This window comes from Pituophis catenifer, unplaced genomic scaffold (assembly GCF_029215685.1).
Source record: "Pituophis catenifer annectens isolate HBS135680 unplaced genomic scaffold, rPitCat1.0.hap2 SCAF_3, whole genome shotgun sequence".
NCBI classification, from domain to species: Eukaryota; Metazoa; Chordata; class Lepidosauria; order Squamata; family Colubridae; genus Pituophis; species Pituophis catenifer.
Genome location: NW_027256883.1, coordinates 91,310,390 through 91,382,478, shown reverse-complemented (window position 1 = coordinate 91,382,478; position 72,089 = coordinate 91,310,390).

The window sequence follows — 72,089 nt, the reverse complement described above, 5'->3', positions numbered from 1 at the left end:
AGTGTGCATCTGACTTTGGGGATATTTCTTCATATCCAAACAAAAGTGGATTTTCTGTGCAGTTCACACCCTTTGTTTGCTGGATCTGAATGTCACAAAGCAAAGCCCACATTTTGTAATTAACCCCCGTGCCCTGTTTTGACTGTCAGAGTGCTGCAGGAGGCTGAGTTCTGCCATGCCCCCTGGCCACGCCCAGTCACACCCACCCAGCCAGTCATTAGGGCAGAGAACCAGTTATTAAATTATTTGAATCCCACCACTGGACACTATCTTAGACACTGAATTTGTTCAAGAGTATTGGTGACAAATTCTCATTTTCTTTTTCTTCTCAGCATTGCATCCTTTTCTCACTCAGAAGTAATTTTCCTTTGACTTATCTCTATCTTGTCACTTATCACTTGCCCTCTGAGTAGAGTTCCTAAATGGTTGGTTCTCTTACTAGAGTTATTTTGTTCAACTAAACCACATATGAAAGCATCTTCATTCTGCTTAGTGGGTACGGTTGCCTTTTTTTCTGGCAGAAATAAATGTTGCAAAAGAAGGCAGAAATTCAATTTCATTGCACTAGAAAAGATATCACCACCTATTTAAATGTGCCCTATTTTTGTTAAAAGTAAATGTGCATTCTTTCTTATAAGAATTCTATCTTGCAAAAAGTATTTTAGTAATTGTTCTGGTTTAAAAGGGTAATTTATTATATGAAAATTATACCATAAATTATATCATACACCATGTCCACACTATAATTTAGATTCAAAGTATGGCATGCAGATATGTTTCTATTCAAAAAGCTTAATCTGATCATCACCATTCAATTGCAAACAATTGCAGACTAATTGTCTAAATCTACACATTTTAACATAATTTTATGTAATATGTGTGTTTCTGCACAGTTTTTTTTTTAAGTATATGCTCTTTTATGCAATATTTGAATAGAAAACTATATCCCAAGATTTGGATAAATCATTTCATTAGTGAACTCAATGAAATGATTTTTCTGATCTTCATATAAATTGTTTCGGTCCTCTTAAAAATGTGACCAAACTTAAATTCTTCCTATTCATACTAGATAAGACTTCCTTCCTCCTGAAAAAAAAAAGTTAATGAATGTAGTATCATATTTTGGGGATTTAAGTCAAGGACTCCAAGACCCCTGTATGATCAGTAATGTGTTCCTAGCCTTCACCAAGACTCAACTGCAAATACTGTTGATAAGTCAGTTGAGTCTGAGAGGAGAGGAATACAAACGAATGTTCATTTTAAAAGTGCTGGAATTGATTGGGGATTATGATCCTTAGTGGATCAAAGGGAGCTTGAATTCTTTGAACTTAAGACTTGTCTGTCCAGCATAAATGCATGATCAGGTGAACTGCCCCAAATGCCCATGGATGTAAAAGTTGGATATAAAAAAAAACTGTTTTTTACCACAATCTTAGGTTACAATTCTGTACCTAGTTCCCTACATCTATTTGTTATAAGACTGAAACATGCATATCAAAATCTAGAGTTGCAGGAATACAGTAAGGTAAAGGTAAAGGTTTCCCTCGCACATATGTGCTAGTCATTCCCGACTCTAGAGGCAGGGGTGAAATGCTCCTGGTTTGGACCGGATTGCCTGATCCGGTAGCGATGGAGGCAGGTGGTTCGGAGAACCGGTAACAAAAATCCCTGCCCCCCCCCCATTGCCCAGCTGAGCCACACAATCATCAGAGGCTTTTTTTTAATTTTTAAGAGCATTTTTTCTACAAACTCTTTGGCCGAAAAAATGCTTTTAAAAGTAAAAAAAAAAAGCCTCTGATGATCGCACGGCTCAGCTGGGATCATCAGAGGCTTTTAAAAGCATTTTTTCTACAACCTCTTCGGCTGAAGAGGTTATAGAAAAAATATTTTTAAAAGGAAAAAAAGCCTCTGCCGATCAGGCAAGTCAGCTGGGATCGTCAGAGGCTTAAAAAAAAAAGCCTCTGCCAATTAGGCAAGTCAGCTGGGATCGTCAGAGGCTTTAAAAGCATTTTTTAACAATCTCTTCAGCCGAAGAGGTTGTAGAAAAAATGGTTTTAAAAGTAGAAAAAAAATTGGCCACACCCACTCAGTCATATTACCCTCACACACACTAAGCCACGCCCACAGAACCGGTAGTAACAAATTTTACATTTCACCACTGTCTAGAGGGCGGTGCTCATCTCCGTTTCAAAGCCGAAGAGCCAGCGTTGTCCAAAGACATCTCTGTGGTCATGTGGCCGGCATGACTACATGCCAAAGGCGCATGGAACGCTGTTACCTTCCCACCAAAAGTGGTCCCTATTTTTCTGCTTGCAGTTTTTTACGTGCTTTCAAATTGCTAAGTTGGCAGAAGCTGGGACAACTAACAGGAGCTCACCCCATTATACGGCAATAGGGATTCAAACTGCTGAACTGCTGACCTTTCGATCGACAAGCTCAGTGTCTTAGCCACTGAGCCACCGTGTCCCAAGGAATACAGTAGTTATATTCAAAAAAGAAAATTAAAACATAAGAGGATGGTGAGTGTACAGATCACAGGTAATGCTGACGAATAAATGTCTATATCAGTTAATGGCCAGAAATACATCTTTAATTTGTACGTCCTTCCTATTGCCCTTCTTATGCATAAGCTCAAAGGAACAGTAGTTTTAGCACTGTGGTATGTTAAGGGGAATTTCTGTTTTGTCTCAAAATCTCTCTCTTGCTGCTGAAGTCTTTTTATTTGCTTATGCTGACGTTTCCTTTTGCATGAAGAGAGATCCCATAATCCTGGAGATCAAAGAGCTGTGCAAGTTTATTGATTGATTTCCTTGTGTCATAGGTTAGAGTGTACTGTCAAACAAGAGGGATATTAAGAAATTGAAAGAGTTACAAATATGAGAACAGGGGAGTAAAGGGCATACACTCAAGGAGCTATTTAACTCTGCTGTAAGTCAAAGTGAGTTTGATATATAACCACTGTAGGTTGCTAAGAACCTGAATAGGAAAAGGAAATGGTGTGCAAAGATGTTTCATTATCATATTTTGCAATAGAATTTGCTATTATTTTCCCCTCCAAAAATAGCTAAAGCCATGGAAACCTTAACTATCTGTTGAAAACAAGTGATATATATGGAATAAGGTGGGTGATATTTAGAAGTAAGTGACAGAGATTCAGGGTTGGAATGTTCAGAGAGTCTCTTTAATTATTTTTCTCTCTCTGCAACTATTTATGCAATCCTACTAATACTCAGTAATTGCTAATTTTTCATACCAGCTTATACAAATAAGGGAATTACTACCCACATATCAGCTTTTAGGACTTTTAAATATTAAAACTGGTGGGAGTGAGTCGTGATGCAATCCTCCTTTCCCTTTGTATATGTAGTATTTCTGTGAACACAGCAACCAAAGCAGTGCTACAGTTTTCATTAATACTGATTAAATCATCTTTCCCTGGTTTGTGCTTTTCCAAATCATTGGGACTATGACTGAAATTGATGAGAGCTCTGGCCCAGAGCATTTACTGTATTGTGGCATGAACATTCAAGGACTACAACTGACTTCATGGTTATGCCCAGCTATCTTCCTGTCTGGAACTACTAAAAAATTGCCTCTGTTGCAGCTTTCCGGAAAGATATAAATATTATTAAAAAATTGATCTGCTGACTATAAAATCTGCATTACATACCTCCCCATTTAGGAATTGAGAGGATTGCCATGGCAAACTATCAAGAATTTGATTCCATCTTATCATTCCCCCCCCCCAAAAAAAATAGGCGATCGAAGCATCGCCCTCCTGCTCTACGCAGACAATGCTGTGATCCTCTCCAGGACTCCAATAGGCCTTAGAAGAGCCTTGCAAGCCCTTCTCCAGTACTGTAATAACAATAAACTGGACATAAATTATGAGAAAAAAAGATCATGGCCTTTGCAAAAAGACCAAAACTTTATTCATGGTATCACTGGCCACAAAATAGAGCAGGTAACCACCTTCAAATACCTGGGGGTGGTCATTCAAGGCCAATGGTTCAAGAAAAGCACATGGAGAATATGCAGCTGCCTTGGGCCAAAGATCAGCAAGCATCATTCTTAATTTTTTCTGCACAAAGGGAGGATACTATGTCCCTGCTGCTATTAAGCCTTTTGTGGCCAAGTCGCTAGCTCAAGTCCTTTATGGGACCAAGTCCTTTATGGGACCTGGCTCAGACCGTCAGCTTCATGTTTTACATCATTAGAAATAGTTCAATCCAAATTCATTAGATCAATTCTTCAGATGCCATGTTGTGTCTCAAATGCACTTCTGTGTCAGGAGACAGGATTGATAAAAGTCAAAGCAAGAATCTGTATAGCATCTTTAAATCTCTGGCTAAAGCTTAACTTCTTTCTGCAAGGTCTTGCTCCGTTAATCCTCCAAGACAAATTCTCATCATCTTGGATCAAGGCTGTTGAGTCCAACCTTGCCAAATTAAGTTTCTCCCCAGCTTTAATACTCAAGATGGACTATGATCTAGCAAGACAAACTTGCGACAAAGGGTGAGGACATCGAGAAGCAGGTGGACTTAGGGAAAGCTCCGCTGTTTCTGGCTCCAGATGCCACTAAATGTGTTGTTGTTCCTGCCAGCTATTTTAGTCAGTTGGAATCAGCAAACCACCAAAAAGCTTTTGCACTTGCATGGTGTCATGCGCTTCCATCAGCCGTTCTATATGGCAAGTATAAAAGAATACCATTCATGGAAAGACTCTGTTCCTGTGGCTCAGGAGAGGTGGAGACTGTGGGACACATGCTCCTTAGATGTTCCTTTTATATGGAGATTAGGAAAAAAATATATTCTGCCAATAACTGCAAGGTATCCTGCCTGTGCCGACACTACCTATCTTCATTGGCTGCTTAAGGATGAACAGGCCATAACTACAGCACAGGTGGCCAGATTCTGCACAGCAACATTGGGGATTCATCATAAATATGTGTCTTCTTCACCATAGCGATGTATATAACAACTGTGGCTAACCCTTGCACTGCTTAGCCATTTCCCTTTTAGCGTTGAACCCACAATTGGGCCACACAGTTTAGGGATTGCAATAATTGTATAGTCAGACCATGTATAATGGATACTGGATTTTATTATAGATTTAGTTGTCATTTATTATCTTAAACCCTGAAGTCTTAAGTGTATAGACACTAAGTGCTTTTATTTGTTTCTGATCTAAGACTGTAATAATAAAAATTGAATTGAATTGATTCCATCTGATTGCATTTGAACCTTGAGACATAAGTATTCCAAGATCCTTGTAACCTTAGAGGCTTCCGTAGTAATGTTGAAGCTCTTAGCGAAGAATAAAGAAAAGTTTTAGTAAGAGATTCTGGTCACCATATCCCCCATTATTGCCAGATAAAATTTTTGAAGGAAAAATTGTGATAGGATAAAATCTGGTGTATATGTTGAGGAACACAAGCAGTTTAACTGTATAATAGTCAGTTATAGTAGTCATTGTGCTAGTACTTACTCAGAATAAAGCAGACTTGGAGATACAATTAGGCTTGAGGGGGAAAAAAAGAATTATTTCTCACTTTTCTTTTAAAACTACTCTACTTTGTCTTAAGAGCATTTCCAAATTCCTAGGCAGAATCTGCTTGTCTCCAGATTGCAATCTTCTTGGACAAAAACTGAGGTGTTTATTGCTTAAGAAGGTTCTCTAGTTTTAAAATCCATTGCACATTTAGCAAGTGCAGTACCAGATTTATAGTTCAAACTCCTGTACTGAACAATGGTTTAGATTGGCCCCTGTATAAATGAATGCAAAAAGCCAGTTGCTATTCAAATACAGACAATGCTGAAGTCTTAGAAAATGAGTTTAGGAGGGATAAGAGTTGTAACAAAAAACAGGTCTAATTATTACTGGGTAAATCTACAGGTACATTTGTATCAATTCTGACTATTGTACTGCAATACCTGAAATATTCCACATTTGGCTATCCAACATTAGTTTGGAATTTTTCCAATGAAGGTTCAAGAGTTTTATGAACTGCAAAGCACTTAACTTTCTACTAATGTACATTCTTTCCAGATGAGGTGCAGCAACTCTCTATATAACGGACATTGTGTTATTTTTACTCCTCATGAACTTTTATAGTAATTGGTGGATTTGTCTCATTCTCATATCCGTATTTGATATAAGTAAATGGTTAGAAAATTTGTCCTAAAACTAACTACAGCCTAACATTTAGCCTACACACAGTTCCTGTACTATAATCAGAGAGAATCCTAACAACTTTTGTGACATTTCAAAGTCTCTTGGGAATACATCTCTTAGATCTTATGTGGCAGCAACTGTGGGAATAACATATTTCTTTGGATCTGTCCTGCCTCAAGCCAGAGTAAGATTTATATATGCAGTGCAGAAGAAAGCTATGTGGGTCTTATTCTACTACTGACACTGCACAAATCGCTTACCTGTTTCAAACCCAAGAGACATTTCACTGCAGGTTGGGAATGCCAGTTGGGCCAGGAACAATCTAGAACTGAGATGTTTGGCATATGTCTCACCAGGCCACTTTTCTACCCTTGTTTTTTAAGGATTGCTTTTTCGACCATTAGTACTTCTAACAAGGAATTGTTGGTTGAACTGGAAACTTTGAGAAAGTCATTGCCGAAATAAGAGCCCTTTATTGTTATTCCCCAACTGCTGGATTCTGGGAATATCACTAGCCAGTCTTCATGTCCCCATTTACTATGATGGAGAAAATGCTGGGGCTTATTATCCTCCTATCCTTAATATCTCTGGGAACTAAAAAGTAAGCAAGATGCCACATAACTACTCTCAAATTTCATAATTATGGGTTAAGCCTGCCAGGACCTACTTATTATGAGGAACTACTTAGATAAGTTCAGAAGAAATCCCAGGCATTTATTGAAGGAAAATAGGAATTCATAACCAAAGAATTTCAGCCAATAGTATCATTCAAGAACAAGAAGTCAAGAACATATCTTTTACTTCCCTACCTGTGTCATTTCTCTTTTCGGCAATCAAATTTTTAATTATCTCTTTGTGAGGAAGCAGGTTCTTATACAAGATTCTTTGAGAACCTCTTGTTCCCCTTAACATTAATGATGGGAGATTGGAAAAGAATGGAAGATATAGCAAATATAAGCCATCAAGAGATATCAAGAAGGACAACTGATCCAATAAATGCCAACTTGGTCCCAGATGGAGGGGAAAAACTAGGAAGAAGTATTCTGAATCATTCAAAGAAACTCTACATAATTAGCCCACTATAAATAAGAATGGGAAATATACCCCAAAGTGACTGTGTATCCCTGGACTAGAAAGAGATTCCAACATAACTGTCATAATAGTTCTTTGTTTTGTTTTGTTAAGGAAAGAAAAGGAGGCAGAAGAGAAACTGATGGGACAAATGGAAACTTTAATGGGATTCCCTTTTATTCTTCAAAAGATGAAAGAGTAACTACTTGTGTAAGCATGAAGAGTGACTGTGTAGGTGAGCTGATGGCCAAGTCTAGTTTGTTTCTGCAATAAAATCTCAGATAGGCCAATCCCTTTGCTTTCCTTGAGTTTTGAACTCAGGGCCAAAGTAAATGTTATTCAAAACATATAGTTTTACCATAGTGGATCGCAAAATTTCAGAGATGACCAATAGACTTCCTGATTATTATAATTCAGAGCAGATCTTGAAGCCCTACAACTAGGGTCTGGTTTGAATAACAGGAGCAAGACGAAATCTTATTTAAATGCCTGTGAGGGGAGGAAAGCCATCTTTCTCTCAGCCATACTCCTTAGTGTGACCTGAGAAATTCCTCCTGTCCCAAAGATGTTGCTAGCTGTGGATAACTAAGAACAATTAAAATAGAGCAATTTTCTTTCATTGAATGTAACAAAGAGAATAATCTTATGCTCACTATGCTGTAGCAAAGTACATTCAACAGCAAATGACAGATTTAGGGCCTCCAATTTATTTATTTTTGTGGCTAGTTGTGAGATACTCATCCAGCCTTTCCACTAATGGAAGATCCTCAACAATTGATTGGTTGGTTATGTGCCATCAAGTCATTGTCAACACTTAGTGATCACATAGATAGATTTTCTCCATGACAATCAGTTCCTAACCTGGTCCTTCAGCTCTTCCAAAGATGCTTCCATCACTATTATAACTGACTCTGTTCAGCTTGTGGACAATCATCCTTTTCTTCTCTTTCCTTCCACCTTTCCCAACATTAAAGCCTTCACCAGAAAGCTAGGTCTTTGCATAAGGTGTGCAAAGTAGGATAGGTTCTCAAAGCAGGATTATTATTATTTATTAAATATATATGCCAGTCATCTTGTGGTTTGAGGGACTCCAAGTGGCTTACAATATGACATAACATATTACAAATATAAAAACAGTTATAACTATAAAAAGCAATTACAAAAAATTACAAGAAACTTTAAAAACCCACAGGTCTGGAGCAGTGATTTCTCTGTTACTGCATTAGCCACCTCCAGCCAACAGTTTCTCCTTCAGGGCCCCATGACAACCAGCATAGCTAAGTTTAAGGCATTTCCTAAGGGTCAGGAGAGAGGGGGCAAATCTCATCTCCTGTAGCAAAATGTTTCAAAGGGTGGGGACCATGGCAGAAAAGCCTCTTCTCCTGAATCTCACCAGCCACAATTCCTGGGGGTCTACAGTAAATCTCTTCTGCCAGAATGAGAGAGTGGTAATGTATCAATCACATTGGTGAAAGATGGCTCCTCAGATATCCTGGACCTATGTCATAAAGGGTTTTAAAGGTAATGACCAACACCTTGAATTGGACCTGGAAGCTGATTGACAACCAGTGCAGCTTGCATAACAATGCTATTATGTGTGTCACAAAGGGCCTACAAAACTGCGCTGCTGCATTCTGGACCAATTCTGAATAGTCTTCAAGGGTAATCCTATGTAGAAGCATCACAATAACCCAAACGGGAGATGACCAAGACATGTGGGATTCAGCACAGAGGCTCAAGATCGAAAAAAGGGTGCAAGAGTAATAAACCTATGGATCCCAAGGCTTCAAGTATCCACAACCACTCTGTCTTACCAAAGTTCAGTTGAAGCCTGTTGTCCTTATCCAAGGATAGGTTCTCAATGAAGATTCTCAAAGGAGTTAACAAATCACAACAATCTAATTAAAACATAATTAAAAGCACAATTAAAGTGTAGTAAAAATGCCTAATTCAAATGCTCATAATATGTTTAGGTGATAAAGCCTAACATTTGGAGTTTAAGGACTTCCCATCTGAGTGATCTTTAGGAGCATAGATGGGGAAATACGCTTGCTGAATACACTTGCTGAATTGGATGATAGGGCCTCTATAAAGGCCTCTTCCCTTTGGCTTTACTACTACTGATTTGGTGATTGTTGAGAAAACAAAAGGTCTGCCTCGCACTGCTTCAGACTCAGGCACATTGCGTGTGACTTCAGGGATAGTCTGGAGGCCTCTGCTGAGAATGTGAAATGTTGTCACCACTACAACAGTAGAACTTTGGCAAACCTTTTCCGCAGTTTTGGAAAGGCATCAACTTTGTGCTCACCAAGTGAGTTTGCAGGCACTGATTTGCTGCCAATCCAACCCAGGGGGATTTGCCTAGCCAGATTTCACCTCGACAGAGTAAAAGCAAATTGAATTCAGATGAGCAGGCCCCAGCAGTAGGTCTCTTCTGGTGTTACAGAAGAACTTCCTTCCGAGCTTATACGATCACACAACTGAGCTCTCTCCTTTGGCATCACTATAGTTAATGCGCCCAGAATAATAAACAGATGGCCCTTTTCTATGACTATGTAGTGGTCAGCTGGCAGAAATGTACCCTTTTTTTCAGAGCTAGTATTTTTAATTTTTGTTATCATGCCAAACATCCTATATCTGGAAATCATATTAGCTTCACTAAATAATCTTGGGGCCATATGTTTTGCTGATGGAAATGTTTCACGTGATAATGATGTTTTTACAATAACAGTGTTGGCTTGGACAATTGAAAAAATGTAATACTTCCCCCAATGGTTCTTTCTTTCTTTCTTTCTTTCTTTCTTTCTTTCTTTCTTTCTTTCTTTCTTTCTTTCTTTCTTTCTTTCTTTCTTTCTTTCTTTCTTTTTCTTTCCTTTCTTTTAGAAAGACTTAAAACAAAGCTTAGTGACAAGAATTTAAATCATTCCAGCTCAACCATGCTGCTTCTAAAAAAGGTTTTGAATAATGAAGCTTCTCTTTCTCCCAGGAGCTGCTTTTAACTTTTAAATGAAGCATGACTAAATTTGAGCAAAGAAGATTTGATGTTTCCAATTAGCTCAGAGAGTTGAAATGGGTTCTGATCTTATCGCAGTCAGGGCTGCGAATGGGAACCATAACCTGATACAGTTTCACATTGGTAAAAAATTCAGGGAGGGAAAACTCCCCTTAGTGACTTAATATAATTGTGAATTCAGGCTTTCTTTTTCCCGAGGACATCCTATTCATAATTATACAGCAATACGAGATAGTTTGGCTACACGTTTGCCAAACAATTAGTTAGCAATATACAATCATCTCCTTTAAAAGCCTATCAGCACCAGCTCCACAATCTTTGTGGCCTTTGGGCAAGGGTTTATTTATATATATTTTTTACAATAGCAAATTGCAGATCCCCTCTGTGGCTTCTGGACATCTTAATGCTTCACACATAATGAAAATGACATTACAGGAAGAAGGAAACCTAGAAGCCAGGGAGCAGGACTAGCCTATCCAGTTTCTAAAGACAGTCCTGACAGAGTTCTAAAAAGAAATTCAATGAAGTTGGGATAAAGTTGAATTAAATGCCAGCATAATATTTGTTCAGAATAGCTAAAGTGTTGAGTGCCGCTTTAACTATATTAACTATACTTTGTATATTTTATGGGGCTTCTAGATCACTACATTTTTTTAAAAATGTATGAAGTATCTTTGTGTGTGTGTGTGTGTGTGTGTGTGTGTGTGTGTGTGTGTGTGTGTGTGTGTGTGAAAAAGACACTTAAGAGTGACCAACATGTGCAAAACAAAGTAACACAAATGTACTCATCCAGGAGCTTTTAAAATCAACACCAATAGACATGCGTATAGGCTTACTTACAGATGCTTAAAGATCAGTGCATCTAAATAATAGTTTTTGCACATTTGCCAAGCAGCAAAAAATCAAAATTTCAACTTTTTAAAAATGTTTCAAAACATCTCAATCTGCAGCAACCATAAAGAAAGTCTCTTGTTCTAGTTGAGACTCTTAATTCATTTTCATGTGATTTTTCTAGACCTAGACATAACTTTATGAAAAAAATTTCAACATTTAAACTGGTTTATAAACTCCTACTGATTAATTTTAAAGAAAAAAATGCCAAGAATTGTTACTTGGACCCTATCTAAAAGTTTTAATTTGAACTTATACTTAAGTATAAGTTATACTTATACTTAATTAAAATTAATGAAAATAAAATGTATTTCTGATAGGAGCCAAGATAGGTTATTTTATTTATTCTAGAAAAAGTTACTGTATATGAAAAAATATGAATGTTTAAATCATAGAAGCATTTAATGAAAAAATAAGAAAAAAGTGCTTTTCATTAAACTATCTCACTAACTCTACTCAGTAGTAAGCTCCACTTATTTTTGCAAATGAAAAATGATCCCACTAATAGGAAACTAAGCAAAACTAATCTAAACTCAGACTGTTCCTTCAGGAAAAAAAAAGTACTGAATATAATCTCTTTTCTTTAATCGCACCTATGCTACCTACTTTATTTTTTGATCCTCTTTTAATAGCCTGTCTGAAAAATGCTGCTTTTCCAATATCAACATATAACATTCCTCCCCCAACAGAAGTTGATCATTTGTATGGACTCTACAAAGTGTTTAATGAAAGGTGCCATATCAAAAAAAAAAAAAAAAGAAGAAGTCAGCTGTGGATAATGAGTCACATCTATGCCATGGAACAATTAAGGTTGTATTAAAAATCAATATTTTTATTGAGCATTGCATTGCATTGGATCTTTCTGAATGGGTTTCCCAAAAATGTTAGGATTATCTCTCCATTAAAGTATCTTCCCCTTATTAACATTTGTTGTTTTGGGGGAACCATTCATAAATGAAAATACTAGCTTACACAGTGATCTTTAGGCCATAACATCAAAGATAATTTACACAGCAGTTTCTAAGATTTATCCACCCATGATAATCTAAGACCCATGAGAATAATCTAAGGTTACAAAAGGTGTGTGTGTGTGTGTGTGTGTGTGTGTGTGTGTGTGTGTTGGCTCTAGACTATTTAGATTTAATTCACAGAAGTTTGCAAAACGTCCTGGGAAAATTTGTATGCTTGCAGATTGATACCCTTTCCCAACCTCTCTGTATAAATATTGTTTACCTTTGAAAAACCACACAGATGAAGTGAGGTTAGCAGCAATCACAGTCTCCAACTCTATTATATTCATGCACATATGAGGAAGCTTTTCTCCCTCCACAGCAGGGGTGTCAAACTCACGTCGTCATGATGGCATCACATGACATATTGGGACTATTTTCTCCTTCGCTAAACCAGGCATTGGTGTGGGCAGCACATGATGCATCTGGCCGGTAGGCCAGAAGTTTGACAGCCCTGCTCCACAGCATTGGCTTTCCATGTTGAAAGAAAACAATGGAAGCTCCTAACATGAAGACAACAATGCCAAATTAAAGTCTCTCTCTCTTTCTATTACAAGAAAACAATTTTATCTGCTAGACATCCTTGCTCAATTTTAAATCAAAAGTGGAGTAAAAGGTTTTGATTACTTATCAACCACCCTTGGAAACAGCTAATTGAAGCATACCTATCTATACAGCAGATTTAACACACAAACACATAGACAAACACAAACACAAAACTTTATCTTATCAAACATGAGTAGAACATATGAGACTAATGATATCAGTATGATAAGATTCCAAACCAGACCATTTCCATATGGGAGTTAAGTAGAGAATTAGAGCCTGCGTATTAGTGGAGGAAACATGATAGTGATATATCAGTATGTTTAATTCTGAAGATGCATCTGGAAGAAATTATAAATATAAAGCTTTGTGTTACAGATGTGCTTGTACATTTAGCAATCCAATGGAGTAGATGTTAAAGTCAGTGAGTCAGCCAATTTTAAAAAAAAGATAATTGAATGCATGTTGGTAGTAATGCATGCTCTCTCACTTTGCAAATGGAATTTTCTAAAAATGTTTGTATCTGTGAGCCGTTCCCTCAGTTTATTAGACATTTTATCATGTTTATTTTTCTTATCTCTAAGTTTGGGTGCTATGTAAAATTAGAGACAATTCTGCTTCCTATTTCATACAATACATGATAAAAGAGATGGATTGGAAATGTCATGACTCTTCATGTGGCTGTCCAATGGAGGCGCCATCTTTTTTTCCCCTACCAACAGTCCCCCGAGAACAATGTTAACAGCAGCAGAAACATTCATTGACCTGCCACTTTTCTAATAAGGCTCAAAGAGACTCTCAAGAGCAATACTGTATGTGTCATAGCCATTCTGTAAAACAATACTTACTGTGCTGCTACTTGCAATTTTACCACCACTTCAGGTAGCCTCAAGATTTTTTTTTTTTTTTGAGTTAAATAAAGGGAATGGAGACCTCTCTTATTGTAAAAGCTTTCTCCTAGCTAAAAATGTTTTGATTCACACTCTGCAAAAGAGGTTGAAAATGCCTCACCAATCTCCAAAAGGTTTATTATTCTTTCCAATGTTGAAGAAGGTAGTGAGTCTAAATCTAACTGGCTTATGGTTCCCATCTCTGGTTCAGACACTGAGTCCAAACCATCATGCTGATGATAAATCAAGGCTGTATCTTTCAGAATGCAAATGGGGAGCTGAAAGTCCCTCCTTTTCTTAAATTTTTGCCTTAGAAAGGCAAACTCTGGGACACTTTTTCGGCTCTCTAACCCTTCATGTGTAAGATTCTATAAAAACAATCTGTTATAGTAGCCATACTCTTTTCACTATCTGAAGGCATATACCCCACACAGGTATGCTGAGTTAAAACGTAAGCTACATTATGTGTGAATATACATTGTAGATTGTGTGCATTTATATTTTCTTACAATTATTTTACTTTTTTTTTTTTTAGAAAATAGTAATATTCTTTGTTTCTTAATTTTAAAAAATGACCTCTGGAATTATTCTGAATGTCATTGTTATTTTCCATTATAAGAACCATGATAGAAGAGAACCACTGAGTTAAACCAATTTCTATGTAACTCAGAATTTCTAGAGAAATGGTAGTAAACTGATAACATGGCTGATCTTGGATATGGGATCACTTCTACTATTTACTGTACACTGCATATTCTGTAATATTTATTTATTTATTTGTTTTATTAGATTTTTATACCGCCCTTCTCCCACTGGACTCAGGATGGTGAGCAGCCAAGAATAAAACCATCACATACAAAATTTATTTTTTTTTAAAAAAAAGAATTAAACAAATTTTGGCCCAATAAATTTAAAACACCCCAAATAAAATCAATTAACAATTAAAAATATCTAGGGGGGGGGGGGGGGTTAAGCCAGCCCGGCTTGATGAAATAAAAAAGTTTTAAGGGCACGGCGAAAATCATGGAGATCTGGGATCTTATGTATCTCCGGGGGCAGGTTGTTCCAGAGGACAGGTGCTGCCACAGAGAAGGCCCTCCCCCTGGGGGTCGCCGGCTGACATTGTCTGGCCGATGGCACCCTGAGAAGTCCCTCTCTGTGGGAGCGTACTGGCTGGTGGGAGGCTATCGGTGGCAGAAGGCGGTCCTGTAAGTACCCAGGCCCTAAGCCATGGAACGCTTTAGAGGTGGTAACCAATACTTTGAAGCGCACCCGGAAGACCACTGGGAGCCAGTGCAGCTCGCGCAGGAGGGGTGTCACATGGGAGTGCCCCATCGCTCCCATAATCCCCCGCGCGGCCACATTCTGTACCAGTTGGAGCCTCCGGGTGCTCCTCAAAGGGAGCCCCATGTAGAGACCATTACAATAGTCCAGCGGGAGGTGACAAGTGCCTGAGTGACCGTGCATAAGGAGTCCCAATCCAGAAAGGGATGCAACTGACGAATCAGGCAGACCTGATAAAAAGCCCCCCCTGGACACAGCCGTCATATGCTCTTCTAAAGACAGCCATGTGTCCAGGAGGACACCCAAGTTGCGAGCCCTGTCCATGGGGGCCAGTAACTCACCTCCAATAGCCAGCAATGGCACCAGCTGGCTATATCGGGACGCCGGAAGCCACAGCCACTTGGTCTTGGAAGAGTTGAGTCGGAGCCTGTTTCTCCCCATCCAGACCTGCACGGCCTCTAGGCACCGGGACATCACTTCAAGGGCATCATTGGGATGGCCTGGGGTGGAGATGTACAACTGAGTATCATCAGCGTACTGATGAAACTCCACCCCAAAACCACGGATGATCTCGCCCAGCGGCTTCACATACATTTTGAACAGGAGAGGTGAGAGGACCGACCCCTGCAGCACCCTACAAACAAGACACCTCGGGGTCGACCCCTGCCCCCCTGCCAACACCGACTGCGACCGGTCAGAGGGATAGGAGGAGAACCACCGTAAAACAGTGCCCCCCACTCCCAACCCCTCCATCCAGCACAGCATGATACCATGGTCGATGGTATCAAAAGCCGCTGAGAGGTCTAACAGGACTAGGATAGAGGAACAACCCCTATCCCAAGCCCTCCAGAGATCATCCACCAATGCGACCAATGCCATTTCCGTGCTGTGCCCAGGCCTGAAGCCGGACTGGAGCGGATCTAGATAGACAGCTTCATCCAGGTACTGCGGAAGCTGTCGTGCCACCACACTCTCAACAACCTTTGCCACAAAGCGAAGGTTGGAGACTGGACGGTAGTTAGCCAAAACAGCCAGATCCAGAGAGGGCTACTTGAAGAGGGGCCTCACCACCGCCTCTTTCAAGGCAGGAGGCAAGACACCCTCACTCAAAGAAGCGTTAATAATACCCTGGAGCCAGCCTCGTGTAACTTCCCGGGAGGCAAGCACCAACCAGGAGAGACACGGGTCGAATAAACATGTGGTTGCATTCAGCCGTCCCAGAATCCTGTCCACGTCCTCGGGAGCCACAGGGTCAAACTCCTCCCAAATAACATTCTCAAGACCTGCCTCCATCATCCCGCCTGAACCTACCCAGTCAGAGACCAAGCCTTCCCGAATTTGAGCGATTTTATTGTGCAGATACTGCACAAAATCCTCAGCCCGACCCTGCAAGGGATCCTCCCGCGCTCCCAGATGGAGAAGGGAGTGGGTCACCCTAAACAGGTTATTTGGCTGCTCTATCTTCAGTAAACAAAACCTCCATGCCATGAACATGTTTACCTTTTATTTTCTCATACTGTGCTGTCTAAAATGATCTCCAATCACAGCTGCTTTCAAGAAACTAAGGAACTTGGGAAGCAAAAAGATGGCTTTCATAATGATAAAAAAATTCACAGAATTTCCATAAACACCAATAAAAAGACAATATGCCTGGTGAAAATGTCACCCCATTAGGTTGGACAAGTGAAAGAACCTTTGCCTTTAAGAGCCCACAAAGGCACCAAGATAATATATTAAGTATAAACTGTTTAGAATGAAATTGAAAACAAAACATACTCAAGTGAAAGCTGCAACAGGGGGAAGAAAAATATAATTTAAGACATAGAATAATGAGAATGATTTCCATCCATGAAATATCCTCTGATAACTCACAAATGGTAAAGCCATGAATTTATGCATAAGATAGAATTCACAAAGAGATAATTCATATTCAGATCTCATGGTCCTCCATCACAGAGCCCTCTGTTTATATGTAGATAGTCTTATGAGAAAATGACACTAGGCACTACTGAAATTATGAGACAGCAAGTCAAGCCTGAAGATAATAATTACTTAGTTCACACAAGCACAGTGAGATTTTTCAGTTCACGATCTTCATGCCCTGCACTAGGCAAATGTACCATGTGAAAGCAGTAAATTAAAAAGACATCCTGCTTTTCCCCCATCTTCCAAAACACTTAATGAACTAATAAAGGTTTGACAAAGGCTGAAAGAGGAAAAGGAAGGTGAAGGCTGGCTGAAAAAAAAGAGAGGACGGTGAACTATTTCATTTGCACTAGAGTAAACAGGAAAGGATTTGCATTCCTGTAAACACAGTTTTCTCAATTCAGAACAGTGTGATCTTATTATGCAACACAGAAAGAAGCCCTGTTGAACATAATTGTGAGAAATTAAGGTTTCTCCTGCCCAGTCATGTCCAACTCTAGATAGTACTCATCTCCATTTCTTAGCCAAGGGAGCCAGTGTTGTCTGAGAACACTTTCATGGTCAAGTGGCTGACATGACTATATACCGAGGTGCACGGAACATTGTTATCTTCACACCAAAGGGGTACTTATTTATCTACTTGCATTTGCTTGCTTTCAAACTGCTTGGTAGGCATGAAGTGGTGCAAGAACAGAAGCTCACTCCATCATGCGGCACTTGGGTCTTGAACCTGGGCTGTTAGTTTTCCAGCTGATAAACTCAGTGTCTTTAGACACTGAACCATTGCACCCCCATATGTCAGGAACATGAGAGTTCTCAGGGTTCTCAGCCCCAGAGTACAGGCCATTTTACCCAGCTTTGGGGGCTCCTTCAAAAGAGGCAGTTGAATTGTAGGTGATATGATAGAGGGATAAATTAGTTGCATAGATTTTTATATGATCATACTGTATTAATGTTAGTTAATGAATATCATAAAAGTAAAGTATTTGAGAAGATATTCCTGGACCAATATTGACCAATCAAGAGGCAGATGTGTTCTCAAGGTCCCTTTCTTTCATAAACATCGTGAAAACAGGATCGTGACATCCCACCATAAGCTCTGTTCCTTAATGTAGAGAATAAAGAGGGTAACTTTGGCAGAGAGAGGGAATATCCATAACCAAGGCAACAACAAACAAACATGGGTTACGTCCATATGAAGATAAAAGGCTTATGAAACATGTAAGACAAGCATCCCCTAATTTATAGGAAGATAAAAAGGAGGAAGAAAGGCAGATTCAGAGTTGCATGATTCTGTTACTATAGCTACTAATAGTAACTATTGTATAGTAAAATTACCAATAAAGATAGTTTTAGATTTAGTGTGCATGGTATCTGTTTTTTTATCTGGTCCATCTTGTAAAGCTGATATTTTCATGTGTGGCAATGTGTACATTGGCATATGTACAAAAGGGACAGAGTTTCAGCACATAAGCACAAAGGTATTTTTATAAATTCACACAACCCCAATATGTTAAGAACACAAAAAGATGCCTGAACATCTCCCCATATATATGCACATATAGCCATTTCTGCTGTCCTCTAACTTTCTGCTGTCGCTGACTGCCTGTTAATGATGAATGGCTTTAGTGCTCAAGAGAACAATCTCTTAGGGGAGCGGAATTTTCACTGGATCTGTGATCAGTACTTTGTTCCTGCCATCCATTTTCCCTTAAAAAATGGCCTATTCCTAGAGACATTTCCTGTCAGCACTAGAAAACAAGGGGTGGAGTCCCAAAAATTGAACCAAGGCTTTGGTGATCCCTACCCATGTCATCCTGTAATAATTTAGGTGTTGGACTAGAATTGAAGAGATGCAGATTGACATCTATCTTCAACCATGGAAACTGACAGGGTGATTTTGGGCCAGTCATGGTTCTCTCTCAGTCTACCTCACAGAAATTTCACTGTGGGCTAAAATGAAGGAAGATCTACATGTAAACCACTTAGAACCCTCAGTGAAAAGGCGGGCTATTAATCTAATTTCCCACCCCTTTGTTTTGCCACTTTAGAAGTAACTTTGAACACTTGACTTTATAGTGGGATTTGCCTGTGCAAGGACCATAGAACAGCCTCATCACACCCCGGGAGACTAGATGGCTGCACATTACTTTGCCTTTATTTATTGGTTTGGAAGGACAATGGCAGCAAAATCTACAGTGGACCCTCTGTGCTAAAATATACAATAAAGCAAGAGGCTCAAGGCTATCTGGGTTTGGGAAATGTTTACAAATACAGCTTCAAATAAAATGCTTTCATTGAAAAGAGCATGGAGATTAGATAAATGGGAAACAATAAATTTAATCATATAGACTTGGGGTGTTGGTTTTGGCTTTTTTCTTTAGCTTGGTTTTATTTTATTTTTGTTTATTTTATCTATGCCATCACTTATACTGCAGCCTGGAATTTTCTCTTATCTTTCAATATCTAAAATGACTCTGATTACATTTCTTTAAAATGCAGCACAGCAGAATTGTTTTCATTCATCACTGAAAATGGCACTACACCATTCCTTGAATTGTGGGTTGTGGTTGATGGAACCCTTTCCCCTGTTTCTGTCAGTAAAAGTCAAAGGAGAAGTGAAGAAAAATTGAAATGAACTTCATTTCAGCAAGATAATGTATTTTCTCCAACTTTGCTCATTTCTTTATTATTTGGCCTCTCCATCTTTAGGTCTCTGACTGTTTTCCTGTTTCTTATGTTGAAAACTAACAATATGAAGAATCTGGGCAGTTCTTGGTAAGCATTTGTTCTGTAAACTTAAAAGTAATATACCAATAGCAAGGGATGGTGGGGGAGGGGAGTTAAAAAAATATCTGCCTACTCCAAATGCAATCTGAGGCTACTTGTCATTGGACAATCCTTAAAGGTTTGGCAACTAAGTTTTATAGTAGAGGCAGGCAAGAATATGAAACTAAGGTTGTCCCCACTGAGACAAAATATGTATCAGAATAGATTCTGCCATCATTGCAAAGCCTCTTTTAGACAAAGAATTGGTTTAATTTCTGCCAGAATTTAATTTACTGTTTATTTTCAGTCCTGGTAAGAAAGGGCTTCTATGTAGGTACCAAGCGAATTTCCTTTACTACTAAAATTCTACATACCAGGAAGGAATGTGTGTGTGTGTGTGGGAAGGTGTGTGTGTGTGTGTGTGTGTGTGTGTGTGTGTGTGTGTGTGTGTGAGAGAGAGAGAGAGAGAGAGAGAGAAGGGAAGGAGTGTGTGTGTGTATGAGGGAGAGGGAGAGCGAAGGGGAGAGAGGGAGGGAGGGAGAGAGAGAGAGAGAGAGAGAGAAGGGAAGGAGTGTATGTGTGTATGAGGGAGAGGGAGAGCGAAGGGGAGAGAGGGAGGGAGGGAGAGAGGGAGAGGGAGGGAGGGAGAGAGAGAGAGAGAGAGAGAGAGAGAGAGAGAGAGAGAGAGAGAGAGAGAGAGATGATTACCAGAATCCTTTTTTCTAGAAATCAAGCAAACCAAGGACTCTGTTTTTCTTGTTTATGATACATGAACTCTGAAATTATACAGTTTCTACATCTCATTATAATGCTGTAGAATGTAACACAGAATTAAAAAGAGAATAATTGTCCTCTGTGCATATTGCAGTTTGATCATTAGCACAGGATTAATTGGTATCATTTGAATGTGTGTATATTTGGTCATGTTTTCTGTGCTTTGGGTGATAAAGCAATGGCCTGTATGTGAATATGTCTCTTTTGATCTACATAATCTGAACATTAGGTACAGACTTGATTTTGTTTATTTTACTCAAAGTAGATTTATAATGCATGGAGTAAAAAAGAATAATCATGTAGATAATTGGGCATTGGGGATTCTTGGAATTCTTTATCATGCCCAAGAATCCAAATAACATCTGTTCCTACATTCCTGTTATTCTAGTTTGCTTTGTAGTTATCACACCTTAAGGGATATCCAAACTGAGAACAAAAATTCAGTTGAAAATTCCCATTGTAGAAAAATCTTTTGCACCAATTTAATGGAGAATGGGTCACAATGAAGCTCAGTGTGAATGTAAGTAGGCCTGGGATGCATATAATTCATTGAACTCTGCCCTGAATTCTATTTCTAACAAGCAGAATTTTTTCATTAAAATGGTAGATTATATGTAGAACTATTCATATCCTTTTTGCTTTCATGGCATCCTCAGTCCACAAGCTTTAAGATATCCTTACTGTACTTTTTTTTTTTTTTTTTAATTTGATTTATATGCCGCCCTTCTCCGGAGACTCAGGGCGGCTTACAATGCGTTAAGCAATAGCCTTCATTCTTTTGTATATTTTATACAAAGTCAGCTTATTGCCCTCACAAACTGGGTCCTCATTTCACCTACCTTAGAAAGGATGGAAGGCTGAGTCAACCTTGAGCCTTGGAGAGATTGGAACCAGCAGAAATTGCAGGCAGCTGTGTTAATAACAGGGTGCATTAAACCACTGTACTATCAAGGCTCTTTGCACTAGCATTTTTTAAATATAGGCTGAAAGCAGATAGTGATGGTTCCAAATATATATTTGCACTTGAATATCCATTCCATCCATAGTGTGCTGGTTCAGCTGGTACTTATTGGCCATTTGCAGAGCCAGTCCTCTGCCTCAGGCCCTGGTCAGCATCATCTGCTATTCTTCTACCAACTCCCGTTATGATTTTGGGTGCTTCCTGCTGTTTCCACAGCTTCCATATTACTACAGTTATCCTTGTTTTTAGGTCCTTGCAGCTCAATTTGCTTCATGGTTGACACATGATATTCCAAACGACGCACCTGCATTTAGATGTGTGGTAAGAGGGAAAGGTGCCCCTTGGTAAGCGTGCAAACCAGGTTTGACTAAAATATCCCTAGATATATATAGGAAATCAAAGTAAAATAGTATTTACTGTCTTTGAAGTAAGAGATGGATTATTTGCTCCTATAATTAGAAGAATTCTTCAAATTATATCTCTGTCTTGAACTTGGGGGGGGAATCATGTGGTCAATATTAATTTGAGGCAACTGATGTTATGTTGAAATTTTATTAAGTGCAGACTATAGGACAGGAAAAAGTAAAAACAAAAATATATTCAGCTTTAATCCTGCTTAGATTGGCAGTCTGAAAAGCTCTAAATAATTTAACAAAAGGTTTAACTTCTAACAGCTTTAAAATGACACATACAGAAGGAACTTTCAAATAGGTGAGAAAACCTGAGATGAAAAGTAAAAGAAAAAAGAAAGAGCATTCAGTCTCATTCCTTTTGTCCCAAGCAGAGCTTTATTGGGCCATCCTCAAAACCAATCTCTGTCAAAATGAAGTTTTTTAAAAAAGCCCTTATAAACATTGCTTTATGTCAAACATGGCTGCACCCATTGTTCCCACAACTGAAATTCAAGCAACCTGCAACAACAGACAGAGAGATGAGAGGGTGTCAGGAAAGAAATGTCACTCACCTTTGTCATGCCAATCTCACCCATACATATTTGACATGAATAAAGATGAACAAAGTAACAGGAAATCTTAGCCTCTTCCCTTCTTTTTGAACATTTTTCAGAGCGCAAACCATTGTCTTTCTGGATCAGAAAAAGTCCTGTAATATCTGACGGGAGCAGCCAAATTCCTCTAGAAGCTCTTAAATTAGTCCACTTGGTAATGACCAGTCACATTTGTTTTTGCTCATACATGGGACAATAGGTAGGGCAATAAACCAAGTATCATAGCCTTTATCAGTCAGATATCTCCCTCTTGAGACCACAGTTGCTAGAATTGTTTGTGCTAGCTAAGAACAGAGGGAAATGTGGTCCTCAATTAAGTGAAAGGAAACCTGTTCTATTGACGCAGTGATTTCATTTTCACTCTTAGTTCTGATAACCCCAGAAGACTTCCATTCGCTTGAAAACAGCTTCAGAGCACTACGTCCAGATGACTCTCTGAGTAAGCATATTCAACCACCACACGGTGCTTATTTGCAGCCTGTATAACTTTCCAGATTTTTTACCATGTAATTGTATTTCAGTTTGATGGGGTGTTTGCATGATGCCTTATTGAAAAGAAAGGTGTACTGATGTGAATCATTATTTTTTTTTTTTACATTAAAAGAAATTCATATTAGAAAGGCTGGACTCTTCCTTTGTTACCTGCTCATGTACTATATTTCTCTCATAAATTGAACTTGTTACAAATAAGAGTTTCTTCCTCTAATGTGTCGGTCCAGTAGTTGTTTTCAAACATACACTGTCCCTCAATATGGAACTTCCACTTAGTTACCATATGTGAAAATTGTTTGTTGACCTTGTTGGCCAGTTCACTCTTCTAAACTTTGACAACTTGGTATAGGTTTCTTTTCAGCTTTCCCAAAAGTGAAGCAAAGATATTTAGTTTGGTGTGGTGGCTAGCATGCTGGCCTAGAAATCAGGATACTGTGAGTTCTAGTCCCACTTTAGGCATAAAAGCTGCTGGATGACCTTGGACTAGTTACAGTCCCTCAACCCAACCCATCTCATACTGTTGTTATTGTGGGGGAAATTGGAGGAGGAATATGTGTTAGGTTTGTCAATGGTCTTTGCAACCATTATTTGCAAAAATAATATAGGCATGTAATAAATAAATAAAAGTTTGTAATGCTATAGTTATTTGTTACATTATATGACTCATTGTTGACCCAGGTCATAAAATGTAATAACTTGGGAATTTCCATCTCATTATCTTTTTAACACTTTTTTTTTTCATTTCCAGGAATGTAACATAAATCCACAGCAAAATTAGAATTAACATATTCAGAAAAATCCAAAGATTTATATATAAAATCACTCTCTAAAAACTACATACAGTGTTGAGGGAAGTGATTCAGGGAAGTAAGGAATACTTACTTGAATCCACTGAGAAAATCCTGATTCAACTTCAAATTTGGGCCTCACCTGTAACTTGAAAATAGCCCAACCCAAGCTAGTTCTTTTCATAATGAATTTCAGATTCAGTTTTTTACCTTTCTTTCAAGAGCAATAATAAGAGTACAACAGCCGATTGCTCATATACTGGAGCCTCTCACTTTACCCTATCTTCTTCCTTTGCAATTCCAGATATGCAACAATTGTCCCTTATTGTCCCTTATTAACAAATGAACCAGAATTCCACATTATTCCTAAAGACATTTTTTCCTTAGGACATGTTGTTCCCAAAGACTGTAAAGAACAGCCTTCCAAGCCTGATTAATGAGATTTTAAACTAAATCCTGCAAGAGAAGATTAAAGTCCACAGTTAAATGGACTTTGTGCCCCCACCCTTTAGCCTCCACGCATCCTCTTCCTGGCTGCAGACAGAACTGTGCAATTTTTAACAGATAGGTAAAACTGTTCACTTGTCTATGCCATACCTGTTATAAAGGGGCATTTTCAGCATTACTGTTCAAGAGTGAATGACTCCCACATTCTGTCAAAGCTCTGAGAGAAAAGATTTCCAGGGGAAGTAGAGGGGAGTTTTCTGATCACTAAGCTTCGCAGAAATGAGAGTTTCTGAGGCAATATGGATCTCTTTACACAACAGTAGATACCCTAATGGTACCGTGGCCCTGCCCACCAGCATCATTGCGGCTCTGGACTCTTCCTTCGTTACCTGCTGTTCTCCATACTTTAAAGATTCAGTTTTAAAAATTAAATCAAACACTGCGGGTTGCAAAGCAATTGCTAGATTTTAGGATGCTATTAGCATTTTTTGATGACAAACAAAGTTAGTAACTGCAACCCCATGTTGGTTTGGCAATTCTCCTCTGTTTCCCATCCTAGCTTAAAATAATAACAAAAATAAGGCAAAAATAAGCTGAACTAATAGAGTGTATCCTGATGCACTAAAAGAAGGTGATGGAGAGAAACTCACTGTGCCTTCTGATACACAGGTGCATTATATTTTGTGACCAGCCATAGCTAGCATTTTATGTTACTCTTTCCAATTTAACCAGCCTAAAAGATTATATCCAGCAGTGCAGGCAGGGAAGAGCAACTTTGTTGGATCTGAGGATGAAACTTTGAAAAGAAAACATTATTTGGTTCCGGCAAGGCATAGGAATCATGCAGGGTACCAAAAGCTAAATAGGAAGAGCTCACAAAATAGCTATAAGATCCTCACTAAGAATAGAAAAGCAAATGAGGACACTGTGGGGAGAAAAGGGATCCAAACTCTCTCCCTCTCATTATCTTATGTCAAAACAGGAGCACAGACTGCATGCTTCTGAGGGCAAATAACTTTCACTTTTGATAATTGTCTCTTTAATGAAATCCAGGACCCTGCATTTTGAATAGACTGATATACCCTAGGGCAGAAGAAGCCAGAAAGGATAAAGGTTGATCATTTGGAGGCTAAGCTGAGAATTTTGTTAAGTACCTGAAATTAATAATGTTCAAAATATTCGTATGTATAAAGCATCGGCCTCTGCAGTATAGTTTCTGTAGGATTTTTTGTGTTAATAAAATAAGTCTTGGCACAGAGCATAAAAGATGGTTACTGCTGAACAGGATTACTACAGAATAGGATAAAATACCATCCTTCTAATTATTATTAAATGTATTAACATTTGGTACCATGAAAATTAAGAATACGTGTACTGACTTTCCTTAAGGATATTAAGGTTTTTTTTTTATTTCTGAGGTATTTAATTTTGTATTAATAGAAATAAAAGAAAGTCCATTTTTTTAAAAAAAAAGATCAAATTTTTTAATTAGTAAAATCTAACTAGCTACATAATGTCATGAAGTGCTACCTGCTACTGTATGTCATCTACAGTACAGTACAGTACTACAGTACTAATATTTTATAAGTTGTAAAATATTTTTTACTGGAAGACGTATTGAGGTTTGTATTTGAAATACAAAATAGAAATGAATACTATCAATTTTCATACAAACAGTGAAATCAAATCTCATACACATATATCAATTCAAATCACATAAACAAATACAGGTAAATAAATATAAGACACAGATATTCAGAAAATTTGCAGAAGCAGTTTCATTTCAGTTCTGCATATAGGAACATTCATATGTCAGTCTCTGAATTGGGAGAAATTGCTAATTCCTTCCTTCCTTCCTTCCTTCCTTCCTTCCTTCCTTCCTTCCTTCCTTCCTTCCTCCCTTCCTCCCTCCCTCCTTCCTTCCTTCCTTCCTTTCCTCCCCACTCCCTCCCTCCCTCCCTTATTCTCTTCTTGCAAGGGAGTTAGTCAACATAAACATATTTTGTGTATCTCTTTTCAACCTGTTGGTTTTGCTGGAATTAAAACAGTGCGGATTCTCTGTTACTGTCTGGTGTACAGTAACAGTCAAACCTGTACTCTAATTAGGCAAAAACACAAACCTAACATGAAGTGGTATGGTTCAGGATGATTTTGAATTTATTTAAAACAGGACCGAGGAGTCTCACTTCCAATTTAAAATACTCCCAGAAATACCCCCAGAACTCCAATATCTAATCTGATTACATAAAAAGCTAAACTTTAAATATATAATGCAATTGTTTTAAAAGGATGATGATGATGATGATGATGATGATGATGATGATGATGATGATAAATGTAGTTTAAGAAATCTAAAATTCCCTTCATGGTGAGCTCTATGTTAATTTTAAAAAATCACTCTGATGTGCTCCTTGCAGATTATAATGTAATTCTGTAATACAAATTAGACTGGCTTTGAATGCCTTTGAAATATGGCATGTTAAATAATAGTATGTACCAGTTAAAAAATTAGAGATTCTGAACAACCAGGATTTAAATGAAATTATCACACATGCTTTGATAGAGTCCTAGAATGATTCAAAAGAGCAAGTTTCGTATGAAGTTGTCTCAGTTTCTTTGATAGCCACCTTGATCTTTCGGCTGTCATCTATTAATTATGTGACAGATAAGGTAAATATAAAGTGTTGGAATATGGAGATCACAGCTTTCTTTCTTCCTGTGAAGACTGAAGGTATAAGCTTATATGAAGTCAGCAAGCAATGGGGGATGATAAAGGCATTCTTCCACTGTCAAGCAGTATTTATTTAATATGTTTTTTTTAAAAAAAAACTTTGAGCTCTGTAACTCAGAGTGGAACTGATAGTGTAGAACAGAAGGATAGTTTGTACAGAATCAAGCAGTCAAGATTTTCCTGGATTGTATCATTTAAGATGGCAAGTGAAAAGAAGCTCCACCCATATCAAATTCTTCCCACGTATAAAAATATAGCCATTACAAAGAAATGTATGTATGTAATTTTTTGTTGTTGTTCATGCTAATTTTGCTTTTTTTTTTTTTTTTTGACTTTTTAGTTTCACTGAGGATCATTAATACCAGAGGTGGGTTTCAGCAGGTTCTGACCAGTTCTGAAGAACCAGTAGCGAAAATTTTGAGTAGTTCGGAGAACCAGTAGTAAAAATTCTGGCCCTGCCCCCATCTATTCTCTGCCTCCCAAATCCCAGCTGATTGGGAGGGAATGGAGATTTTACAGTATCCTTTCCCTGCCACGCCCACCAAGCCATGCCACGCCACGCCCACCAAGCCACACCCACAGAACCGGTAGTAAAAAAATTTGAAACCCATTTACCCACTGATTAATACCCATTCAAATGTAACAGAAACTGATAAGGAATCTGTTGCATCTTATCAGTTCTGCCTTAATTGTACTATAGGCAGAGAGAACTGAGAATGCTGAAGGTGGGTAGAATAATTACGGTTATCTTAAAATGGCTTGGGGCTGATAGAAAACAAGGGAAAAATTCTCAAAAGAGTCTACTCCTTTATCTCTGCTTTCAAAGATTTTAACTCTTGGCTGGGAGAAGGCTGCAGTAGATCCGACATCATGTCTCTTCAGAGAAAAGATTGAAACCAAAAATTCTGGGATTCCCAATGGAACGTGGACACAATGAAGAAATGTCTTTTCATGTTCCCTGGCTGGAAGTTGAGGTCCACACATCTTAAAATTGCCAAGATTGAGAAACACTGGCTTGGAGACTGGAGCAAATAATTGTTCTCCCAGCAGCATAAAGTAGCAAATGAGACCTGGATAGATCCTAGTCCTAAATCTTTGGCTTAATGAAGCATCCTTATTTCTGTATATAACAAAAATTATCTCAGAAGAGGCAAATTTATTTTAAGCTTCTTCTAGTGCTAGGGGGAGATGAGGTTACAAAAATGTCATAAGTATAGACCATATAAAAACAGCCATTGAGGCATGCTCATGCCACATTTAGGAGGATTTGAAGATTAGTCCATAGTCTCCACCATCTAAGTTGGCACCCGGTCACTTAAGGGTATTAAATACAAGTAGCCAACTATATAATTAAGCCAAAATGCACCATAGTTGTATCTTCAGACATTCTGGTGTATATGTGGAGTGAAGAAGGGGGGAATATTCCATTACAGATTAAGTTCATTAGGATTACATTTGATGATTTTAACTAATAGGAACAGATACTCTTTCATTAAAGGGGGGTAATTTAAAGGATGAAAAACAGTTTGTTGAACTGAGGTTAGGAACATGCATTTATTTTTGCCTGTGTGTGTGTATGTGTGCATGTGTGCATGTGTGTGTGTGTGTGTGTGAGAGAGAGAGAGAGAGAGAGAGAGAGAGAGACAGAGACAGAGACAGAGACAGAGACAGAGACAGAGACAGAGAGACAGAGAGACAGGATGAGTGAATGAATGCTGGAGAGATATTTGTTTCTTAACAAAAAATATTAACATGTAGTTCATCTAGAATTATACTAAAAGTGCTCAACATCTTTTATTTTCTTTTTCTCTAAAATTGGTTGCAGTGCATGATCCATTTGTTCAAGAATAACTCTATTAAAATAATCAGCAATGTGTTAAGGTAAAGGTAAAGGTTCCACTCACACATATATGCTAGTCGTTCCCGACTCTAGGAGGCGGTGCTCATTTTCGTTTCAAAACCGAAGAGCCAGCGCTGTCCGGAGACATCTCTGTGGTCATGTGGCCAGCATGACTAAACACACCGAACACACCGGTGTGCACTAAAGGCACACCGAACACTGTTACCTTCCCACCAAAGGTGGTCCCTATTTTTCTACTTGCATTTTTTATGTGCTTTCGAACTGCTAGGTTGGCAGAAGCTGGGACAAGTAATAGGAGCTCACCCCATTACGTGGCACTAGGGATTCGCGCCGCTGAATTGCCGACCTTTCGATCGACAAGCTCAGTGTCTTAGCCACTGAACCACCATTACTAACAATGTTACTGATAATGTGTTAGTAACTGCATATTGTTTCATTTATTTGATTGGTCAACTCCATTCATGGTGAATATATTTACCAGCATTTTTTTCACAAACTGGAAACTGGAGTGAACCTTAAACAACTTGTAAGTTAAAATCAAACCTGCTGGCTGCTTTGGTTTTGAACACTACTTCTAAAACAGATGGGAATGGTGCAAATAATAGAAAAATATTTGTTAATCTGATTTGGTGCATGGAGAAGAGATTTATTGAAAAGAAAGGAGTGGAAATAATAAATGAATCAATTTAAATATCAGCCTTTTGGAAATCAACACAATATTTACTATTTTTATTAGGGGAGAAAACAGTATTCTCCTCTAGACACTCAGTTTCTCAGTTTTTGATCTGCTTTTTTGTGTATGCATCAGATCTATATGCAGAAAACAGCAGCAAGAAAATTAATTGTAAACTCCTTGCTTAAGGAAAATTGCTGAATAACATCCAGGGAATTAGACATGGGTGGTACTAGTCCTTTATTACAGCGAAGCTGGCTGAGGAATTCTGGGAGTTGAAGTCCACAAGTCTTAAAGTGACCAAATATAGAAATAGCCTTCAGCTCACAGCTTACCTTTCAAAATTATATGAGGGAGATGAATGGAAAAAGTTCTAAAGCTAAGCTGTTCTTTTGTTCTCTCTCTTGTGTCTGAGCCTTTATTGCTTTTCCTGGAGAACTTGAGAAGAAAATGAAAGAAAGCACTAAACCTTCAGCCATGGCTCTGACATCTATCAATCTTACAGAAAAATAATATTCACCCAAATCATTGGCTGCTCCAATATGATATCATGAAGCCTGCTATTAAAGGTGGCTATGGGATCTGCAGGAGTGCAGCAGGTATGGGGGGGGGGAGGTTGCAGTAGCAGCAGTCAGACCCCACCCCTTTTTTACAGGCACCTGTGTCACACCCACATACAAAGGAGTGGGCTTTGATTGTGCTGCCATCAGTGCTAGCTAACATGCAGTGACCTTCCCTGTGGCTGCTGCTGAAAAGGAAGCCCTCTCAAATAGCAGCAGAAAAGCAAACTAATTTTTTTCTCTTCACCACCATCATGATAGAACAAAGCCTCTCCAGGATTCATGGAAATGGAAAGACCTTATGAAATGAGGAATTAAACATTTTCCATAACCAAATGGAAAGCGAAATAGTGAGCAGTGGTGTTATGTATGTATCTATTTTGTGTGGGAAATTCAAATGTACAGAGAATCCTGATTGGTTCATGGTCGCCCCTGAAAAGTATATAAAGAGGGCTGTTGCCTGTGTTCCTTTGCTGAAGTCTCACCCTGAATTAAAGAGCTGTTGTTACTAGCCTGCTTGTGCCTCTCGTTATTCCCGCGCTACAACATTGGCGACGAATGTGGGATAGAGGACACAAGAGGCAATCCAAAAAGAGCTTAGAGTTTCAGCCAGGGTGACTAGCGAACACGGAGACACGGCATGTCTGCCTACGTTCCGCCAAAACCCTTCGACCCGACCCGAGAGAAGTGGGGATCGTATCTGACCAGGTTCGAGTGCTCCCTGGAAGCAAGCGAAATGCAAGGGCTCTCTGCGAACAGAAAAAGGGCTCTGTTCTTAAGCCACTGCGGGCCAGACGTATTCGAGATGGCCGAATCCCTCTGCGAGCCAACCCCAGTCCAGACGGTCCCCTGGGACGTCCTGCAGGCCAACCTAAAAGCCCACTACACTCCAGTTCCGTCTAAATTCGTTCAGTGCTACGAACTCCGGCAAAGAGTTCAAAAAGAAGGAGAGCCGGTCAGTGCTTATGTGGCCGCGCTTCGAAAAGCCACAACGCATTGTGACTACAGAGACTTAGACGATGCATTGCTTGAACAACTGATTTGCGGGGTTCGAGATACCCGGTTACAAAGGCGTCTTCTAGCCAAGCCAGACCTAACACTAGCCAGTGTGCTAGACGAAGCCCGAGCACACGAGGCATCAACGAAAGCTTCGGAAGCACTGCAGCGTCCCAGTTCAAGCAAGGACGGCCCGAAAACAGCCCCCGTCCACAGAGAAGAGGTGCGAACCAGCACAGAGGAAGAGTCGGAAGAGGACGTCTTCCATACAGAAAAGAAATCGAGCGAACAAAGCCTCCGCCACAAGAACTGCCCTAGCTGTGGCGGGGATCACGAGAGACAGTCGTGTAAATACAAAGAAGCCATTTGCAGGCGTTGCGACAGGAAAGGCCACCTGGCACGAGTTTGCAGAGCTCAATTTCCGCGTAGTCGAAAGTCACATGACTACCGCAGCCAACCAGAACCGGCTCGTTCAAAACAGCCAATCAAAGATGACGGTGCGAGAAAACGGCGCGAACCTCAAAAGCGGGAGACCTACAGCACGAGAATCGGCCAAGCCAGCACAACCGACGATGAGAAAGTCTACACGAAAGTAGAAATCGATGGCAAATCATGCGAAATGGAGATCGACCCCGGGTCTACGTTATCGATCATGTCCTGGTCAACACTCAAGGCACTCCTGCCCAAGCTTCAGAAGAACCAGCTGTCCCATCAGAAAATCCGCCTACTCGACTACCAGGGAAACCGAGTTCCCGTTGAAGGTGTGGGCACATTCCGAGTCACCTATGGCGAGTTCCAGAAAGAGCTGCCCCTGACCATCGTTAGCAAGCCCCTACCAAGTCTACTGGGCATGAAATGGTTCCGGGCCCTTGGCATGGGCTTCACAGGCGTTCACAGCATCAGCGGATCATCACTTAAAGAAACCCTGCTCCACGAGTTTCGGGACATTTTCGAAGAGACTCTAGGCAAGTACGTGGGGACCCCTATATCCTTTAATTTAGACCCCAACGTAGCGCCAATCAGACTGAAAGCAGGACAAGTTCCATTTGCTTTAAAGCCCAAAAGCGATGCGGAGCTTGACAAGCTCATTAAGCAAGGGGTGCTCGTTCCCGTAGATCACACTAAATGGGAAACCCCTATAGTCACACCAGTCAAATCGGATGGCTCAATTAGAATTTGCGCCGACTATAAATGTTCGTTAAACAAGGCGTTGCAGCAGAGTACCTATCCAGTTCCGATAGTCCACCATCTACTACATTCCCTGGGGCCTGGCAAGCTATTCGCTAAACTAGACCTTGCGCAGGCGTACCAGCAACTGCCAGTAGATGATGCTACGGCAGAATCACAGACAATAGTAACTCACAGAGGTGCCTTTAAATGCACCAGGCTTCAGTTTGGGGTCAGCATCGCCCCAGGACTCTTTCAAAGCACAATGGAGCACCTTTTACAAGGCCTCCCAGGTGTCGTCCCATATTTCGACGACGTTTTGATTAGTGGCCAAGACGAGACTCAGTTAGGCCAGAGGGTTCGACTAGTCCTATCGAGGTTCAGAGAAGCGGGACTTAAACTCAAACGAACAAAATGCAAGATAGCGGTTCCATCAGTGGAATTCTTAGGCTACAGAATCGACGGCACGGGCATTCACCCCACAGAAAGCAAAGTTAGGGCCATCCAAAGCGCGCCCACCACCAAATCAAAATCTGAATTGCAGGCTTTCCTGGGCCTTCTCAATTTCTATACGATGTTCCTGAAACACAAAGCCACCGTTGCGGAGCCTCTGCACAGGTTCCTTGGAAAAAACGTTCCGTGGGTTTGGGGCAAGCGAGAAGCGGCCGCATTCAACGCAGTAAAGAGACTTTTGTCTGAGGACAGTTTCCTCATACAATACAATGCTGAACTACCCCTAGTGTTGGTCTGTGACGCTTCCCCCTTTGGTGTAGGCACAGTTTTAAGCCATAGACTGCCGAACGGGTTAGAGGCACCCATCGCCTATTACTCTCGCACTTTGTCCAGTGCTGAAAGGAACTATAGCCAGCTAGATAGGGAGGCACTAGTGGCTGTAGCTGGGGTCAAAAAGTTTCACAAGTATTTGTTTGGCCGTGCTTTTGAACTTGTTACGGACCACCAGCCGCTTTTGGGACTTTTGGCTGGAGATAAACCGACCCCGGCTGCTCTTTCCCCCCGGATGACCAGATGGTCCATTTTCTTAGCCGCGTACTCGTACAGACTGCTCCACCGGCCGGGCAAACCTTTAGGACATGCTGACGCCCTCAGCCGATGCCCTTTGCCCAAATTGTTGGACAACCCAACCCCGGAAGCCCCAGTTTTACTGCTTGACATTGTTTCCCCGGGCCCCATTTCTTCAAACGAGGTGGCAAGGGTTTCTGCCAGAGACTCTGTTTTGCGCACTGTAATGGGCTGGGTAACGAGGGGTTGGCCTACCAAGGTGGACGGTGATGATTTTCAATTGTACTTTAACAAAAAAAATGAACTGTCAATGTTGGGGGGTTGCTTGTTGTGGGGAGACAGGGTGGTCATCCCTTCACGGTTAAGGCACAGAGTTTTGGAAATGTTGCATGAGGTACATCCTGGTATTGTTCGCATGAAAGGCCTAGCTCGTAGTTATGTTTGGTGGCCACATCTCGACCAAGATGTCACTGAGTGGGTGGGGAAGTGTAGACCCTGCCAGGAGTCCCGCCCAGATCCGCCCATAGCTCCCGTTCATGAATGGGAAAAACCAAAAGGGCCATGGGGGAGGATTCACATTGATTTCACTGGCCCGTTCCATGGCCAGAACTTTCTTATTATTGTAGATGCATATTCTAAGTGGCTCAAAATTGCCCTAATGCCATCTATCACTTCTGAGGCCGTAATCAAAGTACTCAGAAAACTATTCGCGACACACGGGTTGCCGGACACCCTGGTATCCGACAATGGGCCCCAATTCATGGCTACTCAATTTGAAGGCTACCTAGCTGAATTAGGCATAAGACATGCTTTATCCGCTCCTTTTCATCCGGCTTCTAATGGCCTTGCAGAGAGATTTGTAAGAACGGCCAAAGAAGCTCTGTCCCGGCTTGATGCAGGGGACTGGCAGGCTAGAATAGATGAGTTCTTAGCGGTACAGCACGCCACCCCATGCCCCACCTCGGGCCACAGCCCAGCCGAGCTCTTAATGGGCCGAAAGCTACGATGCATTCTCGACCAACTGCACCCCAATTACTCCCCTGATAGCTTCAAAGGGGAAGGGGGAGGATTAAGACAATTCCAAATAGGAACACCAGTTTTTGCTAGAAGTTACACCAGTGGGCCCTTATGGGTGGAGGGAACCATCGTACGAATTACCAGCCCAAAGTCATACACAGTCAATATAGGGCATGGTAAAATTTGGAGGAGGCATATCGATCAATTGCGTAAACTTTTACAAAACGAAAACTCATGTCCTAACTTTCAAGGTCTTTCTGACACAGCTACCTCATGCCCGAGTAAGCCGGAATACTTATCTGGCAGCCCTGAGTTCCAGCGCTGCCCCAGCAAGCTGACACTCCCAGCCGGAGATAGCCACACCTCCGGAGAAATCCAGGAGGTTCCATTGGCGGAGACGGGAGAGACGGGAGGTCCCTCCGACCAGCTCGACACCTCGCCAACAACTGAACTGCGCAGGTCAACCAGGATTAAGACACGCCCTGGTCACCTGCGTGATTTTGTATGTAAATATGTAAATAGATAGAATAAGTGGAGGGGAGTGGAGGGGTGTTATGTATGTATCTATTTTGTGCGGGAAATTCAAATGTACAGTGAATCCTGATTGGTTCATGGTCGCCCCTGAAAAATATATAAAGAGGGCTGTTGCCTGTGTTCCTTTGCTGAAGTCTCACCCTGAATTAAAGAGCTGTTGTTACTAGCCTGCTTGTGCCTCTCGTTATTCCCGCGCTACAACAAGTGGCTTCATAGCATTCATTGTCCATGGCACCAGTTGTTTGCTGTATCTATCCTGAGATGCAAGCTTATGCAAATACATTTTGAAACATAATAAAAGCCACACCAGATTTTGCATTGCCACCTCTTATTTTTCTGCGTAACCAAATGAACTGCTGGGGGCTTAATCAGTTGTATCTTTGGCAGCCATATTGATGTCCTGGTCACATGTTTGGTGGCATAATTGCAGATTAGTGTTTAAATGTGAAAACTACTGGTACATGATTCTGAATGATATCTCAGATTGTTTGTTCAGAAAATGCAAGCAGTAGCTTTATGAAAATCCAAATGAAGCATACTGAATTTCACATGCTCTTTGACAAGAGAGGTTTTCAAGAAACATTTTTTTATCATTCTCTCTTAAATACCAATTTTCTATTCAGGGCTGCTTCCATTCCTCCATTCTGCTTTGCTTTCTCTGTGCTGTAAATTTCCCAGAATCCTTGGACAATGTTGCCCCAAAGTTACTTTTTATTTCTTACTTTGAAAAAGAAACAGAGAAAGTGGAGGGGATGCCCCTGAACTGACCTTGTGTTGAAAGTCAATATTGGCATTATTGCCTTGGTATGGAGGGGAGGCAAGCAGGGGAAAGGCAGATTTGGGACCATATCTCCTGGATTAGAAGACTGAAGCTAAGATACAGTGCCTGAGCCCAGGGAGAGATTCAGAGCTTTGCTTGTATTGACACATGATTAGAGGACTTTGACTTCTCATGCATTTAGAAAGGTCAATCACTCTGTGATAACAGAGACTGGCACCTCAGACACCAGTTCCCTATTCCAGATTCCTAGGATTTGGCAAAGGCCTACAGTGTATTAGACAACAGAGACTATCCAGCTGACAGCCTCAGCCTCGCTCCAATCACAAAACCTCATAAAGGCCATTTACTTCTCTGCCCAGTGATCATCTTTCATTATTAGACTCATCATTTGCTTATGGTTCTCTTTGTGAATCCTGCTTTCCGTTGCACCAAAACCTGGTTATGCCCTCTCATCTGACAACTCTTAATGTTTCAGTCTGGAAACTGCTGTTATTTTTTTAAAAAATTCAAACCATTTTTTTACACCTAAAAGGAACTAAATTGTGTCTATATAGCATTTGTCTGGCATTGTCTAAGTACTTCTTATAACAAATGAGAGAAATCCTTAAAACAACCTTGAAAGATTAACGTTATGATATCTTATTCTATCTGAGCATTCAAGAAAGAGATCAAATGACAGGTTAAAACAGCCCCAAATACAAATTAAGCCATAGCTTAATTCTTGTTCTCTCCACAAAGAAATCTGGCTTTGACCTATAAAGGAAAGAAGAAGAAAAAAAAAAAAACCCACAGAAGCAATTACTTGAGTTAGGGATACTAAAGCTTACTGATTTGAATACAATTAACCAAATACAACTGATTAGATGTAAGAATTGTTGACATAAAACTTTCATTTTCCATTCTTACAATTTGGAATCGCACTTCTTCTTTTTTTAAAATAATTTTTATTAAACAGGGTTCTTTAAAAACAAAAAAAAGAAATTTTTACAATTTTCTTCTTTTCAACATTTTTGCATCAGTAAACATTTCTTACATATCCATTTTTCTCCTTTACTTCAATTTACCATTTATACATATGATTCTAATATTGATTTATATACATACAGATAACAATGTACTCAATTTCAATCATACATTCTGTGTCCATTCCATTTCCACTTGTTTGTTACTACATTTCAACTCCTATATCTTCCTCATTTACTCTTTCCTTGCCCTTTATACCTCTCCTCTAACCATTCATACCATTTCTCCCATATCATGTACTATTCTGTTTCCTCCTTTTCTTGTATTTCTTTTGTGAGTTTGTCTATCTCTGCGCACTCCAAAACTTTGGAATCACACTTCTATTGGAGGTCCCCAATCCTGCTGTCACCAGATGTGCCAGCTGACAGTCACCAATAATTACAGTAGCCGGATAACTGATGGTAATGTGTAACTCATATACTGAAAAACCTTTCTCAGTTGCTTATGGTGTCAAAGTCTCAGCCACTTGGATGGTTTTCATAATCCCAAATTTGGATCTTGCTTATTTAAGACAACTGGAAACTCTCTGTCCCCTTAAACTACCATCTTCTGAATTTAGGTTGCATTATTACTCATCCTGGGATGGATGGCTTAAAGATGAAGAAAAGGTGTGTGGGACATCAACAAAAAAAAAAAAATAGAGGAAGTGGCTTCGCATGTGCTCTGCAGTACCTTGGCCTGCTTATGAGATGGGAGTTGGAGAATGCATAGGAAAGGAGCCCACAACTCAGACCTCAGATATTTTCAACTCTTCTCCATTAGTATTTACCCACTGAATAAAATCTGGAAGAGAGAGTTCCCTCCAGATTTCTACTCCTGCAGAGTACTTCTACTAGGGCTCATAGGGAATAGATTTTTCTACTCCTGCCTCTCTTCTGGAACAGCATTGCTCCAAAGATCAAACCATCATCATCCTTATTAGGTTTTTGAAAAATGGTGGAAGTTTGGCCTTTTCAGAGGACCTCTAGTGTTATTCTTTCTTGCTGTGGAAATGTCTATTTGCTGCTTTGCTATAATTGATATTATACCATTGTATTCTTTGATTTGTTATTAGATTGGGGGATATTAGCTGTTCTATTAGCTGCTCTTGCTCTACTAAAGTGCCTTAAATAATGGTTATTATGAGATTGGTGAATGACAAAAGGAATAGAAATGTACCAGAAATGTGAGAATCTGAAGGTCTCTGTAGGATAACTTGATAATGAGGCAATAGAGTGATAGATCAAGGGATTAAAATATCTCACAAGGTAGCAAAAACACTAGAACTTCTTATTATAAATTCTGTGTACAATTCTGAGAAATTGTAATTTGATCATTTTCTGCTTAGAAAATTAGAGAAAGGCCTCTATTCCTTTTCCTTCCTGTTTATTCTCTCCTCACTGGTCTTGTATGTTGGTTTCATGGAGAGCCATGGGAAGATTGCTGAACCAAACAAGCTTTTCAAAATGAGCATTCTGGTTTTCTTTAGATTATATCAGACAACCCACTTAGAATTGTAACACCTAGCTAGCCTTGGCTATTGCAAAAATCTGGGGTAGGACAGATTTCATTAGCAGATGGATGGAAAAGCAACAACAAATGCTGAAGTTGTAAATTACAACTACATTTCCTATAAATGGAAAATTTTGAGGAAAATGCTTAAGTGTCCATGTAGGGTTTACAAATCTGGATTCCAAAAAGGTGGATAACTACTAGCATTAGTAAAGTCATGGGTGGTGCAGTAGTTAGAATGCAGTGGTTAGAATGCAGTACTGCAGGCTGCTTCTGCTGACTGATTGCTGTCAGCAGTTTGCCAGTTTGAATCTCACCAGCTCAAGGTTGACTCAGCCTTCCATCCTTCCCAGGGGGTGTAAAATGAGGATCCACCCAGATTGTTGGGAGCAATATGCTGATTCTGTAACCACTTAGAGAGGGCTGTAAGGCATTGTGAAGCGGTATATAAATCTAAGTGCTAAGTGCTATTTTGTAGGTCAGTTCTGATAGCCTTACATCAGAACTCTAAGCTCAATTGAGAATAGACAGTTCTTTACTTAATACTTGGCCTCAGAAAAGATCCAGCTTTGATTTACTCCAAGCTGTGGAGCTTGTCAAAAGTGCTTGCACATCCCCAACATATTCAAAGATTACAATTTCCTTGTTAGGGATGTCCATCTTCTCATTCTCTTTATGGGAAATATCTGTTAAAACATTTCATGGCAATTATTAAAAGCCTGTGACTGCTGAGCAGGGACTGGTTTTCTTAAACTCCCAGCTGATCTCTGCATGGATTCTACCATATTTATAGATTCATATTTTAATTGTTTTTGTTTTATCTGACTTCCTTGTATTCCTTCAGTTCTGTAAATTACTACAAGAAGCTGTTGTCAGTAAGAATGATGTTTATTTTTTTACAATAAAAATATATCTTCTGTGGAATTCCCTCTAGCCTATAATTCAGCTGAAAAATTTAGACATTCTCTTAAAAGGAAAAAAAAGATAGGCTAATGGAGAGGTGAATGTTAGAATGAGAATTTAGGTGGGGTTTTTTTTTTGGGGGGGGAACTGTTTTTCCCCCGAACGCCATCACTCTGCTAAACAAATAATTCCCTCAACACTGTCAAACTAGTTACTAAGTCTGCACTACTATTAATCTTCTCATCGTTCCTATCACCCATCTCCTCCCACTTATGACTGTATGACTGTAACCTTGTTGCTTGTATCCTTACGATTTATATTGACTGTTTCCTAATATGATTTGATTGCTTATTTGTACCTTATGACTATCATTAAGTGTTGTACCTTATGATTTTTGATGAACGTATCTTTTCTTTTATGTACACTGAGAGCACCAAGACAAATTCCTTGTGTGTCCAATCACACTCGACCAATAAAGAATTCTATTCTATTCTATTCTATTCTATTCTATTCTATTCTATTCTATTCTATTCTATTCTATTCTATTCTATTTAATATACAGCCTTTCAGATAATAGGTCTGAAAGGGTTTCTGCTTGAGATTCTAGATTACAGGATGGCCACAAAGAGAAAAGAAGAGACATAAAGATTCAACATTTTATTGAAATTTTATTGGTCCTATTATTCTGCAGAGTAAGGCACCTAGCTCCCACTAATAAAAGCATGGGAATTTCTTTGTATCACAAAAAAGACACATAACAATTTCAAATGCTAATTTATCTAAATTTGTGCACATTCAGAAACAATTACTGCAACTTAAATAGAAATATAGCGTACCTCACCATAATGGGAGGACAATGATTACCGTATTTTTCAGAGTATAAAATGCACTCCCCCCCCCCACAAAAGAGGCTGAAAATTTGGGGTGCGTCTTATACTCCTAATGTAGCCCCGCCCACCCGCTAGCCCCCACCCTTCGGCCTCCAAGCATCCTCTTCCTGGCTGCAGAGATTGCCACAGACAATGGCTTGCATTTTTGGGCTCCACACCTCGCGTTTCCAGACTGCGGGGATCGCCAAAGCACATCGCTATTGATCGCCGCCTCCGCACATTGTGTTTTTGGCCTCTGCACATCACATTTTCGGGCAGTGATCAGCGGCAATGTGCTTTAGCAATCCCCACAGCCATTAATGCCTCTCAAACCGAGCATTTGAAGGCTGAAAACATGAGGCACGGAGCCCAAAATGACAACCTGGAACAGCTGCTACCTTGTCTTACCGCTTCCACACTTCGCCTGCTTTACTCACTGGAGCTCCCTCCAATGATCAGCTGTTTTGAAGCTGCTTATCAGCCCCAATGAGGCGCGTGCGACTGAAGCGAGTGAGCACGTGCCCTCACAACCAACAAACTAATGTGCTGAAGCTGACCAAGCTAAGGACGTTAGCCAGATGAATACCTGGTAAGCAGAGGCAGAATTTTTTTCCCCTATTTTCCTCCCCAAAAACTAAGGTGCATCTTATACTCCAAAAAATACAGTAACTAATCTGACAACTTGCTGACTTTGACTGAAGTTCTTTCTGTCCCTCTTTCTGTCCCTCCTTCAGATAGTTGTTAGTGTTTAAAATGCCTTCTGCAGAGGTCTCCCCTCTGTAAAGTAAGACCGGTGATCACCATTGGTAGATTCTGTAGGTCAGATGATGGCAGGTCTCCTCAAGATGTTTATCTTCAGTGCTCTAGAGCAGGGGTCTCCAACCTTGGCAACTTTAAGTCTGGCAGACTTCAGCTTTGCTGGCTGGGGAATTCTGGGAGTTGAAGTCCGCCAGGCTTAAAGTTGCCAAGGTTGGAGACCCCTGCTCTAGACTAGTCTGTTGTTCACATAGGAAGATGAGATGGAGGATAAAGTTCTGATGGCAGTATTGAAATAAGATTCAAATGCCAATCCATTTGGATTTTGTTACATGGGAATGCCAAGCAGGAAGCACAAAGACTGTATTTTGTCTTTGCCTCAAGCACAAAATGTTTTGAGCTGTGCCTGGGTACTGAACTCTAGCAAGAAACATAAGTTGCTTAGTGATATGAAAAGCCCAGCATGTTTTGGCAAAATCTTTGGTGGTTGTTATTACTTCAGTAGTTTAAAGGCTGTGAGTGCTTTGAAACAAAGCCCTAATTTTTACACAGTGAATGGCTTTGTTCCTAGTAGCCAATTGCTACAAAGCTTTCCTAAGATCTTAAAGACATTTGGGGCTCTACCTCATGGCTTTGTTAAAGTGCATCTTCCAATCATTGTCTTGGAAGACAAGAATGCCAGCTTACCACCCTGACAGACATATTCTATTATGTCTCAGAAACAAGGCAGCAAACTGGTGCTGTCTTTGGATTTAATACAAAAGAAGTTAAGGAAACTTATTAATAGCTTCCTTTTGCTTCATTTCCCCCTCTCATTAAGAATTACCTGTTACTTAGCTAAACATGGAGCGGTGGTGGCTTTTAATAGATATCAAATTTCACTCTGGTTTTGTGTAGATACATTCAAAGAAACTCCAACTGTCGGACTTTCAGGGAAAAAATGGCAAACTGAAGATGTTCCACTAAAACCAGCAGAATGAAGAGCCAATGAGTATATAATCTTTAGAATTTCTCTCTGGACAAGGAGAGGACTTGACATTGGCCACAAATGCTTTGTACAGTTGCTCCTCATGATGAGACTGCAAGACAGTTGTCTCTGGTGGGTTTAGAGCTCTGGGAGATACAGGAATAAACCATCTTTACGTAAATTGCAGTCAAAACCTTTTCATAGGACACTGGATTCAGATCTTTCCTTTTCTAATCACTTTTGGAAATTGTTTGCTAAATAGCATGGGAAACAGTACTAGGTGAGTTTCTTTCAATCCTTAGCAAGAGAAATCTCAACTACAAGTTTAAGGACTTCTTTAAAAAAATATTTTGGAATAAACAGCAACAAGGTGATTAAAAGTTTGATTTTTGGAAGTTACAAAGGAACTAAGGGTACAGATGGATTTGAAATAAGATTTGGGAATTAATTATAACAATCCTTCCTGAGGGAAAGTGCTTTTGTTTTAAATATTTTAAAAACTGATAGAATGGAACTGTGAAGATTTATTTATTTATATTATTGATGATTGATTGATGAATTGATGTGCCACCCATCTTGGCACAGATCCGATATTGGGACAAAATTCAAATATTATAATTCTAAATCTTTGGACAAGACAGAAGTGCCTCTTCCGTGCCAAGGTGCTAAGCTGGCAAAAGGTATTTGACGTAGGTACAGAATTGTAAAAGGGCAAACTGACCCTAAACAGTTACATCCTGTTGTTTACTGTTTATTGCATCCCAAATGTCATGCGTATCCCCAGATAAGAAGTGCTGCTTCCTTTACTGCCCTTGAGGTGTCTTCAAGCCTCTTAACTCCGTTTGTTATGTCTTGAGCTCCGGAGCAGAGAACCTGAGTATGTGAGAAGAGGATTGTTATTTCCTTTCCTAGAGATAGATGAAAGGGCAACTTCTACGTGTGAAATGTATCACTCTTTGTAATGATTCTGCCTTTAAATTGTATAAATACATGGCCAGAAGAAGCCATCGGGGTTCAGACTTTTTGCTTGTCTTTGGAATGTTTGAACTGTGCACAATAAACTCTTTCCTGTATTGAAGAGCTTGGCCTGGTTCCGTTTCTTTTCCTGCAACAGCTGGCGACTCCGCCGGGACCAGGTACGAGGCGATATTTTGCTGAGGGCTGTTTGACCCCTCGGGACCATCAGGAAGTCGCTCCTGAACATTCTCCAGGCACCACGGGGGTATATCTCCGGGAGACGCCAGCAGCAGCCCTGTGGGACCGACGGTGCTCTGATCGAGTCCAAGAACCCTGCAGTGCAGGAAAGGTGGTCTGAACAAATTCCTGGCCAGGAATCTATGGAGTAGGAACGTTCCAAGTGAGTATATTGTAAAGGCATTGTACCTGCCTCATTTGAAGGCAGAAGAAGGGACTTGATCACTCCCTTGGACTCGGGGTGGCTACCCTAACGAAGTCCATGTCAGGTTGTGTGGGTTGGGTAAGCCGTTGCAATTCTCGTTAGTGACCGTGAGTTCTGGGGCTACGATCAGCGGCAGTGTGATAGAATGGGAGGAGCTCAGATCGTGCCAAATACTCTGTTGGCATGCATGTTAAAAGGTTTTGACAATTATTTTAGCAACCCTTCCTATCCGAAAGGATCAAAGGATCGATTAAAATTCTTATGTAGACATGTGTGGCCACAAATGGGGATGGGCTGGCCCCCTCAGGGATCACTAAGGGAAGAAACAGTGGATAAGTTGTGGGGAGTGATCGTAGTGAATCAGGATAAATATCCTGATCAATTTCAATATATTGATCAATGGGCGAGAGCCCTAACAGAAAAAGCTGAGGATTTGCAATGTCAGGCAGAAATGGTCAGGCTATGTGTATCTAGGGCAGGCAGGAAAAGTAAGGGGGGAATGTGTAAGGGGGAAGGGCATTGGCAGAAGGAATGCCCAAGACGGATGGTGAGAGGTAGAGGGATGAGAAGACCGGATTTTGGGTCAGGGATGTGTGGGCAGCTCTCTGGGAGAAGGGGAGAACGAGGACAGAGGAGAGGTTTGAGTAGAAGGTTGGACAGACAAGTTCAGGTTGGGGTTTTGGTAGAGGATTTGGAGAGGGCGCAGGGCAGCAGAAAGCGGAAAGTATTGGATTGGCAGACATGGCTTGGGCAGATTGAGGAAGACCAGGCTTGGAAGAACCCCCACCTGAGCCATTGGTTACAATGAAAATAGGGAGTCAGCACACAACGTTTCTGGTAGATATGGGAGCAGGAAGATCATTGTAAATAAGCAGATTGCAGCCCCCAGATCCCATAAAATTCAGGTCCAGGGGGTATCAGGGCAAGCCATGGGGCGGCAGGTCTTGAAACCAGAGATGTGTGAGTTTAAGGGAGCTGAAATCCAGCATGAATTTTTGTATGCTTCTGAATGCCCTATTCCATTGTTAGGCAGGGATCTGCTTAGCAAATTAGGGGCAACGATTTCATTTGATGAGGGTCGCCAAAAGATGAGCATAAGACGTTCTCCAGAGGAAACTTGGAGGAAATTTGATGGTTGATGGTAGGGAGACAGGTCGAAGGGAAGTGGGATTGTTTGATGTGCCTGAGGATAACCTGCCGGGTTTTGCAGCTCACCACCCTCCAGTGGTGGTGGAACTAAAACCTGGAGCGGTGCCTGTGAGTATAAGGCAGCGTCCCGTTTCTTGGGAAGCTAATTGTGCTATTTATGAAAGCATTCAGAGATTTGGAAGCGGGGGTTTTGGTGCCTATTCAGTCCCCCCTGGAATACTCCAATTATCCCAATTAAACAGTCAGATGGGTCTTACCGCCCGGTGCACAGTAACCTTACACCCGGCCGTGTCGAATTCGTATACCCTGTTAAGTTTAATTCCACCCCGGGCTGAGTGGTTTTCTGTTACTGATTTAAATGATGCATTCTTTACAATTCCCATTCACCCCGTAAGCCAGCCACTGTTTGCATTTTGAGTGGGAGAATCCTTATACAGGAACGAAAATGCAATATACTTGGACTCGGCTGCCTCAGGGATTTAAGACCTCCCCCACATTGTTTGGAACAGCGGTAGCTAGAGACTTACAGTATTATGTGCCTCAACAACCAGGAGACACAATACTGCAATATGTTGATGATGTTTTGATCAACAGGACTGACAGAGGATTTATGTTGGGATAATACTAAGATGAATGCACGATAATGCTAGCTTTGTTATTAGAGTATGGTTATTGGGTATCAAGGAAGAAAGCTCAATTGGTGAAAAGGAAAGTTAGATATTTGGGATACGATATAAGGGTTGTCGAGCTTTAGGACCAGAGCGGAAAAGGGCGGTCCTAATGCTGGCAGAACCCCGAACAAAAAGACAACTGAGAAACTTTTTAGGATTAGCTAGCTATTGCCGTAATTGGATCCCTAACTTTGCTTTGATGGCAGCACCTTTGGATGCAGCCACCAAAGGAGCCAATGTGGAACCCCTTGAGTGGAGGGGGGGAACAGAAAAAGGCTTTTAAAGACATAAAACTTGCATTGACTCAGGCTCCAGCTCTGGTTTTACTGAACTTGCGGAAGCCTTTTAATCTGTACTTAAATACTAATAGAAACATTGCTGGGTACTTACCCAGCCTTTGGGAAGTTGGCAACAACCTGTAGCCTATTTGTCAAAACAATTGGATGGAGTGGCCAAAAGCTGGCCCCACTGTTTGAAGGTGCTGGCTGCAAGTGCAGAATTGATTCAGGATTGTAATAAACTTACTTTTTCTTGTCCTATACTCGTGCACTCCCCTCATGCGGTGCAATCTGTGGATTAGTGGGCAAAGGTTGATAAAATATCAGGCAATTATGAGTGAGAATCCACAGGTGCGTCTGGTGGTGTCTAACCGATTAAATCCAGCAACTTTGTTGCCTACGGAGTCTGTTTCTGAGCATGATTGTTTACAGGTATTGGAGAAGGTTTATTCCACCTGACCAGATTTAACAGATATTCCGTTGCCAAATGCGCAGCTTAATTGGTATACGGATGGGTTAAGTTATGTTATAGATGAGAGGCGAATATCTGGATATGCTATTGTGGATGATGAAAAAGTGGTGGAAAGTGGTCCTCTGGGGGGGTGGACATAGCGCACGGGTGGCTGAATTATGGGTATTGAAACGGGCTTTAGAAAGGGCCGAGGGAGAAACAAGGGAGAAACACTGGATGTGTAAATATATAAATATGGTAAAATAAGGTAAATATGTATGTTAGGTGGCCTGATTTAGGTCATAAGGGGGGGGGGTTGGAATATGGAGATGATACAAGAACTTAATAAGCAAATTGAGAGACTCCAACGATATGTGATGGAACAAGTACCCCATAGATTAGTAACTTAATGTCACTCATTTAAACCTGGGGACCAAGTGTGGGTCAAACACTGGAGGAAAGAGCCGCTAGAAGGAAGATGGAAGGGACCTTTTATTGTTATTATGACTTCTCCACTTGCTATTAAGATTGCAGAATCAAAATCATGGATCCATCGGACACGAGTCAAGGCAGCAGCTGACACCGGCTGGAAAGTGTCCGTGGACAAACAACATCCAACAAAACTGACATTTGAACGTGCTTAAAGAAAGCTTTTGTATTTTATATATAGGTTACTTTGATGTATATCTGCCGATGTAACCCGCTGCAAGCTAAAAAGAGGATGGAACACCTGCCCTCTTGAATTATTCTGCAACAATCTTGTCCAGAGGAGACTCTGGGCAGCTTTCAACTGGTCTAACTTTGAAAGTTGGACACCAGAAATAAGTAAGGATTACAATTAACAAAGAATAACAATAGAAAGGGGCTAAAACAGCCACATATGTATGTATGTACATCTACTGATCTTTTAAAAGACTAATAAACTTGTGTTGGTGTATAAGTTGCAGAAGACATGATTGGTACTATATAAAAAAGTTATATCTGTAGCAACCTAAAGTAGCCAAACCAAGGTAGACAGATCCCAGTCCCAAGTGTATCATCAATTAAATTGTCAATAAAGTATCATGGAGCATTTGTGTGGCAAGATTCATGTCAGGCAAAGAGGTAAACCATGACTTTAAAACTAGAACAGTTAAGGAAGAAGAAAATTACTTTCTTATGGTTATGGATCAATTTAAGACAAATGTAGATTGCCTCCGTGTCAAAATAGGACTCAGGCAAAAGCCACGTCATAAGGAGATGTCCATTTATACCTTTTTGTATTGACATTAGTTGATGAGATTGAGCCCTTAGAAGAATTTCATCTCCACAAGTTGCAAGAACAGACAGCCATTCTTAATTTGGCTTCACTTAGACCAGCCAGGATACATTTGGATTTACTGAAAGGCTTCGTCCTCAAGACAACTTTCATTTCACTTCCCTGTTGTGTTTAGGCTACAATCATATAGATGTATCTTTTTTCTTTTTAGGAGACAGTCTCATTGAGAACAATGTGGCATACTTTAAGAAGATATACAGTATGGATTGATTATATACAAAATAAGTATCATACCAAAAAATATCAAATAGCTTATGAATGATCTCTTTTATTTGTATAAGCGTTATATAAGTGATATTAGAAGTATTATGTTTAAGAAATAGGATTTTATATATGGGGGGTTAAGAAATTTTCTTATAGGGGTGTTAGTTTAATGATTGGTTATGCAATTTAGATTATTGTTAAGATCAATAGAAATACCTTGTGTTCTGCTCTGGGAAGTCGGGGAGGGGGAGGGGGGGTTGGGGGGGGTTGGGGGGAAAATTTGTTTGTTTTAAAACTTTTTCAATAAAAAAAAAAAAAAAGAAGATATACAGTATGTAGGATTTTGCTCATCAAAAAGCCAGTAGCGGTGGCAATATGACGTCACCGAACCGGTTCTGCCCCCCGCGCCCCCTGCGCCCCCCCACCTCCATTATTCTTACCTTCTATTTGGCCCCACCCCCAATCTATTGCTGCCTCCTGAATCCCAGCTGATGGCTAGAGGGAAAAAAACTGTTTAAACTCTTGCCGCGGGGCTTCAAAGGGCTGCCCTACAGCTGATCAGTGTTAAAAGAAAACAAATGAGTAGACAAGTGCCTGCAAAAATAAATGGGTAGATCGGTACAGTTCTGCAAGCAGTTAAAAGCCTGGTAGACCAGTACCTCTGCTAAATCCTAAATAATTGTCACATGACCATCAAGCCACGCCCACAAAATAAGCCACGCCCACAGAACCGGTAGTAAAAAAATTTAGAACCTATCCCTGGTATAGTCCATATCTGATAGAGGATAAAAAAACTACTTTGGGCTGAGATCTGGAAAACAACAAGGAACATGTTTTGCGTTATTGACTAGGCAGCGATAGATGGACAGAAAACACAGCTGTTATATCTCCAGATAATCAGGAACTCTTATGCTACGTGGCAATCATAGCCATTAAATGGTTATCTAACCTGGCTTAGCTGCAAAATATGATATTTTGTGTTCAAACTCTGAAGTTCTTGTGCTGGCTGTATCCAAGTTGAATAGTAGATCCCCTTTCTCTTTCTTTAGGGGAAAAAACCACATTGGAACTCACTTGCTACTGGGCTTAGAAATATCACTGGGAATGTTGAATTCTATTCTCCAGAAAGAGCCTGTATGTGCCTGGAAGTCATCTACTTATATGAAGCTAATGAGCATTCTGAAAAGATAATAGGAAAGGCATGGCAGAAGAGGCACATTTCTGTCTTTCAAACTGTTCCAGGCTTGGTTTTTTTTTAATAATTCCAGAGGGGCTAGCTAGCCATGTCTGTGATACTGCAAGAGCAATGAAGAGTCATGTGGCTTTTAAAGACATACAGATTTGCAAAACTATCACGGTGTAGAGGTTTCTTCAGCAGATGCATGAAATATTATGCACAGTTGGCAGATTAGGATGCAACAGTAATATATTATATAGTTTTTAAGATACAGCGGAACTCTTTGCGTTTCTCCTGTGCTTCAATTTATTTGCAAAATACACATACACAAATGCATATATAAGTGCACATGTGTTTCACACATACACACACAATTGAAGGCATTTATCCCATGTTAATTCTTCTTGTCTACCTTTGATACTAGACTACTAAGGCATGTGTGTTTACTTAAAAAATAATATAGTCAAATGGACATTTTTCTTTCCCTCTACACATGTTGTTTGGTTTCTTTTTGCTATTATAAGTATGTGCACACTTGTAGCCATGGGTGTGTCTATAATTCTATTTAGAAGTTCCTTCACATTTTCTACTAAGCCATGGGTTATTTTGATCATTTTGTTCAGATATTCAAAATGGCAAGGAGGAAAGTGGTCAAAGAGTTGGAATGCTGATATAGTATTAATACTTAAAGATGAACAGAATTTGATTTTAACAAGAAGATATAGGCGATATCATTACTGAATAATTACTACATTATGAATTGTTCATAACAATTCTAGCTGATAGATTCAAAATAATTTTGCAAAAATTTATTCATGAGGATCAATGTGGGTTTTTATCTAAAAGACAGTTAAAGGACAATGTTAGAAATGTTTTGGACATTTGTAGTATTTGGAACAAAATAACGAACAAACAAGTTGCATTGATTTTTTAAGATGCAGAGGAGACCATTGACAATTTGAACTCAGGTTTCTTGTTCAAGGTTTTGGAAGATTTTTTAGAGGAAAACCTTTTTTAATGGGTAAGATTGATTTACACTTCGCAGAAAACACAGATTTAGCAAAAACCTGTGAGATACAAAGAGGAAGAAGACTGGGATGCGCATGGTCTCCATTCCTCTTCATTTTGGTTCTTGACACAATGAACAAAAATATAAGACAAGATGAGAAGATTGTTGAGTAAAGATTAAAAAAGAAACATGTACTTGAAAGGCTTTCATGGATGATTTGGTGTTGGTTCTAGAAGATCCTTTAAAGGGAATTGAAATATTAATGGACAAATTAAAAGAATTTGGTGCATTAACAGCTTTCAAGTTTAATAAAAAGATTTTAAGATGGAGAAGAAGGTAAAGTACCTGGGTATCACTATGACAAATATGAACTCCATGTTATTCCAAAATAACTATGTTAAGACATGGAATGAAGTTTTTAAAAAGAACCGTTAAGATGGGAGAAACTACAACTGTCATTGCTGGGGAGAATTTCTGTGATAAAAATGGATGTCTTGCCTAGAATGATGTTTTTGTTTCAGGCAATACCTGTTTTGACAACTGATGCACCATTTAAACAGTGACAGAAGGGTATATCTAAATTTGTGTGTCAGGGGAAAAACATGAGTTAAGTATAAGGCATTAAAAGATGAAGAGGAAAAAGGAGGACTGGGTTCGCCTGATTTGAAATTGTATTTTGCAGCTTTGGTTTGGATGAACGAGCGGGTGCTGCTGAGAAACAGAAGGCTTTTGGACTTAGACGGCCATAACCTGAGATTTGGGTGACATGGATATTTGTGGTAGGATAATGTCAAGGTTATTACGGATTTTAAAAATCATTGTTTGGCATGCCATAATGAAAATATAGAATAGATACAAACCCAGAGTATTCCTGAAAACATCCTTGTGTATGAATCTCAACACAAGAAACATTTGATAGACAAGGAATAATAGGCAAACACAAAGGTATAACTTATTTTGAGATACTAGAATTTTGTCAAGAGGAGTGTAAAATCAAATCAAGAGAACCAATGGTGGCAGAAGTATATAGTTGTCAGTGGTTCTCTTATTTACAATTACTATGATTTTGTACATTATAAGACTGTGACATTTAATTCTTTAACTTATTTATGTATTCAGAAAACTTATATGGCCACCCAACTCACTGTGACTCCAGGCAGCTTACAGAGATAGACTTGTATATAAATGATGAACATGTAATTGTTTAAATGTATAAATGTTTATTGAAACTTGAAGCAGAAGAACAAGTAAAAGAACATATGATAAAGTGGGCTAAAAATTTTGGTTATGATATAAAGGTAGTCCTCAATTTGCAGTTGATGACAATTCAAAGTTATAGCAGAACCCCCAGAAGCTACTTACAACTCGGTCCCAAAGTTATAGCCCTCCTTACAACCAACTGCAGGGATGCTGCAGCACCCCTACCCACCCATCTCCCTCTCCCCCCCACCCACATCAGGTCCTTGCAAGCATTTCCATTCTCCAATGGATCTCCGCTTGGCCAAAGGCCTGATTCCCAACCCAACAGTTCCCATACACTGCTGCTCATTTATCCTTTAAAGATCTCTGAAGCAGGAACACTTTGTCGCTTGGAGTCATGGAACAATTCTAGAAATGGCAGAAAATAGCATCCACTTCTGGGTCATCACCATGTGGCCCAGGGACAAATTGTTCCATTTTTCTGCCTTAACACAGTTTGCAAAGCACTGCAGAAGGTTGCTGCAGCTTTCAGAAGTTTGCTGCAGCACTATGCAATTTCATTAAGTGAAAGAATTACAAGTGGTGTAATTCAGGAAGAGGGAGAGATACCAGAATGCAATTCGGGTACAGGTAACATGCTTCTGGAATCATGCCATGCAGCCGAGGGACAAAGTGATCCATTCTGCTTTCCTAACGCAACCTGCACAACCATTCAGGGCCTGGAGATTTCCAGTCAGATCAAGAGGATTTATCTAAAAATGACTAAGAGCATTTCTACAAAATTGGATGGAAGCATGAAGAGGATTTTAATTGATCAAAATGTGGAGTAAAATGTGTTTGTAGTAGTAGTTTATCTGAATGTGGCCAAATTCTACTGTGCTGTATGTAAAATTAGGCAAACTTATTTTTATTTTTTACTATTATTATTGTTTTAATGTTTTTGTTTGCTGGTCTGTAACAGTAATAAAAAAATAATTCATGTTTGGAATTATTCACCCTACCCATCCATCTTCCTACTCACACATGTTCAGTATGGTAAGAACTCCAGCTGGAGCAACGTAATGGTGGGGAAAATAGTTACCTTGTCAGGACAAATAGCATCCCTAGTAACTTCTGTCCCATTCACTTTATTTCTGAAAACCCTGTGAACTGTTTTGGTCCATATCAAAAATACTCATACTGCTGTAATAGATATTTTCCTTCCTCAAACCCTGTGAGAAAAAGGAGCTCTCAGTATCATCACTAGGCATAGGCATAGGACCCGGGTACCTTCGAGACCGTCTTCTGCCACCAATGGCCTCCCACCGACCTGTCCGCTCCCACAGAGAGGGTCTCCTCAGGGTGCCATCAGCCAAGTTATGTCGGCTGGCGACACCCAGGGGGAAGGCCTTCTCTGTGGGAGCCCCAGCCCTGTGGAATCAACTGCCCCCGGAAATACGTAAGATCTCCGACCTCCGGGTGTTTCGTTGCGCACTGAAGACCCTGTTGTTCCGCCAGGCCGGGCTATCAACATAATAATTTTAAATTGGGGTATTTTAAATTTTTGGGGTTTTAAATCGGCCAAATCTATTTAATTATTTTAATTTTTAATCATTGTTGTGTTTTGTGTTTTTAAATTGGCTGTACACCGCCCTGAGTCCTTTGGAAGAAGGGCGGTATAGAAATATAGAAATAAAGTATAGAAATAAAATTATTATTATTATTTATTGGTTAATCTTTAGTGAGATTCACAGCCTTTGAGGCTGGTTAATAGCTCAGCAGCTCGAGTCCTAACCAAGGACCTAGGAACTGTTAAGGTATCGTCGGAGGATGTAAGCTGTTCCGAGTAAGGTGGTTTTTTGTAGAGTCAAAGAAGCTGTTGCCAGTTGAATTGATATATCACCACTGGAAGCATGCAGCTACCGATTATTACTAAACTGCAATTTCAAACCATTTTTTGAGTTCTTTGAGAAAATATTCTAGCGCATTTGTACAGACATTTTATCCCTTGGGGTTATTGGGGCTGTGCATGCTTGAAAAATGACTCAAAACAACTGCTTTGAACCTCAAGTAGCCACAGTAGAGCCTCTGTTATTCATTATAGGTTTCCCAACAAAATGGAGAAAAAATGATACTGCTTTAAGAGCTACATTAACTTTAATGAATGGATTCCTGAAAGCAGCAGGCTTCCTGCAGAAGCCTGAAATAAGTCAATCTATTTTAATAATTGGAAGAGAGATGTTATGTTCATACTCATGGCAGGAACCAAAATACAACTCCCAAATCATTTCCAAAGTATGCACAACATTAGTTTGTACATCTGGATCAACTGAAATATTGTTAAAACCCCACCTTTAATTGGTACACATTGAAGAACAATGGCCAAGCAACAGTGTGTTTTGTACACACCTAGAATCTCATGGGACTGAAGCAATCAATAAATGTAGTAAATTAAATGAATAAACAGCTTCTAGATGGACAAAGTCAGTAGAACGTCATTAGTGAATCAAGACATACCAGAGATCAACAAACAGGAAAGATTTGGCAGAATTACAACATAAGGGCTCCCCTCCATTGTTGTTCACCCTTGTTGAGAACATTTTAGTGTTTTTGACATTAGTTATCTTAATCATTCTTATGCAAACTCTATAGAGTACAATCAGTACACCCACATTGAGGATCAAAATCCTGAAGCTGACAAAGTACAACTCGCCTTAAGCCATCTGGTGAGCTGATAGCCAGAATTTTCCACCAGCCATTCACATTGGTGAAGATGTATTTGAATGATGCCTTTTCGGAATCAGGTAATTTGCAGCTTCTCAACCAACAACAACTCAACAACATTACCAATAACAGATGGATAGATGGATGCTAATATTTACTGATCTTAAACAACTATGGGCAAGTGGCCATCTAGTTTAGATCTAGTATAAAACATGATTTTTTCCTAAATGATTACATTAAATTATTTTTTAAGTCTGATAAGGATGGGGTGCCCCTTGTAGATGGGCATTTCAAACACATGAGGGCAACATGATTTGCAGTGCTGGCTCTTTTGGAGCTGGAGAGTGGAGAATTGTCCCTCCTGATCATCTCTATTATTAGACCACACTATATTGCAAACACCCTGGACTCCTCCTTGCATTTCATCAATCACTGTACAGTTAAGTCAGAAGCAGTCAATTGCTTTGTGTCTTCAGTGAAATGTCTTAATATTTATCAGGCTGCTGTTGATGGCAGGAGTGCAGTTAATTGTGGGAAGTTACTGATGTCATTGAAGATTGCAAAGAATGAAGTGTTTCTTCTTTAGGTTCTTTTCACTCTTTTCCCTTTAAAATATAGTTGCTTTTTTAGGTTATTGTTATTAGACCTATACTAAGGAGATTGGCCTGCCCTAACAAAATGAACCGATACAGCTTGAATTTCCACCACTCAGGAGAGACTTCATCATCCAATCAGTAGCTGTTGGAACTTCCAAAGGAGTGAGGCAAAGCAACTCACTGCTTCACTTCCCTCCTTAGAAGCAGGAGTCTGTTGTTTCATAAAACAGCTTTGAAGGAGAACCTTGTTAAACTACTTCAAAATGAACCCCCCCTTCAAAGATCTGTCTAGGCATGATATGTTTCTTTTTAGAATCACAAGCAGCTCCCAAAACAGTACCGGTCAATTAACCATCTCATTTCTTCAGAAGTTGAAGTGCATTAATATTCACATGAAACCAGATATTTTTCTTATGGAGAGTCAACCAAAACAAGCTAATGGATGATTGTTTTTATATAGTATATGATAAATGCAATGAGCTTATTATATGCAGGAAGATGGAAGAATGCAGAAATGCCTATAATGGAGGAATGGAACATGAAGATGGCAGCACTTGCAAAAATGGCTATAATTGACTTGTTTGATTAGGGAGGGAGCAACAATTACTTTTATAAAACACTGGAAACCCATTATGGACCTTTTACTGAAAATGGATAAAATGATTTTGGGATTTATTTATTTAAAATATTTGTTTATGGGAAGTCGAAACAAACAATATTCAGTTTCAGAGGGTGGAAATGGTAATTACTATGTTTGTAACTGTTGCAAAGAAAATTGGAAGTAGCTTCTTTAGATTTCCTTTACTCTCTTTTTTTTGGTTATCTTTCACTTTTTCTTTTATTCTTTCATATTTCTTTCTTTTTTGCTACTTTTCTTTTTATGTTTCTATTATGTCTATATTAAAAATAGAAATGCATAAGTCTCCAAGTTTTGCAACACTGGGCTTTTATTTATTCATGTTATTTTTCTGAAAGATTTCTAGTTTCAGACTTAAAATGAGGTGGACGTTTTCTGAAATGAATTTACTACCCTTCCAGCCATAACCTTAGAACACATTGGGTGATTATTGGAAAGAGGAAAAACAAAAATGTTCTTTTGATATGAGAGTGATCAAAATATAGCATCGGGTGTTCAAATGGAGTCATGGAAATATTGGTCAATAAATAAAAGTCCTCCTGACTACAGGCCAGATGAGTTTAGGGGCAGATGGATTGTCAGAAGTATGATGGCATTTCCTCCAAATGTGCAAATGTGTGCCTCAACTTTGATGTGAACATGATTAGCTAGACAAAGATGCTTTGTTCCTTTGGTTTCACATAGTTTCCATATCAGTAGTCCTTACTTGTATTTTTAAAATAAAGTATTAGGCTTTCTCTGGTATATATGCCATATCCAAAAAGAACTTCCTTCTTGAACCTTCAAACAAAAACAAAATAACTAACCAGTGTTTTGAATTCGATTTCAAATTCTGAAAATAAGTAATTCTTCTCTCCGGCTCCCTTCCTTGGTTCTTAATCTCCACATTTATATTATTGCTAGGTTTTGTTTTTAAATTGTAGCGCATAGATCAGTGGTGAAATCCAATTTTTTTTACTACTGGTTCTGTGGGCGTGACTTGGTGGGCATGGTGTGGCTTGATGGGTGTGGCAGGGGAAGGATACTGCAAAATCTCCATTCGCACCCCACTCTGGGGTCAGCCAGAGGTGGCATTTGCCGTTTCTCTGAACTACTCAAAATTTCCACTACCGGTTCTCCAGAACCTGCTGGATTTCACCCGTAGATGGCTTAACATTAGCTACTTTCTTGCACCCACTCACACACAGATACTGAAAATGGCACTTTGTTACAAAAGGACTGCAAATTTATTGAACAGTATTATTGACAAGAATATTATCAATATAATATTAATATATCACATTATTCCTGAAAGCTTTTTAAAAGCCTGCCTATGAAATGAAATGTACATAAAATCATTGTTTCCACAGACAGAATCAAATAGAAATAATATCAAATAGTTCAAAATTACTCCTTTCCCTTTAAAGTAACTAATACTTTTTAAAAAAAAACTTTTCCTGAATTGTGACTGTGCATATCGTCTACATACACATATATCTGGGCATATCATTCCTTTCAGTGATTGGCTCAGGTGTCCTAATGTCTCATTGGGCAAAAAGTCCTTGGCCCTATTTGCTACACTGGTCAGCTCCCAGCGGGCATCCAGTCTTTCAGGTAATCGGGTTGCAAACCCTAATGGACTCAAAATATGAAAATTCTTTGAATCAAAAGTTGGATTGGCAACCAACTCTGTTGTTAAACTTCTGTTACTGAGTTGGAATAAAATGGGGATACTCACTGTAGCATCATGATCCCATTAAGGATTTCCACTAATAGGATACACAGTGAATCTTTTCCAGTCCCCATTCTTCCCACAACCATTTTGCCATTTCAAGACATTCCAGGATGTTCCAATACTCTGCAGTAACTGAGGAGGCAATCCACCCTGTTGCTCTGGATCCAAGTCACTGCTTCTTCTCTCTTTTGTTGCCCACAGTCATAATTTGTTTAGCACTGATGAAGTAATAAATTCAATCCAAGAGTGCCTGCTCAAGTTTCAGTAAGTGTTCCATGGAACTTTTACAGGAAAACTGGTTGGTGGACTGTAAGTAGATGAGTCATCCCTCCACATTTTAGATGGAAATGTTTTATTCATATTCAGGGCAGAATTAAATGATGCCATTGGATTAATGAATTTGCTTTAAGAAAATGTCTGTTACAGCCAGAGGTTAGAGAAATAAAGATGAATAACACAAAATAGAAAACAGGCTCTTTGGCTTCAGTGAATCTTAGACTCTTCCAAATGCAGTCAAGGAAGCTCACTATAAACCAGAAGTTTGACTGTGGTTCTGTTAACCTCTGGTGACGTAAACTGGTTCTAGCATATTTCTCCACAATTGTGGAACTTGAGTCTGGTTTGAAAAATAAATATTAATCACAGGCAATTCAGTGACACTTTGCATGCATGAATGTCATCACAGACACAGATCACCTTCACATCATTTACATTAAAAATTGTATGATTCATGTATTACACTTTTCATTGCCGAGTACGTGATTTACATTCATACATAATCTGCCTTGTATGCCTGGCAGAACTGACTGTGAGGACTAAAAGTGCACCATCTCCAATGAGTTGACTTCATGGTGACTTCTGCAATATCACCGTATAAGTTTCTTGAAAAAAATATGGAAGGGTTTTGCTCCTGCAGTCTTCAAGGATTTCCTAAGGTGTTTTCTGGTGCTTTCTCAAAACTAACTCCACGGAAAATCAGTGTTTTGTGGTAGTCTGGATATGTAAATAATGAAAGCTTGCAGCTCTGAGACAGGTATCTGATTGTGGACAATCCTATTATTTATTCCTATTGTAGATAAAGTGAAAAATGAAGGCAGTTCAAATCTTAGTGTGGGCAGTAGAAACCTTATCTAAACCTTCTTTCATAAATGAAGTGAGGCAGGGAAAATTACAACCACAAGATGGAGTTGAAGAGCACTGAAGGAGATCAACACCACCAAACTTTAAATAATAATAAAATATTTATTTAAAACAAAAATACATTATTGTAAGCAATGTAAAAAATAACAATGTGTACAGCTGTTGAAGTAGAGCTTCTGTTACCTATTACAGAATGCATGTGATAAGCATTATGGAAGTCATAATCCAACATGTCTGGAGGTGAGTCAGTTGGGCTTGTTGTCTTAGACAAATCACTTTAAGTGGGTTTTTATGCTTGTTTACATTTGTTTTTCACCATCCAGAATTGTATGTCAAGTTAGATATTTTAGAAATTGAATAAATAGCTAAATAAACAAAAAATGTATCCACATTGAGCTGATCTCTATTGAAAATGAGATTCTTTGCATCCTTTTGGTAGTAAAATGATGGTTTTCAGTAATAGGATTTGGCACGTCTTTTTTTTAAGCAGCTAAAGGGTAAAATACTTGCATTAAAACTCCACTAGACTTAACACAAGAACTTACCTTGGGGGGGGGAAATCCCCAATTTCTTCCCCCAAGACTCCTTGACACTCTCCAACACCATATTAAAATAAATAAATAAATAAGCAAAAGGGTGTTCTCTCCCCTGATGAGGCGAATCTCTGGAACCACCATGACATATGGGAAGCTGAGGGGAGGTGTGCTGGAAGCTGAATGAGGCCTCAAAGCTGAATTAAGAACTGAGAAGATTTTGACATAGAGGCTCTATGCGTAATTGCTCCATCAGTTTAAAATGTCCAATATCAGAGGAAGAAAATCTAGATGCTCTTTTGAGGTCTTCTTCAGGCAGGCATGATATAGACAGAATGGCAGTGGCAAGGATATGTTGGAGAGGGGCCATAATTTTGTAATGTGAATCAGTAAAGGCATAAATACAAGTAGTGTAACAGCTATGAGGATGTAATTTATTAAAGGGTTTGTATAAAAGAACATTTAATTTTAATGATTTCTAAAGTGCCAAGTGTTTAAGGACTTGTCAGTCATACTGCGGCTTTTGCTCTCCATTTTAGCTGGAATGCTTAAAAGCCAGAAACCAATTGACTTCTTCCAGGAAAATCAGGGCCAATACTCTCTGGCTATTTCTCCCCCCGCCCCCCACTCCCATTTCTGTAATAAAAAGGACCGGATGCTCTGTTTTTCTTGTAAATGAAAGTAAAGCCTGGAGAAAAGTGACAATCACAACATGGCAAGATGAACCCACATTAACTAAAGTCAGAAGGGAATGCCAGATATACTGGAAGGCTTACCAAAGTTCAGGCCTGGCCCCTGGTTTGAATGCCAAGATCCAGCCCCCAGCCCATTTGTGTGCTCAGAGGTTAAACTGCCTTTCCCTCCCATCCTTACAGTCCTGTCTCAAAATTCATTCTCAGCACTTCTCTGCTTTTCCTGGAGCTGGATTTGAGGTGAGAATCCCAGCAGCTTGCGGTTAATTCACCCAGGACAGCCTTCCTGGCTCACGAGCATCTGCCAAGGAGGGGGCCAAGAAACTGTCAGTAAGCAAACATCGCCAATCCAAGGAATTGATTAAGGCAACTTCTCCTGACTCTTTGCTTATGGTTGTGAAAGCAGAAATTGTTTCAGCGTTACTGTTTCCAAAAGATTAATAAAGATGTTCAGGAGGCTGAAGTGCTGGGAGATTTGTTTAATTATTCCCCACAGTCCTGCCCCAGCAATCTGCTGACATTTCGCCCCGACCTTGCAAATCCTCAGCAAATATTAATATATCAACTCAAACAGGGGCTCTTGTTTTATTGGTTCATGGAGCTCAGAAAAATTCGCCACAGCAGTGAAAAAATAATGTGCAGAACTGAGGGGAAACGGCTCCTTTGATATCACCTTCTGCTACACACATGTGCTCGGAGCATCAACAAAATGGAAATACCGCTCCTTTGCCACAGCTGTGGAGTGACACTTCAGATGCCTCGGCTTTCTTTTGTGCAGCCCATTGGAATAGACCCAAAAACTGTGATGGCAAGAGAATAGAAAACACATAGACACAGAGAGACAGGAAGAAATTACATTTGATTATCAGACATGGCAGAATTTTTTTTTAACAATGGAGAAGTTCTCGACTTGCAGCTTATGGCCTAGAATACGGTAATCAGAAAAACTAAGGGCTGGGTTCACAGACATGTACCTTCATCACTGACATCAAGGGGTGACTTGTAAGTGTGAAGGAGGCATCGCAGATGAATAGCTACGGAGAGTGTTTTCCCATCGCCCAATGTCACTATCAATTCATTACAGAGCCATTAACAGATTACACACCTCAGATAGCATCTTCATACCAGCTGAAATTGGCTCTGCAAACACCCTGTGTTTCAGCTCAGACTTCATCCATTTAGTTGAAAACTATCCAGTATATTCACTGCATTTTGATTCAAGAATACAAGTGATGATTTACATGTTGGTGAACCATCATGAGTTAAGAACAAAACAACTGCTTTGTTACATCAGACTAAGCATTCATTTACCTCAGCATTCTGGATTCAGAATCAGCACGCACGCTGTTGTCTATGAGAAGGCACAGGACATAATCATCCCATTTATCTCCATTTATTATTACAAAGAGAAAAGTTTTTATACACAGGAGTTAATTTAATGGCTAATGCCTGAACACAGGCCTTTCTTCCTAATTCCTAATATTAAAATAGGCAAAGTTTCTCTTAACAACTTGAAGCTGAATGTGAAACTTTGGAGCCAATGTGGTGTAGTGGTTAAATTGTTGGCACTGGGAGAAAGAATCTACCATCAACCACTGAAGCTCATGGAGTGACACTCCTTCACCTATTTTCTTCACAGGGTTTTGTGATGGGGAAAATAGTAAGCATGGATGTTAGATATACCACATTGAGCTTCTATGTAAAAGGTAGGATATAAATCTAATAAACAAAAATAGCAGCTCTTGCTGCTTTCCCCTTCATTTATCTATACAGCTTTAACTGAATTATTGCTTGCTTAAAAGCTTACATTTTTTGCCCTGCACCTTGAATAAGCTTAGGAGAGTCATTGCCTCCATAATAATTAATGTTGAGAATGTGGTGGGCAACGATATGGAATAATGAGGGTGGGACAGCGAGTAGAATACCCCAATTACAGCTTCTTTGTTGTCCTAAGTCATCAAAGAGAAAACAAATGATATGTATTTTAGCAATTTAATGGGTAAGTTGTTGAACTAAATACCCAAGTTCAAACCCTCAGTCATGGAAACTCACTCATGAAGGGCTTATTACTCTCTCTCAGGCCAACCTACCTCACAGAATTGTAATGTGGTAAAATGTTGGAGGTGGAAAAGCTCTTTTTACCATCTTATGGTTGTGCAGAAACTATGATACAAAATCTTTTTAAAGAAATAAACTCTTCCCAACTATTAATTTGATCAAATGAAATTTACTTTAGGTATTTCAGGATGATGTTTCTTCCTTTCTCTCTGACCTGTGTTTTTTCCCCCTCTCCAGAAATATCTCTTTCTCCTTCTCTTTCAGCCTTCACCCCTCTTTAATGGAGCTTCTAATTTTTATGTCAAGCAACTTTCAAGACCCAGGCACAAAAAATGAAAACAAAACAAAGCTGGTGGGGACAGCAGTGTCTTCATTCACTTTCACTCTCCCCACCCCCAGAAAAATGTAAGCCTAACCATTAACCTACATCAAACCATGTTGTTTAGAATGTCAGAGGGAGAAAATGCCTGCCTGCCTTCCATTCCTGGCATTCACTTGCACTGAGCCAGAGAGTTAATGTGTGATTAATTTGATTCATAAACATGTTAATCACTTCACTGTGTGAACTGGTTAACATGCCCCACAGCTAGCACCTTTATTTAAAATGCTTCTGTTTTTCTCTTTCACATAACCGTCCCCCTCCACACACACACTGCTCAAATGTATTTAATGTTTTAAGCCCATTTCTGAGAACAAGCCTTTAAGCCTGGGCTTTAGCTGTGCTGCTGCTCCTGAAGGCTGAGCCTTGGAATTGAGTTTCAGGGCTAGCCGCCTCACCCTGTAGTCTGCGTAGTGTTTATATTACATCACCAGGAATATGGTGCTTTACAGAGTTAAATGGGAAGCCCCATCAGGTCCCTGCTTGCAAACAGCTTACAATCTAAGTCAGAGGGCCTTAGGAAAATGGCAGCAGGGAAGATAGGAGGGAAGAAAAACATGTGAACCAATACATACTCTACACTGGGGAAATGAATAAAAGCAGGGAAGGGTTTTTTGTTTTGTTTTTTTTGCCATGTACTCATGTTTTCATCTCATCCCTAACTGATATCTGAGGCAGCTTGTCCTTAGCTACTCTAAATTAAAGTGGTGTTTTGTCCCTAAAACTTATGGGACTTTGGCTGTTGGTGAATTCTGACATGGTTCACCAACCAATCTGTTCAGCATTGCAGTCAGGTGACTCTAAAAGTCTGGCACCTATTGGCCACTTCAGGCTAATGTGGGCACACCCCCTCCTCTCTCAGCCTTAAGCACTCTCTTCCAAAGCTCTTCTGTTTTGAACAGTGGGAAAGTCCAGGCTTTTTTTTTTTATTATTGTCTTATCCATGCATACCTGCTAATCCCTGATACAAATTAGCTGGAACAGTAGCTATAGCATTGGGGATAGGTATGAAAGTGAAGTGAGCAAGCCAGAACTCCCTCTGCTTATGTACTCATGAACTTGTCAGCTCAGGACAATTTTGGACACAGGTTTAGAACTTTTTGGAATAGCACTAAACCATATCCAAAGAAGCCCAATTATCAATTCTGTTCTGCCCATGTGTTCTGTAGGAATGAGTTATAAAGGATCCTGATGACTGACTGAAATCAGTTAGTCATCAAACTAATTTTGGATATGGATTTAGCACTATTCCAGAAGAGTGTAAAAACCCAAATTCAGAATGCACCTGTGTAAAAACAACCCAGCCATTTGCATCAAACTTAATCAAGAACTTTTCAAAGATTTCACAAAATTTGCTGCTCTGATAGCCCTAGCCCCCCTAGGAAGAAAATAAAGCCATGGAGCCACCAATCAATATGATCATATGTCTGCTGGCCTATGAGATCAGTGGAAGCAGCAAAGTTTATGTGGTACAGTATTCTGGCACCTCAGAAGAGTCCCCTGTCAATTTAATGCTAATTTGCAGTACAAAACATTGATACAATTATAATTGACTCTGTATTGAAAGCAGGGCTAACACTTCCAGTAAGTAGAATAAGGCAACGTAGCCTCATACACACTCCTGGTTCTTCTACTGGAGAGCTGTTGTGGCTTCTGATATGATGGAGGAGGAGGATGCTCCATTACTGTTGTCAAATTTAAGATTCAGCTTCCAATAAGATGGGCTTCTACAGATGGGAAAATAATGCCATTTTTTCTCCAGTTCAGGAAGCAGAATATCCAGGGTCCGTGATTTCAAACAAACAGGTTTAATTCCCTGCAGAAGAGCCAATATAAGGAAAATTCGATAGATGGTTATGGAGTGACCATCCACCTCATTACCAATTCCTTATCATTATTTTTAATGTATCATATCTACCGAGAAGTTGAGTCTGTGTACCACTTTGCTCAATTAAATGTCCCTTCGATATCAGGCATATCTCTAATCTTCTTGATCAATAAGACATACAAGGATTTTACTTAGCATGGGTCCTACTAAAATTTGGGAGTTGAACCAAGAATGGAACAGAAGGAAGCTGTATTTTGGCTTGACACTTTACTTGATAAAATCCAATTATACAAAATGTCTACTCAAAAGTAAATCATCGGGACTTTTAAAAAAAAATAAGATTATAGAATTTTCACCCCCAAAATACTCCTCATAAAAATAGGCTGAATTCGGCACTTCTAAAGGGTTCTTAAAAATAAAAAACACACAGTTTGGATTTTGTTTTGTTTTAAAAGAAGGCACTGTTGAACTGGTAGATAGTTTTAAAAGAAGGCCCTTTCTACTGGTAGGTTGAAAAATATGTTTAGTTTCAGAGTTATTTTGCTGATTTCTGTGTTCATAGCAGAATTAATGGAATCACTAGGAGTGGTCAAGGGTCAATTTTGATTATGGCAGTATATAAATAAAATAATCAAAAGTGGACAGAAAGCAGTGAAGCAGTCAAAACCCACTTCAGACATATTGAACCCAAACAGTTGATTTTGGCAGTTTAGAATTAAAATCAGCTTATTATTTATGTGGTCAATATTACAGTCATTATCATGTAGTTAGACACAAATCGTGCCATAATACATTGGAAATATATCAAGCCAAAAAAAATCCAAGTTTTCTTCCATCGTGGTTGCTAAAGAGGAATTGACTTGGGTAAACTTGTGACAACTCTGCTGCCCTGAAAGGTGAAGTGTGTCTCACATTTACATGGCATTAATTAATCTGAAATCAAAACTTTCAATAAATCTTGGTCATTAACATTAACATTCATGGGAATCACTACTTCCCATGTAAGTGGCAAACAGTAAAATATTGAGCAGAGAAAATTCACCTTTTACTATTTTTATTGTGCTTTTTGAGCGCACAGAGATACAGAGACACAAATGTTTATGTAAAAATAAAAGAACCAATGGAGCAGTAATCCTGTGATAGGTATGTTTAAATAAATAAGATTGTAGTTATGCATTTATTCATATTCATAGGTAGAAATAAGGCTAATTTCTCAAATGAGAAAATGGGCAATTGAGCATACAAATAGAAAAGCACAGCCTGCAAAACGATACTTTTCATCACATAGATAAGGCCCACGCGCAGAGAGAAGGATTTGTAATTCAATAAATGAAGTGAGATTTGGAAGTTTAAGTGTATGTTAAATTGAATCAGATTTATTCTCATGGTTTTAAGCAAGATCTACACTAAATAAAAAGCATGATTAAGTAGGAATTATTAAAAATTATCCAACCCATCGGACTTATTTTACTCAACAAAATCAAGATTGTCAAACATTTTTCCTATAAAGTTGAACATGTCACTGCAAATACATTTGGATACTATTATTATTAAAAAGAATCTACCTTGAGTGAAAAAAAAAAAGATATGTACGTTTGAGTAGCAAATCATACAGATCTCCTTTATTCTATAGGTGTGGCTGTCATCTGAAACTGAACGGGATTAATAGTCAAACTCTCTATCATATATGAACAAAACATTCATGTAAGTGGAAAAAAATCTAATAAACTGATACAACCTGATTGCAATCTATGCAAAGTTACTTGATGATGTTATCAGACTTTGGAAAAACTCTGTGAATTCTCTTCTACTATTTTACTGCTAAAAATGCAATAAAAGCAGGAAGCTTCCATGCCTTTTTCAATGCTTGAGTTTGAAGGCAGAGGATAGAAAAATGTGGACTTCCATCTGTCTCTCCCTCCAAACACATACATACACACACATTTCTCTCTTGATGCATAAAAAACATGGTATCAGGAAGAGTCCTTTAATTCTTGTTTCCAACTCTCCCACTATTCTGACTATGGAAAGAACTAATTCAGAGTTGCATGTTCTTCATATGAGAACTGCAACTCCAAGTTTAGATTTGTATGTTGCAGATAAGGGCCATGTAAGAATGTCTTCTCTGTGTCCTATTTTTATATACCGGTATATACTGTACATATACATATACATATACATATACATATACATATACATATACATATACATATACACCATTAAAAATTAAAATTATTAAAAATTAAGCATGTAATAAATGTTGATTATTTATAGCATTCTTTCTGATAAAAGGATGATCACTGAGTTCAGCTTTCTATGACACAAAAAGAATGTACACCCTCCAAGACCAAAAATCCAGACAGGTCTGATAGTAACCACTTGTATAATCCTAAATAATCCTCATTTAGCTAGTGTGTCATGTAGTGACTGCTGATAGTCACAACAGTTAAGTTTGTGACCAATCCTTGCATTTACAATCTTTGTAGCCCTGTAAAGCAAGTGAAAACTGGTAATATCAGAAGCAAAGTTGTGGTTTCACTTAATGACTGAGTTGCCAAATGCAACTGTGGTCACTCAACAAGGACCTGTAATCTCAAAATGCAGTTGTATGTGAGCTAAAATAATACTGGGGGGCAGGGGTGAAATCTAGCAGGTTCGGACAGGTTCTGGAGAACCAGTAGCGGAAATTTTGAGCAATTCGGAGACCCGGCAAATACCACCTCTGACTGGCCCCCGAGTGGGGTGGGAATGGAGATTTTGCAATATCCTTCCCCTGCCATGCCCACCAAGCCATGCCCACCAAGCCATGCCCACAGAACTGGTAGTAAAAAAATTTGGATTTCACCACTGACTGGGGAGGGGGATTTAAGCCTAGTATGGCTGGAATGAGGACAAGTAGCCTTTAGCAAAAGAAAGATGCTCCTGCTCTGGAAGTGGATGCATTTGGGAGGCTTGACATAAAAGTTAGAACCTAAATCACCCTTCCCCAAACAGATGTGCTCCAGGTGCCTTATACCATAACCCTCAGAGTTCCCAGTCATCACTGGCAACATTACAGGAGAGAAAATTAAACATACAGAGTAGGAAAGAAAGAACAACAGAATCAACTATATAGCATCAGCCCTTTACCTCAACAACTCATAAGATCAACCTGTGGGGAGTAATCTGTGGCTCCCCAGTTGTACAAGAACAATTCTTATAAACCTGTATTACTGCCACCTGGTTGGGAGTCAGGTGGCATCAAAAATCAAATGAATAAATAGCAACATTAGCTAGGGAACTGGATAGGAGTTCTGAAATTCCTCCAAATATTCAAATTATAAAGCTAAAGAAAGGTAATAAGGGACAAACATACCTTTCTTTCTCACAAGAGCCAGAGTGATGAACTGGCTATAATGTTCAGCTTCACTTTCTGTGGCTCCAAACTCACTTTGGAGCCATCACATTCACCTAAATCAACTCAGAAGGCTGTTTATGGAGACAAATGACTGGACAGAATGGTATTAGGATTCCTGCACAGGGCAAGAGGTTGGACTAGAAGACTTCCAAGCATCTTTCCTACCCTATGATTCTACAGTATCATGGTGGGACCCAGGAGTGGATGAAGGGGTTACTCAATGAACCTCAATGGGGACAAGAACAGGAAAAGAATTATTCACACAACATATCTTAGTAACTTACATCCAACATATCATCCTGTCTGTGGTTCGCTGCCCCCACCCCATCTTTTCCTTAACTTTAAAATTGGGAGAGCAGAGAACTGTCATGATCCATTAGTCATCATAGCTACATCATATGGAGCCTCCATATTCAAATGCAGCATACCTTAATTGCAGGAATTGGGACAAGAGACAACTGTATACCAACTTCTGAGAAACATTTGCTGGAAATCCAAAAGCTGGTGGATTTCAAGCTAACTAGATGGGCTTCTTTCTCTTTTCTACAGAGTGGGCAGAAACCTGCAGAGTTGGTGAATAAGGTCTCCTCCAAATGGGGAACCTCTTCTTTTTAAGAATGGAAGCCTGGAAGAACAAGGCCCATTTTTCTTTCTCTCTTCTCTTTCCTCTCCATATCCCCTGCTTCCCTCCACCCCTTGCCCACTGTCTTTGTAGCAGTCTCTCATCCAACAAGGACGATTGAAACTTTATAGCGCATGATTCATAGGCCGGATCTGTTTCTGGAGCCAGGGGGGGTGCATATTACATTAATCAGTGTCAGCCCACTAAAAGAGAGACGTGCATATGAATTCTCCATATTGCCTGGCACTGGGGAGAGATAAATGTGCTTGGGAGCCAATGGACCGGCGCGCCATAGGAAAAAATAAAACAAATACGATTCTCTGACACAGTCACTCACACAGAGAAATTCGACTGGTTCTCCAAGCTAAAAATACTAGATCCATTTGTCCGGCAGTAAGATCGCGGAACTTAAATGGGACTCCATTCGCAACAAAGCTCGAATTTCTCAGACTTGATTCCTCCCCAACCCCACTCCTACCCGTGCAAAGGCAGGAGGAGGTTTGGACTCCTTTAAGGGCCAGAGAGCGGGACGAGAGCGAATTTGGGCGGATGGCGAAGGCGCGCCTGGGCCTTGTCCCGAGGTAGCCGGACATCTCCCTCCCCCCACTTGAACCATAAATCAACGAAAGGCAGCAGCTGTCCCGGCAAATAAAAACGTCGCGAATAGAGGCCGAACCGGAAAAAAAGCGCCCTCCTTTTCTGGAAAGCGAGGATTAGGCGCGTCGCTTTTCTAACCGACAAAAACAAATGGCTTGGCGCTGGTAAAGATCGATCGCATAAAGTTCAATTAAAAGGAAAAGGGGATAGTAGGAGAGCAGGGCAGCCGCGGAAGAAGAGACCCGTTTCACTGGGCTCCTCAAGCACCGCTTGCCGGCTCAACGCGTCTTCTCGACGCGACAGTCGAGGCTTCGGGTTGCCTCTTCTCTTCCCAGCCTTGACCTTTCAGCTTCCCGCCTTTCTCGCCGGCTTTCCTCTAAACAGGTACCTGCCAGACTGAGTGGGACGAGCACTTCCCTACTTCCCTCTCAGCAAAGCCATGGTGTCCGCGACGCATGGGGTATGTAGTCTAGCATTCCTGGGGCGCATCGGACTGAGGACTAGCGAGTTTAGTCATGGCAAGAGCACAGGGCCGCTGAGGTTGCCCAGCTTCCTTGCCTGAGGTTTTCTACAAAGCGTTGCGTACGAAATCTAAGGGCTACACTTCCTGCTACCCACATTCGGCGACGACAAGAAGGCTATTAAATCCCAAAATACTATTTCCGCTTAAATCTGCCGCAGATTTAAGATTTAGTTGTTCGTTCCTAAGTAACGTCGGCGGCAGTTTTTACTTCGAGTCAAAGCACTCTTAATAGCGCCGCGTTGTTCTGCACCAACCTTCCCCAACCCTGAGCCCTCCAGATGTCCAGGACCATCTCCCACCCTCCCTTCCCTCCCGGATTGGAAGGTGTGACCCAACAGCACTAAATGGGGCCGGCCAGGCCAGGCCAAGTAACCAGGTTCTCTCTTCAGGCAGGGCCTTCCCCACTGGCTGGCTCTCCTGGCCGGGCTGAGGAGCCCTCTGTCAGGGAAGAGGGAGCTCAGGCGTGCTCCGGGAGAGGCTTCTGCCTGCGGGACTCGGGTCTGGCGTTCCCCGCGGTAGAGGACGCTGCAGCCCGCTTTTTTTGCCAGTACCCGGGCGGGCCGCATTTGCTCTTCCTTTTTCCCTGCTTGCTTTTGAAAGAAAAGCGCAACTCAAAAGAAGCCGAGAACTTCTCCCGGCAGGAAACGGGAGAGCAGGACTGCACCTATTTGAAGCAAACCGTACGGCGTTTTGCTCTGCCGCCCGATTTCAGGAGGAGGAAGCGTTAGGGGAGGGCAGCCGGGCTCCTTCCCCACTCTAGAGCTAGTGGAAGGCCGAGACGGTTCCCCGACACAGCGAGAACACTGACCGGGGCCGAGGAATCCTGGGGATTCTCCATCGCTGGGGAACACATTCCTGCGTCGGCCGCCGCCGCCGCCGCCGCCGCTCTTGAAGACAAGAGCGCCTCGGACGAGGCCGCTGGATTTCCCGCGCAGGCCGTTCTCGCGTTTTGCGACGCCGTTGCCCAGCCCGATTGAGCGGGCTACAAATGGAGCCGGAAAATTGGGAAGTTGTTGCTCTGCCTGGGAGGGACTCGATTCCGGGGGAGCCATAATGCGCAAGCGTTGCGAGTCCCGAGATTGAGGAGAATTTTACGCACGCGCTGAAATCGTTTCCACTGGAATAACTGAGACTGTAACAGCACTTGGTTTGAGAAAACACTACGGAGGGTAGTGACAAGCACAGCTTTGTATACGCCTCTCTTCTGCCAGGGATGATTTCATAACTAAACATTTTTTTAAAAAATAACACCATAGTTTTGCATTTCCTACATTCTAAAACCCAAGGGTCTGCCTGTAATATTTTCTGATAGAAGACTCCTTCCCCAAGAGAAGGAGTGGGGGGGGGGGAAGCTTGATCTTCTGCAACTCTCCATACAGTATACAGTAGACTACCGGTAGTTGCAACCACTGTCACCCGCTTCTGACCTTATAATAACCTTGCAGAGTAATCGGAATGACTCTTGAGGTAACGTATAGACCTTCTAAACCTCAGATCGATGTATTTCAGAACTTGCGATGCAGCCCTTTGAACAGGGGCGGAGAAGGCAGCCATCCTGAACTCAGTGGGGTTTACTTCTAAGGAACCTACAAAAGCTCAAACTACCTCGCTCCCTTCGCCTTTGAAATCAATGGAACATGTTTTAAAGTGTCTCCCTTTTGCAGTGCAGACCGTTCTGTTCAGCACAGGCTCAGCCTGAACGGGAGGGGGCCTAAAAGAACCTGCTGTTGACTTGCATGTATTTCAAGGCTGAATTTGAATTTAGTGAAGCTGAGGAACCCTTCCCACATTTCATACAAAGAGATGCGAGCAGGTCTTCCCCCGGGGTCGAGAGCACGAAAGAAGGCGAAAGTTTTTTTTTTTACGGATCTGTGTCGCTTGAAGGTTGCTGGGCAAGGCGAGGGACGTTAATAATGCGAGACAACGTTTAAATTAGAGCAAGTGGCGGCTTTCCTTTTCCTATTTTCCCAGGACCTAGGGAAGAAAGAAAATGATTCCGCTTCGGGCCTATAGAGGGCGCTGCGAGCTTTGCTAAGGAGATCGGCTGCTTCAGAGCTCCCTTCATGTCCCAAGTCTCGAGTACTTAGGTGAAGGAGCGCGCGCCTGTGCGCGTGCCCAGAGCTCTTGTCCGGAATGCACTTTTGCTTTCACCCGCGGAGCAAACTATCCCCCTTTCTATCTATGGCTTCGCAGCGGGACCCCAAGATCCCTGCTGCTCGGACTGCTTTCTTCGGGGAGTGAGCAATGTCCGATTTGAGACGCTAGTCGTTAAGCGAAAGAGTTGCTCGTGCTTGAGGAGAGCGAATCTCACTTGCTGAGCGAGAGGGAGGAGACCTAGCGAGCAGGCAGATTCTTCGCCGGATTCGCTCAGTCCCGGGCAGACTGGAAATTTTCTCGCGGCTACCTCCCTGTTTCTTGTGTTTTAGAAATAGTTATATTTCTCCCCCGCGTTCTTTCGTAACACTCGTACTTCAAAGCCTTCAATTGCTAGAGATTTTGAGAGAGAGAAGGGAACGAAATTTAGAAATGCGTGTGAGAGAAAAGGATGGACGGGCGGACCGAGAGACAGACAAACTGTAGAGATTGCCCTTCTGTTTAACGTGAATTTAGGACGATGCACGAATCTCTCTCTCTCTCTCTCTCTCTCTCTCTCTCTCTCTCTCTCTCTCTCTCTCTCTCTCTCTCTCTCTCTCTCTCTCTCTCTCTCTCTCTCTCTGACAAAAACAACTGCCTGCAATTCAAGAGCAGAGGAACTTGTGTTTTGCAGACTTCCTGCCCTTAACTATCTGGAGAAATAAATGCCACCGCTTGCTGCCAGGATCGCACCCTGCTTCAAGCACACCACAGGCTGCGCTTCTTAGCCAGTTTACTAGGAAGTGCGCCTTGTTGCACGCAGGGGCTCTTACACCCAAGAAAGCAGTCCCTGTGAGGTGGGTAAACCTGCTGCACCCACACACCCTATTCAGAAGCCTGACTTCCTAAGTAAAGTACTCGGTTACGATTAGACTGTCTTGGAAATAGGGCTAATTGAAGTTCAGTTTCTGAAAAATTACGGCCACGGGAAGTTAAAAACTTCGGCTGGTTTTTAAGGACACGCACACTCGCTCCCGATCTCCAACCGCCTCCTAGGTGCAAATCCCGAACAGCAGAGAAAAAGCCCACCGTGTATTTCGTTTCTCCCGCTACAAAGATCCATCCATGCTTCCCTTCCACTCACCCACCCCTTTTTCTTTTTTGCTAGAGGGAAGGATGGAAGGAAAGAAGGGGATCCATAAACCACTAACAAATTTTCTCATAGGGAGGAAAATTTCTTTTCTTTTTCTTTTTTCTTTTTTTGCATGCAGTGCTCTCCCATGCAAGGGGAAAACGGAAGAAAACCCAGATCAATATTGTCACCCTTGATGGGGAATTTATTAATATTTGATTTCAAATCTCGTTCTGATTTCCGACAAGTCCTGCTCCGAGGATGGCACAGTTCGGATAGGCTGTCTCCAGCATGATTTTTTAATGACTTTCCCAGCTGCTTCTTTCCATTTTCCACCGTCAACAACCATCTGGTATCTGATTAGCACCTCAATGCTCATTTAGCATTCTCATTTAGGAAAAAGAGAAAAGTGGGGGGGAGGGGGTCTGGAGAGAGAGAGAGTCAGTGGAGAGATTGGAGCTTCTGAAAAAATATTGCACCTTTTTCAAGGGCTAATCTTTGGGAGATTAGCCAAGTTTAGGGGAACTTGCTTCTTCCTCTCATTCCTTTCCTTGTTAAGAAGGCCAATGATTTACAGTCCCTTTTTTCTTTTGCAACAAAGATTGCAAGCTAAAATTCCACAAGGGGAGGGAGACTTCCAAAGACACTTCTCCATCTCAAAACTCAATCTTGACACCCCAGTTTTATTTTCTCCACCTCTTGTTTTCCTATCTCACTGCTCAACCTTGGAGTAAACTAGTTCTGCAGCCAACTCAACATAGAGAGCCACTTAATACCCGTACAGAGGCCTCTATAGTATTGAACCTGGTGCTTGGATTAGAAAAGAATTATACAGCAGCCTTTCCCCCTATCAAGGAAGAATTAATTTATCTAGCACCAAAAAAAAAAAAAAAAAGCAACACATTTGCAGGTTGTTTCCAAGCAAGGGCCATATGCACTCCCTCAAATAAAGCATACTTTGATTTAAGTGAGAAAGCTCACAATCATGAAAAAGTACACAATGTGAGTTACTCTGAGGTGCCATTTGCTGTGGAAATTGTCATAAGTATTTAATGTTGACCATGTAGAGTTTAAATAATTTATCCATCAACTGCCATTTTAACCCAGGATTGCAGTTCTAAATATAGCACCTGAGGGTGACATTCATTTAGTTCAATAGGATTTACATCTGAGTAGACTAGGCAGTACAATAATTACTTATTGATTAAACTTAAATCA